Source organism: Scyliorhinus canicula, chromosome 18, assembly GCF_902713615.1.
Source record: "Scyliorhinus canicula chromosome 18, sScyCan1.1, whole genome shotgun sequence".
NCBI lineage: Eukaryota > Metazoa > Chordata > Chondrichthyes > Carcharhiniformes > Scyliorhinidae > Scyliorhinus > Scyliorhinus canicula.
This window is the reverse complement of record NC_052163.1, coordinates 74768979-74828256: the sequence shown is the minus strand read 5'-3', so window position 1 is coordinate 74828256 and position 59278 is coordinate 74768979. Positions and strand designations below refer to the sequence as shown.

Sequence of the window (59278 nt, the reverse complement as noted above, 5' to 3'; positions counted from 1 at the left end):
CCTCTACCTGTCGCCTAGCAAACGCCTTTACCTACAGGTATCAGAACATGTTCCCTTGGGGGAGCCCAAATTTATCTTCCAGTTCCCTCAGGCCCACAAACCTCCCGCCAATAAACAGGTCCCTCAGTTTACTGATGCCCACCCTATGCCACCCCCTAAATCCCCCATCAGTGTTCCCTGGGATGAACCGATGATTCCCACCTAATGGAGCCTCCATCGAGCCCCCTGTTTCCCCCCTATGCCGTCTCCACTGTCCCCAGATTCTTAGGGTCGCCGCCACCATCGGGCTCGTGGTAAACCTCTTAGGAGAAAGCGGCAATGGTGCCGTTACCAAGGCACCCAGGTTCGTACCTCTGCAAGACGCCATCTCCATTCTTTTCCACGCCCCCCCCCATCACCCATTTACGCACCATTGACATATTGGCCGCCCAATAGTACCCCAAAAGGTTGGGCAGCGCCAGCCCGCCTCCATCCCTCCCTCGCTCCAGGAAAACCCTCTTCACTCTCAGAGTCCCATGTGCCCACACAAAGCTCAAAATACTGCTAGTCACCCTCCTAAAGAAGGCCCTGGGGATGAAGATGGGCAGGCACTGAAAGAGGAACAAGAACTTCGGAAGCACCGTCATTTTGACGGACTGCACCCTCCCCGCCAACGACAATGGTAGCATGTCCCGCCTCTTGAACTCCTCCTCCATCTGATCCACAAGCCTGGTGAAATTATGCTTGTGAAGAGTCCCCCAGTCCCTGGCCACCTGCACCCCCAGGTACCTAAAACTCTCCCCTGCCCTCCTAAGCGGGAGCCTACCAATTCCTTCCTCCTGGTCTCCACGGTGCACCACAAACACCTCACTCTTGCCTAGATTTAGTTTATAGCCTGAAAAGGTCCCAAACTCAGCTAGCAGCTCTATCACCCCCGGCATCCCTCCCACCGGGTCCGCCACATACAGTACCAGGTCATCGGCATACAACGACACCCTATGTTCCTCCCCACCTCGCACCAAACCCCTCCACCTCCCTGAATCCCTCAACACCATCGCCAACGGATCGATTGCCAATGCAAACAACAAGGGGGACAGGGGGCAACCCTGCCTGGTCCCTCGGTAAAGCCGGAAGTACTCCGACCTCCTCCCATTCGTGGCCACACACGCCATCGGGGCCTCATATAGCAGCCTCACCCATCTAATAAACCCTTCACCAAATCCAAATCTCCCCAACACCTCCCATAAGTACCCCCACTCCACTCTGTCGAAGGCCTTCTCCGCATCCAGCGCCACCACTATATCAGCCTCCCCCTCAATCGCCGGCATCATGATGACATTCAAAAACCTCCGCACATTCGTGTTCAGCTGCCTTCCCTTCACAAAACCTGTCTGGTCCTCGTGTACCACCCCTGGCACACACATTGTCTTAAAGTTAACGTACTGTTTAAAAGTACTTAGATTGATTGCTATTACCATTTGAGGTACCACCTGGAAACCATGTGAATTATCATTCTAAATCAAGAACTGTATTTCTGGGGAATTAAGAGTTGGCGGTTGCAATCAATGGCCTTGCATGAAGGTTTTCCTAAAAACAAATCTATGATGGTGAGAGTCAACAGAAGGCTGAGAAATAGCATTAATTGACATAAGATGTTTCAGAATAATTGGACTTAGTTTCAGCATGTTTCTTGCACTTGAGCTCCACCATGTTCTGGGGATTGGGATGTTCAAAGTTCCTTTGCTGAGTAAGAATATACTAAATAGGAGCAAGAATAGGCAGGCCATTTAGTCCTTTAATTCTGTTCTAATATTCAATCGAATCACTACTCCTGTACCTCTATTCCACCTTCCCACACTATCCCTGAATCCCTTAATTTCCAAATGTTTATCAAGCTCTGTCTTGAATATAGTCATCTACCACAGCTGTCTGGCGTACAGAATTCCAAAGATCCACAATGCTTCGAGAAATTTCTCCTTTTTGCAGTCCTAAATGGAGCACCCTTTATTCTGATTACCTTGTTAAATCTGATGTGATGCTGACATAAAGGTTATGTACAGATCTTTTGGCAACAGTCGGGTTATATTTTAATGCTAGAGATTTAACGCTGTTGTCATCAGCATTCAATTGGAAATTTATCCTTGAAGTCAATAAACCTTAGGGTCTAGTTTTAGGTATGGGTTCAGTTACATGCCAGAAATGACTTATACCAATCGATATCTCCTCATAGTTTATCTGCATATAGCAATAATATAGTATCTATAAAGCAATATCTACAGTAGCATAACTAGCCTTCTGCTATATGAATTTTTCAGTCACCCTCTGAGCTGCCGGGCTGGACTGTCCGGCCTACCAGCCGTGGGTTTCTCGGTAGCGCACCATTCCCTGGCAGTGGGATTGTCTCTTCCCGCTGCTTGTCAATGGGATTTCCCACTGAAACCACCCCACATGGCCAGGAAACCCGCAGGTGGGGCTGTGCTGCCAGCGGGAACAAAAATCCCAACGGCCAGAGAAACGTTATTGATCCTGGGCAACCCAGTAGCATTCACAATGACAGAGTAATGTGACAAAGCTCACCCTAAATATACCAACAAAAATATTACAACTTTGAAAAAATACCAGGAAAGTCAAAAATTGAATAAAGTTTTGTGGCCAAGGCTCTAGATATAGATAGATAGAGAAATACAGCACAGAACAGGCCCTTCGGCCCACGATGTTGCGCCGAACTTTTGTCCTAGGTTAATCATAGAATTTTGGACAATTTGTCATGGCCAATCCACCCAACCTGCACATCTTTGGACTGTGGGAGGAAACCGGAGTACCCGGAGGAAACCCACGCAGTCACGGGGAGGATGTGCAGACTCCACACAGACAGTGACCCAAGTCGAAATCGAACTTGGGACCCTGGAGCTGTGAAGCAATTGTGCTATCCACAATGCTACCGTGCTGCCCTTAAGAAGTTAACCTACACTCCCTTATTCTACCCTAATCCAAGTACCTATCCAATAGCCGCTTGAAGGTCCATAAATTTTCCGACTCAACTACTACCACAGGCAGTGCATTCCATGCCCCCACTACTCTCTGGGTAAAGAACCTACCTCTGACATCCCCTCTATATCTTCCACCATTTATCTTAAATTTATGTCCCCTTGTAATGGTGTGTTCCACCCGGGGAAAAAGTCTCTGACTGTCTACTCTATCTATTCCCCTGATCATCTTATAAACCTCTATCAAGTCGCCCCTCATCCTTCTCCGTTCTAATGAGAAAAGGCCTAACACCCTCAATCTTTCCTCGTATGACCTACTCTCCATTCCAGGCAACATCCTGGTAAATCTCCTTTGCACCTTTTCCAAAGCTTCCACATCCTTCCTAAAATGAGGTGACCAGAACTGCACACAGTACTCCAAATGTGGCCTGACCAAGGTTTTGTACAGCTGCATCATCACCTCACTGCTCTTAAATTCAATCCCTCTGCTAATGAACGCTAGCACACCATAGGCCTTCTTCACAGCTCTATCCACTTGAGTGGCAACTTTCAAAGAACAATGAACATAGACCCCAAGATCTCTCTGCTCCTCCACATTGCCAAGAACCCTACCATTAACCCTGTATTCCGCATTCAGATTTGTCCTTCCAAAATGGACAACCTCACACTTGTCAGGGTTAAACTCCATCTGCCACTTCTCAGCCCAGCTCTGCATTCTATCTATATCTTCACATTAAATTAATACACTGCCTCACATTATTGAAAAATCCTAATAAGAGCATAACCTACAGACTTCAGAAGCAAAATCTTAACATAGGATTGCTTATTATTGTTACAACTTAGTGACATGCTGTAGTAATCCACGGGAGGCAGGAGTTCCGTCACCACACCAATATTTATTTACAATAACGATATTACAGGAGCAGCTACAAACAGTGCTGCCTGCAGTCCAGTCAACTTAAGACTGCTCACAAAGCCTACACAGATGATTATATGGGCCCCCTCAATGAGCTATCATTGTGGTAGCTCATACTCCAATTGGCCAACCAATAAAGCCAATTGGAGTTCATTACACCCCTCCCCCCAAGGTCTGAGGAATTCCTGCCAGCTGGCATTCCTCTGAGCTTCTTCCTGCTCCTCATGTCTGGGTCTGTCACCTCTGTGTCGTCCGCCGGGTCGTTCTCCGAAGTGGGCGGGGTGTACCTTATAGGTGCCCGTCTTTTCCTTGACGACCTTGGAAGTTGTTCTTCCTCCTCGGTGAGAGGTGTCGCGGCGGCCTCGTCGAGTGTGTCCATCTCCGACTCTGATGACTGGATGACGGGGTCTGGAGAAATTGCTCGGGGCTGGGGTGTGGGTATCCTTTCCGTCTGGGCTATCCCAGCTTGAGGCGGTCCTGCTTCGCCTGCCTCCAGGTGTGGTTCCGCTGCCCTTATTTGGTCTAGGTGTTTCTTCAGCACCTTACCTCCTATTGAAACCTGATAGGATATAGGCCCTGTTTGGGATTCTACCGTGCCTTTGACCCACGTTGGTTCATTCCCATAATTCTTGACACAAACCGGTGCCCCCACCTGGAAATGCCTCTGCTGCCGACTATCATCATGCCCCCTGCGTTGGGCCTCCTGTTGTTTCTCCACTTTCCCCGTTAAATTTGGGAAAAGGAGACTCAGCCTCGTTCGCAGCCACCTTCCCATTAAGAGTTCAGCTGGCAGTATGCCTGTTGTGGAATGCGGTGTGGTCCTGTAATCAAACAGCCAGCGGGAGAGCTTTGTGTCTATTGACGCTGCCGGCTGCTTCTTGAGTCCCGCTTTAAGTGTCTGGACCGCTCTCTCTGCCAGGCCGTTGGTCGCTGGATGATAAGGGGCCGTTTTGATGTGACGGACTCCGTTTTCCTTCAGGAATTTACCAAATTCCCCACTCGTGAATGCCGTTCCGTTGTCCGACACCAATACCTCCGGAAGTCCATGTGTTGCAAACGAGGCCCTGAGCTTTTCAATTGTCGATGCTGTGCTTGCCGTGTTTACCCGGTGGACGTCCAACCATTTGGAGTGGGCGTCCACTATCACCAAAAACATTGAGCCCATGAAAGGGCCAGCGTGGTCAATAAGCAGGCGGGTCCACGGTCTGCCAGGCCATTCCCACGGGTGCAATGGCGCCGCTGGTGGCACTCTTTGCCCCTGTTGGCACTCCTGGCACCGACGTACCAAGGCTGCTATGTCTGTGTCCAAACCTGGCCACCAAACGTAGCTTTGAGCTAGCATCTTCATTTTAGACACCCTGGGTGTCCGTGATGTAACTCAGTTAAGATTGCCTGACGGCCCTGAGCTGGGACGATTACCCGGGCTCCCCATAATAGGATACCGTCTTCTACGGTTATTTGGTCCCTTCTGCTCCAGTATGGGTGCATCTGGGGCTCCGCTGGTCTTTCCAGTTCCCCTGTTAGCAGTAAATGCTTCATCTTGGTTAAAACTGGGTCTTTTTGCATCCACAACCGAATATGTTGTGCGTCTACTGGTAGGGTATCCAAAAAATTTAGAGTCATTACTGTCTCCTCTACTTTTGGTATTTGCGGCGGAGTGTCCGGGAAGGGAAGTCTGCTCAAAGCATCTGCATGTCCTACTCGCGTTCCCGGTCTGTGCTCCAGAACGTATCTATACGCCGCCAGTAGCAACGCCCAGCGTTGGATTCTAGCTGATGCAATCGGGGGTATTGACTTGTCTTCTTTTAATAACCGCTTATGGTCCGTCACTATGGTGAATTTCCGCCCGTACAGATACTGGTGAAATTTTTTTACTGCGAATATCACCGCCAGTCCTTCCTTCTCGATTTGGGCGTACTTCCTCTCAGCCATCGCCAAGGTCCTCGAAGCATAGGCTATTGGCCATTCTTCCCCTTTTAGCCGTACGCCTACCTTTGCGAAACGCCTGAGCACTTCCTCCAGGTTCCTTAAGTGTTCCCTGTTTGTCCTACCCGTGATTAAGACATCGTCCAAATAAATCGCCACTTGCGGTAGTCCCTGCAGAATATTTTCCATCGTACGCTGGAATATAGCGCAGGCTGATGACACTCCAAAAGGTAGCCTCGTATAACGAAAAAGGCCCTTCAGGGTGTTGATCGTAGCGAACTTCTGGGAGCCCTTGTCCAGTTTTAACTGCAGGTAGGCGTGGCTCATGTCTAGTTTTGTGAACAAAAGCCCACCTGCCAATTTGGCATATAGGTCGTCTATTTTCGGGATTGGGTATTTGTCCAGCAGTGCGTATTTGTTTACTGTCTGTTTGAAATCTCCACAGAGACGTATTGAGCCGTCTGGCTTCAAAATTGGTACCACCGGCACTGCCCATTCTGAGAATTGTACTGGTCTGATAATGCCGTCGCGCCGTAACCTTTCTATTTCGCCATCTACTTTCTTCCTTAATGCAAAAGGTACCGGCCTGGCCTTACAACATTTCGGAAGGGCTTCTGGGTCCACGTGCAAAGTTGCTTTGGCGTCTATGATTTCCCCCAAATCCTTCCTGGAAGACCTCCGGGTATTTTTGGAATACTCCACTCAACTGCCCGCTTCCACTCTGGAAAATTTTCATCCAATCTAATTTTAGGTCTTTCAGCCAGTTCCGTCCAATTAAGCTTGGTCCGGAGCACTCTACTATAGTCAACGGTAATCTGAGCAATTGTTTCTCATATTCCACAGGTACACGAGTCGTGCCTAGAACTTCCAGGGGTTCCCCCGTGTAGGTTTTAAGTTTCATTGATGTTTTTGTTAGGGTTAGTGGCTGGAGTGCATCTTTGATTTTTCTAAATGCTGCCAATCCCATTACTGATACGGCCGCACCCGTGTCTATTTCCATTATTGTCGGCCGCCCATTCACCCGTGGGGTAATCCTAATAGGTTCTGCTTCCTTCGTTGTAATATTATATAATTGTTCCCCTTCGGAGGAGGATGGGGCATCTAGGTTGTGTACTTCCCTGCTATTCCTCTTTTGCCACCTCCTTCTAGGGTTTCTGTCATTGTTACCCCACTCTGTCTGGTGCCAGAAATGGTCCTTCTCTGTTGGGGGAGCCTCAGCCGGTATTTCCCTCTGTCTCCAGTTAGTCCTGGCAGACTTGGGGGCAGTTCTGGGGTTTTCCTTTTTCCCTCTATTCCTCAGGTTTTTCCTTAGAGCGGCTATCTGGTAGCAGGACCCGTTGTGGTAGTCCCTCTCACAGGTATCTACCTCCATTGGCGTGCCCTGTAGTTCCTGCGCCCCACTTGCTGCCTTTTCTAGGGACAGTGTGAGCTGCAACGCCTGCCTGCAGTCTAGCTCCGTTTCCGCCAACAGGCGTTTCTGTATTGTGAGGTCGTTTATACCACACACTAACCGGTCCCGAAGCATTTCATTTAGCGTCGGGCCGAACTCACATTTTTCCGCCAGCCTTCTCAGGCGGGTCAAGAAATTCGTGACTGACTCCCTGTCTTCTCACTTCGCTGTGTAGAATCTGTACCTACGCAAAATGAGGGGTGGTTTTGGGTCGTAGTGCTCTTTCACCAATTCCGTTACTTCTTGGAAAGTTTTCGTGTCAGGCGCATCGGGTTAAGTCAGACTACGTATAATGGCGAAAGCAGAGGGTCCACACGCCGACAGCAGGATAAGCCGTCTCCTTTCGTCCGTCAGTATATCATTTGCCCGGAAGAAGTAACACATTCTCTCCACATACTGGGACCAGTCCTCAATAGCCGGGTCGAATGCCTCTAACCTCCCAAAAAACGGCATTTAAAAAATGGCAAGGCTCCCTCCGAGTGCAGCAGCTGGTCTCCGCACAATTCGTAGTTTACCTCGTCGCCACTGTAGTAATCCATGGGAGGCAGGAGTTCCGTCACCACACCAATATTTATTTACAATAACGATATTACAGGAGCAGCTACAAACAGTGCTCCTAGCAGTCCAGTCAACTTGAGACTGCTCACAAAGCCTACACAGGTGCTTATATGGCCCCCCTCAATGAGCTATCATTGAGGGAGCTCATACTCCAATTGGCCAACCAATAAAGCCAATTGGAGTTCATTACACATGGCATTAGCATTTTGAGTTTTCTTCTTTGTCACAAAAATGTCCTGTTTACATAGAATTATAGAATTTACAGTGAAGAAGGAGGCCATTCGGCCCATTGGGTCTGCACTGGCCCTTGGAAAGAGCATCCTATTAAGCCCTTACTTCCACACTACCTGCCTAACCCAGTAATCCCACCCAACCTTTTTGGACGTTTGGACACTAAGGGCAATTCAGCATGGCCAATGCACCTAACCGGCACATTTTTGGACTGTGGGAGGAAACCCACGCAGACACAGGGAGAAGGTGCAGACTCCACACAGACAGTGACCCAAACCGGAATCCAACCCAGATCCCTGGTGCTGTGAAGAACAGTGCTAATCACTGAGCTACCGTACTGCCCCAAAAGCCAAGAACAATGTTGTTCACCACCCCAAACCCTTTTAATTTTTTTAAATTAAGAAATGAGATACCTGTTTTGAGAAATAGTCCATTTGTCTCCGGGAGCAAAGACTGGAGATCTGAACAACTAAGAACAATTAAATGTTCTCCATCCTTAACCCTTCTGAAATTTTTTTTGCATTATGGAAATTATCCTGCACCTGTCCGGTGGGTCCACTGTACGGGTATGGTCCACTTAAAACCTGCAAAACAGCACGGTAGCACAGTTGCTTCACAGCTCCAGGGCCCCAGTTTCCGGCAGGGTCACTGTCTTTGCGGAGTCTGCACATCCTCCCCGTGTGTGCGTGGGTTTCCTCCAGGTGCTCCGGTTTCCTCTCACAGTCCAAAGATAGAACATAGAACAGTACAGCACAGAACAGACCCTTCGGCCCTCGATGTTGTGCCGAGCAATGATCACCCTACTCAAACCCACATATCCACCCTATACCCGTAACCCAACAACCCCCCCCATTAACCTTACTTTTTAGGACACTACGGGCAATTTAGCATGGCCAATCCACCTAACCCGCACATCTTTGGACTGTGGGAGGAAACCGGAGCACCCGGAGGAAACCCACGCACACACGGGGAGGACGTGCAGACTCCGCACAGACAGTGTCCCAGCCGGGAATCGAACCTGGGACCCTGGAGCTGTGAAGCATTTATGCTAACCACCATGCTACCGTGCTGCCCCGTGTGCAGGTTAGGTGGACTGGCCATGCTAAATTGCCCTTAGTGTCCAAAATTGCCCTTCGTGTTGGGTGGGGTTACTGGGTTATGGGGATAGGGTGGAGGTGTGCGGTTGGGAAGGGTGCTTTTTCCAAGAGCCGGTGCAGACTCGATGGGCCGAATGGCCTCCTTCTGCACTGTAAATTCTATGAAATTCTATGAGTCTGATCTGCCATTCAATCAAGACTAATATGTTTCTCATCCCCAGTCTCCTGCCTTCTCCCTATAATCCCTGATCTCCTGATTAATCAAGAGAATCCCCTTACAATGTAGAAAAGTGTGAGTTTATGCATTTGGGAGGAAGAACAGAGGCATATGCTATTTTCCAAATGTCCCAGTTCCTGGTTCTCTTACGGTTAACATGCAGGTTGAGTTGGCAGTTAGGAAGGCAAATGCAATGTTAGCATTCATGTCGAGAGGGCTAGAATACAAGGGCCGGGATGTACTGTTGAGGCTCTATAGGGCTTTGGTCAGACTCCATTTGGAATATTATGGTCTTGTATCCCCCCACTGTAAAAATATATCATTGGCTTACAAAGCCACTCTATGCTCCACGCCCTACCTCACTATCCCCTTCCATTTATCCGAACGGGCTGGTTTAGCTCACCAGGCTAAATCGCTGGCTTTTAAAGCAGACCAAGCAGGCCAGCAGCACGGTTCAATTCCCGTACCAGCCTCCCTGGACAGGTGCCGGAATGTGGTGACTAGGGGCTTTTCACAGTAACTTCATTGAAGCTTACTTGTGACAATAAGCGATTTTCATTTCATTTCATTTCAACACCTCAGCGCAATGACCAAGGACTCTATCACCAGCACAAACAGGAGGGGGGACATGGGACGTCCCCCTATGTAACCCCCTGCCTCGTCCCCCTATGTAACCAAAATTACCCCAAATTCATCTCATTTGTGCACACACTTGCCTTCAGTTCCCTATATAATAATTTGACCCACGACACAAACTTAGACCCAATCCCAAACCTCTCCAACACTGCAAACAAAGAACTCCACTCTACACGGTCAAATGCCTTCTCCGCATCCAGCGCCACCACCACCTCCGGTTCCCTCCCTTCTGCTGGAGAGAGCACCACATTTAACGAACGCTGCATGCCCTTCACAAATCCTGTCTGATCTTCCCCAATCACCTGCAGGATGCACTCTTCCAACCTAAGTTGCATCTCCTTGGCAAGAATCATGGCATCCACATTTAGCAGAGGTGTTGGCCTATACGGCCCACACTCCACCGGGTCCCTATCTTTTTATTTAATAACAGCTAAATGATGCCTTTCCCATCGTCTCCGAGAGCATCCCCTTCGCCATAGCATCTTCAAACATCTCCGCCAACAGTGGCACCATTCTATCTAAAACGTTTTTATCAAATTCCACTGGGAACCCATCTGGTCCTGATGCCTTACATGTTTGCATCTTTCCTGTCGCCGCTCTTTCTGCCCCCTTCTCTCCTCCTTCTGACTATAGGACACTCCAACCATCCCAAACAATCCCTCATTTCCGACTCTTCACCCACGGGCTCCGACCTATACAACTTTTTATAAAACTCCTCAAACGCCTTGTTCACCTAGTCCGGCACCACCACCAGCATTCTTGCCCCATCCCGGACTTTAACAATCTCTCATGCAGCCACCTGCCGGTGGAGCTGGCCCTCCAGCAAGTGACTGGCCTTCTCCCCATTTTCATATACCACCCCTTCACCGGTCTTAACTGCTGAACCGCCTACCCTGTGGACAGAAGGTCAAACTGTACCCACAATTCCTTTCTCCTCCGCAGATGTCCTGGGTGGGATCCTCTGCAGCTTCCCATCCACTTCCAAGATTTCCTCCACGTGCCGCTGCCACTCCTCTCTTGCCTCTCTGTCCACCTGAGCCTTAAATGAGATGATCTTCAGTGCCTACCAGACCACCAACAGCAAGATCGCCCCTTCCCAGAAACCCCCCAGCCACATCCTCTTAAAACCACTTCTCTCTGCATACTCGCCATCCCCCCCACCATTCACACCTCCTGTTCACTAACCAACTTGTATTTGCTAATGAGGTGACCCTGACAGAGCCCCCTCCCCCCCCACATGACCCATGGGTGGCACGGTGGCACAGTGCTTAACACTACTGCCTTACAGCTTCAGAGACCCGAGTTCAATTCCGGCCTGGAGTGACTGTCTGTGTGAAGTTTGCACGTTCTCCCTGTGTCTGCGTGGGTTTCCTCCGGGTGCTCCGGTTTCCTCCCACAGTCCAAAGATATGCAGGTTAGGTGGAATGGCCATACTAAATTGCCCCTTAATGCCCAAAAGGTTAGATGGGGTTACTGGGTTACGGGGATATGGTGGAGGCATGGGCTTAAGTAGGGTGCTTTTTCCAAGGGGCCGGTGCAGACTCGATGGGCCAAACGGCCTCTTTCTACACTGTAAATTCTATGATTCTATGATTCAATACTGAAAAACCAATGTGAAGACTCCCCCTGCATCCAGTCGTTCCAAACAACCCAATGTAATAGGCTCCCAAACAAAGGGAAACAAATCCCAACATATTACCCTAATGTCCCAAAACCATCCCCTCCCAACCATAACATGAAGAAAAACAAAGTCCATACTCCGTCCAGAACTCAGTCCTTCAGCCTTCACGAATGCCTCCGCCTTCTCCGCCATCTCTAAGTAATAGTCCCTGGAGTTGCGTGTAACTCTTAACTTCGCCAGGTAGACCACCTCAAACCGCATGTTTCTCTTTTGCAACAATGCCTTCACCCTATCAAAGGCCGCTCACTGTCTTGCCAGCTGTGCCATGAGATCTTGGTATGTTTGAATACCTCCGCCTTCCCACCTCACCTCTCGATTCTGCTTCGCCGACCTCAGCACCTTCTCCTTCACATGGTAGCTATGAAAGCAGCCTATCACAGCTCTTGGTGCTTCATTCGCCTTTGTCTTCAGCCGGAGTAACCGGTGACCCCTATCCCAGTTCATAGAGGGATTTGGGGTTATTGTCACGTGTACAGAGGTATAGTGAAAAGTATTGTTCTGGTACAGTCCAGACAGATCGTTCCATCCATGAAAAACATCGGACATACATAAATACACAATATGAATTCCTTTGGATATATTCCAGTCCCTAAGAAAAGCATATGTTCACAAAAGTGGGTAAGTCCGGGTATTTCTTTGAGATCTGCCAACGAGCCAATGTGAACATCCAGGGCTGCAGAGGCTTGTCAGTAGTGGGATCATGAACAAGTAACACACGGATGTCATTATTTGCATTACGTATCCATCGTACGTCAGTTCAAATTTCTAACATCCGCAGCATAGGCTTTTGTGATGTGAAATCTGCCAGTCTTTTAAAAAGACAAAGATGTATCAACACCAACCCCCAGAGCTGGGTAGAGGGGCTCTGTGAATAATTGATGCTGGAACTTGTGCATCGAGGTTAGTTTGCCATCTAACACACTATAAAAGGCAATTGTTCCAGCCTCAAAATCCAAATATACTCCTACTTTGGTGGGGTTTGCAGTGTTTAAATAATTTACTTTTGCCTTATGAAGTACAGAAAGCTGACCTTTGAGTGAGTAAAGACACCAAGACTTACTATTCATTCCAAACTCAGATTCTTTTCCATGGCCTTTACGGACTATGCTCCTGCAGCTCACTCCCTTTCCCCACCATGTGTCATATTCTGTGATCTTCACCTCCCAATATGAACTTCCGATAGCCAGACCCTCAGTACAGAGGACCTGCTCGTAATATTCAAACCTATCTAGATTGTCCAGACACAAAGTCTGCTGGCCAGATCCCGACACGGGTGTGGGACTGCACACAATATCTGGGTATGCTGCGTTTTCATTCAGAGTTGGAATTCAGCCATCTGTGAATGAAAGAATAGAAGGAATGGTAGATTGTAAATTCATATTGCTCCTTTCAACACACTCCACACTTCACAGCCAATCATTGTTGATTTTTAGGCACACATAGCCAGATCATATAGGGAGCTGGATTCTCTGATTCTGCGGCTATGTCCGCAGGATCCATCTGGTCTTACAACCAAAACGTCGGCGCCACTCCCGCACCGATGCTCCGCCCAGTGGGGGGCTAGCAGCCACACCACGTAAAACCCCCGGCTTTACCTACGCACACTCCCAGCCTGCCAAAAACTGCATCCCTGTCACCCCTCTTGCCACCTCCCAGACCACCGTCCACCAGTCCCCCCAGCCCCCGCAGAAGCCAGCGGAATGGCTCCCACAGCCACAGCTACCAAGTCAGGTTTATGAAAAGTGAGAGGACACGTGTCCCACGCCGTCAGGAAGTCGGCCCATCGGGGGCGGAGAATCGGGGGAGGGCCTCGGGTCACGTCCTGAGGCCGTCCCAACGGCGTGCGGCCAACTACGCCGTGTTTGAGGGGGTGGAGCATCGTAAAATTGCCGCCGCCCCCGATTTCAGTGCAAAAATGGATTCTCCAACTGATCGGCGAACGCAATTTCGGCGTCGGCAATCGGAGAAACCCGCCCAGGACCTTTCCTGTCCAGCTGAGAACAAGGACATGTGGAATCAATTTAATCTCTCCTATTATAAATCACTTTTGACAATGTGGCACTTTCCCAGCTTTATGCTACGACAGCAGGAGAACTTACTCACTCTTCAAATGGTGCAGTGGGATCCTCCACATCTAGTCAAGAGGGTGTAGAGATAACCTAGCCCAACATCTCATCTGTTGCCACCTATGACAGTTCAGTACTCTGCAGCCTCCAACACCCCCTTCCCCCACCCCACCCCACCCCCACCCAACCCACCCCACCCCCGCCACCTCAATCTCCACAGTACGGGCAGCACGGTAGCATGGTGGTTAGCATAAATGCTTCACAGCTCCAGGGTCCCAGGTTCGATTCCCGGCTGGGTCACTGTCTGTGCGGAGTCTGCACGTCCTCCCCGTGTGTGCGTGGGTTTCCTCCGGGTGCTCCGGTTTCCTTCCACAGTCCAAAGATGTGCGGGTTAGGTGGATTGGCCATGCTAAATTGCCCGTAGTGTCCTAAAAAGTAAGGTTAAGGGGGGGGGGGGGGGGGGGGTTGTTGGGTTACGGGTATAGGGTGGATACGTGGGTTTGAGTAGGGTGATCATTGATCGGCACAACATCGAGGGCCGAAGGGCCTGTTCTGTGCTGTACTGTTCTATGTTCTATGTTCTATGTACACTGGGGAGTCCAGCAAGACCACTCAATGTTGTCTGGTGTGGGGCCCATGCACACAACCTTCTAATAAGAATCCCTGTGGCTTTTAATAAGCTGACCAGTAGTGAATCGTAATTGGATCATTTCAGCACAAATGCCAAAGATTTGCAAATGCTGGCAATCTGCAATAAAAACAGAAAAATGCTGGAAGTACTCAACAGGTCAGGCAGTGGAGAAAGAAACGTGGAGTTAATGTTTCAGGTCAATGACGGGAATAGAGTTAGAAATATAATTAAATCATTTGCATTGCAAATGTAAAAGGCAGAGTGGGAATTATAACAAAAGGGACCATTTGTGATCTGAAAGGTTAGGTGGGATTACTGCATCACAGGAATAGGGTGGAGATGTGGGCTTAAGTAGGGTGCTCTTTCCAAGGGCTGGTGCAGACCCGATGGGCCGAAAGGCCTCCTTCCACACTATAAATGCAATGATTCTATATGGATGACAGAAGAGATTGAATGACAAAAGAGTTTGAAGTGCAGGGCCAATGGGAGAAGTAAAGAAACAAAAGATGTGACGAGAGCAGTGTGTTTCAAACTTTTATTCCTGGGACCCACTTTTTAAAAAAAAGATATTTCATTCCAAACATATTCAACACAACTTTAACATCCAATGGAGTATACGGTTTGTACATTTCCCCATTTACTTCCCACAAACAACTCCTCAAATATAGTCATGAACAGCCTCCATTGAACCTCGAAACCCTCCTCTGACCTCCTTAGGGCAAACTTGATTTTCTCCAACCTGAGAAATTCGTACAGATCCCCCAGCCATGCCGCGACCCCCGTGGTGTAGCCGATCCCCAATTCAAAAGTATTGGTAGCATGGGAGCATAGTGGCTAGAACTGTGGCTTCACAGCGGCAGGGTCCCAGGTTCGATTCCCCGCTGGGTCACTGTCTGTGCAGAGTTTGCACATTCTCCCCTTGTTTGCATGGGTTCCCTCCGGGTGCTCCGGTTTCCTCCCACAGTCCAAAGACGTGCAGGTTAGGTGGACTGGCCATGCTAAATTGCCCTTCGTGTCCAAAAAGGTTAGGAGGGGTTATTGGGTTACGGGGATAGGGTGGAAGTGAGGCCTTCAGTGGGTCGGAGCTGACTCTATGGGCCGAATGGCCTCCTTCTGCGCTGTATGTTCTATGTTTGTCACAAGGCAATCAAAGAGGCGAAGGCCACGACATTGGCCCCCTTCCCCTCCAGCAAATCTGGCACCTCCGACACCCCAAAGATCACTACCATAAGGTCCGGCTTCATCTTAATACATACAATCCTCGATGGGTTCCTAAACACCGTCTCCTAAAAGTTGTCCAACTCCACACACTCCCAGAACGGCCGGTCCCCTCCCACACCTCTCTCCTCCGTCCACTATCTCCGAGAAAAACACACTCATCCGAGCCCAAGTCATGTGGACACTATGCACCACCTTAAACTGTATAATACTCATTCTTGCACAGGAGGAAGTTTCACTCAGCGCATTACTTTGCACCAAAGTCCTCATCCTATCTCCCTCCCAAACTCCTCCTCCTACTTCTGCTTGATCCTTTCCACTAAGGTCGTGCCCTGCTCTCCCAACCACCCATATGTGTCCCCAATCCTCCCCTCCCCCCTCCTTCACCGGGAGCAACATTTGCTCCAAAGTCCCTCACCTGCCAGTATCTGAACTCACTCCCTCGTAATAGCGCAAACTTTTCCCGCAGTTCCTCTAGCCCAGCTAACTTGCCCTCCACAAACTTGTCCCTGACCCACACTAGCCCTTCCTCCCACCATCTCCTGTACATCCCATCCATCATCCCCGCCACAAACCTATGACCCCACACAGTGGCATCATCACCGACATGTGCCCCAGTTTAAAGTGCCCCCTCAGCTGGTTCCAAATTTTTATTGGCGACTGCAGCCCAGGGCTACTCATGTACTTCCTGAGGGTGAACGGTAGCGGGGCCTTCAGCAGAGCCCCCAGGCTCATCCCCTTGCACTTCGCCTCTTCCTGGCCCAATCTGCCCCCCCCCCCCCACCCCTCCGCACCCCCCGCCCCCCAACCCCTCACCATCATCTCATCTTCTCATTGCCCAATAGTAATGCAGCAAATTCGGGAGCGCCAGTCCCCCTTTCGGCCTCTGCCTTTGCAACAGAGTCCTATTAACCCTCGGTCCCCTCCCTGACTACACAAATTCTGAGATTAATGCATCTACCATACGAAAAAAAGTCTTGGGAGGAAAATCGGAAGGGGCTGAAAAGCAAACAGAAGACTTGGCAGTATGTTCATCTTTACCACCTGCACCTCCCCGTCAATGTCAAATGCAGAGTATCTCACTGTTTAAGGTCCCCCTTAACCTCCTCCACTAATCCCGTCAAGTTCCACCTATGCACCATGACCCACTTATGCGTTACCTGGATCCCTAAATACCAGAATCTATCCGTTGCCACCTGAAAAGGAAGAGCCCCAATTCGCTCCGCCCACAAAGCATTTACCGGAAAGACTTCGCTTTTCCCAACATTCCATTTATAGCCCGAGAAGGCCCCAAATTTCTCCAGTTAGCCCATGATTCTGCCCATGCTGTCTAACGGTGTGTCACAAACAGCAACAGATCATCGGCATATAGCGACACTCGGTACTCCCTGCGCCCCCCCCAATCCCTCGCCACTCAGCCGAGACCCAAAGTGCCATCGCCAAGTGCTCAATCGCCATCACGAACAGCAAAGAGGACAGCAGAGACCCCTGCCTTGTGTCCGCCCCCTCCCCGATGGGGGTCATAATTACGTTTAGCAACCTCCTAATGTTACTAGAAATCTGCCTTCCCTTCACAAACCCCGTTTGATCCTTCGAGTCCACCTCCTGCACACCCCCTTCCAACCTTCTCGCCAATACCTTTGATAGGACTTTCACATCCGTCTTCAGCAGTCAGATGGGCCGATAGGAACTGCACTCCAGTGGATCCTTCCTCTTTTTTGGGTTCAGCGAAATTGACAGCTGCACCAGCATAGCCAGCGGTTCCCCCTTTCTCCATCACTTCATTGAACATACCCAAAAGGTGGGAGACCAACTCCGTTACAAACTGCTTACCCGACTGCATCATGCCAATGCACTCCATCACCTCCTTTAACCCTATTAGTTCCCCCAGCACCTTCCTCTTCCCCTCCTCCAACTCCAAGAAGTCCAGCTCATCTAAGAACTGACCCATACCAGACAATCGCCGCTTCTCCTCCCTCCCGTCCTATTCTTAGGCCTTAAAAGAGATCATTTCCTCTCGGACCACTGCTTTCTAAGCCTCCCAGAATGTTGCTGCCGATACCACCCCAGGCTGAAGAAGCTCAACATAATTCTTAATAATAATAATCTTTATTGTTATAAGTAGGCTTACATTAACACTGCAACGAAGTTACTGTGAAAAGCCTCTAGTCGTCACATTCCAGCACCTGTTCGGGTACACAGAGGGAGAATTTAAAATGTCCAAATTACCTAACAGCACGTCATTTGGGACTAGTGGGAGGAAACAGGAGCACCCGACAGATACATGAATGGGCAGGGAGCAGAGGGATACAGATCCTTAGAAAATAGGCGACAGTTTTAGATAAAGGATCTGGATTGGCGCAGGCTTGGAGGGCCATAGGGCCTGTTCCTGTGCTGTAATTTTTCTTTGTTCACCCAGAGAACACCCCCAGCAGACACAGGGAGAATGTGCAGACTCTGCACAGACAGTGACCCAAGCTGGAAGTCGAATCTGGGACCCTGATGCTGTGAAGCAGCAGTGCCATCCACTGTGCTACCGCGCCCCCCTACCGTAATCGCCACTACCACCTTCCCACAGAACTCTTTGTCGGTCAAAAGCCCTGAATCGAACCTCCACCCCAGCCTCTGCACTTGACCCAAAGTCTCATATTTAGGTAAAGTGGAGCTACTCCCGCATATTCCGCTCCTTCCAACCCCATCAGCACCGCCTGGCTCATCACAAAAAAGTCATTCCGGGAATATACCCGATACAAATGCGAGAGGAAAGAGTACCGCCTCTCTCCCGGTGCCCAAACCTCCATGGATCCATCATCCCCATCCTTTTCATAAACCCTCCCAGCTCTCGCGCCATCTCCGAGCTCCCCATTGACTTAGGGCACGACCTATCCATCCTCTTTTCCTGTACATGACTAAAATCCCCCCACCCCCATAATCAGCAAGTGAGAGTCCAAATCCGGAAATATTCCTAACAGCCCCTTCATGAATCCGGCATTGTCCCAATTAGGCGCATATACATTCACAATACCACCGGAGTCCTCACTAGCACCCCACTCACTATCACAAACGCTGCCTCCCCAGAACATTCTTGAACCACCCTGCTGCCCCACCCTGAAGCCCAACCACCCCTCATGCACTGTACAGAGCACAAACAGTGTGCGATCATTATACCTGCAGCACTGAAGGGCCTCCCTGTGAAAAAAGCAGCAATTTAACAATACAAAAATGCAAAAAAGAGGAATTGCAACCTTTCCCAATTTGCAAACATTAACATGAGGAAAAATTTAAGAATCAGAACTTCCACCCGTATTTCTCTGTCAGCCCTCCCCCAGCTTATGTTCCTTAAAAATGTCATTTGCAGGGGCAGCACGGTGGCTCAGTGGTTAGCACTGCTGCCTCACGATGCTGGGGTCCCAGGTTTGATCCTGGCTCTGGGTTATTGTCTGTCTGGAGTTTGTGCATTCTCTCCGTGTTTGCGTGGGTTTTGTCCGCACAGCCCAGAGGATGTTCAGGGTAGGTGGATTGGCCACAATGGATTGCCCCTTAGTTGGGAAGGTGAATCGGGTACTCTAAATTTATTAAAAAAGAAAAAATAATAATAATGTCATTTGCCTGTGCCGGCAACCCAAAGTAATATTCCTGGTCCTCGAAAGAGACCCAAGGTTGGCTGGATATAACATCTCAAACTGAATCTGTCACCAATACAACACTGCCCTGGCCTTGTTCAAGTCCACCTGTCTCTTGGCCAGCTCTGTTCCAATGTCCTTGTAAATCTGGATTCAGTTTCCTTTCCAATCGTAATTTCGCTGTGCCCTGGTCCATCTGAGGATCTTTTCTTTGTCCTGGAACTTGTGCATTGAACTATTTTTAAATGGCATCCCAATCTCCGAGGCCCCTGAAGCAATCCCTGACCTCCCCCCAGCCCGAACACACTATGGGAGCGCATCAGTGTTCACCAAAGAAAATAACTTTGTGGATGATTCTTGAGTAGGGTGTTGGACAGTCTGGATTATGTTGTCATCAAAAAAGACATTAAGGTAGATAAGTCTGCTGGACCGGATGGGATTTACCCCAGAATACCGAGGGAAGCAAGGGAGGAAATTGCTGGGGCCTGAAAAGAACATAAGAACTAGGAGCAGGAGTAGAGCATCTGGCCCCTCGAGCCTGCTCCACCATTCAATGAGATCATGGCTGATCTTTTGTGGACTCAGCTCCACTTTCCGGCCCGAACACCATAACCCTTATCTTAACCTGTAACATTTTTTTAAATTGTCACATGCATGAAGTTACTGGGAAAAGACCCTAATCGCCACATTCCGGCGCCTGTTCAGGTAAGCTGGTACAGGAATTGAACCCACGCTGCTGGCCTTATTCTGCACCACAAACCAGCTGTCTAGCCCACTGAGCTAAACCAGCCCCACATTTGCCTCTGGCAGCTAACATAAAGGGGAATCCCAAAGCCTTCCAAAGGCATGTACATAGTAAAATGGTGGTAAAGGAGGAGTAGGTATGATGAGGAACCAGAAAGGGAATTTACACATGGAGACAGTGAGCATAACTGAGGTAATAAATTGATACTTGGCATGGATTTGTTAAGGGTAAGTCATGTTTAATGAACTTGCTGAAGTTTCTTTTGAGGAGGCAACAGAGAGGATTGATGAGGGCAATGGAGTTGATGTGGTTTACATTACATCCAAAAGGCATTTGATACAATGCTGCTGAACAGACTTGTGAGCCAAATGATAGCTCCATGATGGACAGTACCAACATGGTTACAGAATTGGCTGAGTGATAGGAAACAGACAATGCTACTAATGGATGTTTTCCATGCTGGAGTAAAGTTTGTAGTGGTGTTCCCCAGGGCCAGTGTTCGGATTCTTGCTTTACCTGAGATATATAATTCACCTAGACATTGATGTACAGGGGACAATTTCAAAATTTGCAGATGATATGAAACATGGAAGAATTGTGAACCTTGAGGAGAGTAACATAGAACTTCAAAAGGACATAGCTCCTGCCCTGGCAGGTTCTGAGGTGGAGGGAGTGTAAAATTCAATGGATGGGATTCCCTCTGCCATCCCGCCAGCTCCAACCAGACAAAATATTATAGTGGGGCGCCAGGGACCTGGACAGGAAGCCCACCCATGCCCCTATTAAGGCCTTCCAGTGGTCACTTAATGGTCTTATCCCACCCACCCTCAATGTTTAGGCTGGCAGGTGCTGGTTGGATCAGGGTGCTGAATAGAAAAAGTCTTCACCTTCGACCTTGGGCAAGAAGGTGGTATGGGTGCTTCAATCTAGAGACCCCTTCAGATTTGGGGTGCCTTCCCCACAGGGACCTTGGATTTTCAGCCCTCTTGCACCCCCGGCCCCCCCTTCAAGCCTACCCCCTGACACCGAGATCATCCCCCTTTGGGCATCTACTACCCTCACGCACCCAGGGCCCCTGGTATTTACCTGAAGTGCAGTCTGAGGACTTTGGCTCAGACACTGCAGCGCTGGGCTTGGAGGGGTTGAAGAGCTGTTGGCCAATCTGATTGGTCAATAGCTCTCCAAGGCGAGTCTTCCGTCCAAGGGCAGACGGAAGTCCTATCTGCTGCTAAATAATGAAAAATGAAAATCGCATATTGTCACGAGTAGGCTTCAATGAAGTTACTGTTCCGGCGGCTGTCCAGGGAGGCTGGTACGGGAATGCTCCATTGAATGTAAAATGGCACTGGGCCTGTCAGAGTTGGTGGAGATGCATTCCGCACTTTTATGATTCTGGACCAGACCCCAGTATTTGCTAGGATACCGGACAGGTATTGCTTTTTTAAAAATTTGTAAAACTGCAAGGAAAGGATACTTTGCTCCTGGAATGATTCTGCACACAAATAGGGTTATGTTGTATTAAAACAAACTTTATTATTAACACAATATTAAACTACCTTAACATCATAGAAATATAGCTCACAATTACCAGTTAAAACAATGGTTAACAATAAAATGAAGGGGTGGCACGTGGCACAGTGGTTAGCACTGCAGTCTCACGGCACTGAGGATCCGAGTTCAAATCCCGGCTCTGGGTCACTGTCCGTGAGGAGTTTGCACATTCTCCCCAATTCTGCGTGGGTTTGACCCCCACAACCCAAAGATATGCAGGTTAGGTGGGTTGGCCATGCTAAATTGGCCCTTAATTGCAAAGAAAATAATTGGGTACTCTAAATTTATTTTTTAAAAGCAATAAAATAAAAGGGGAGGCACATGGCACAGTGGTTAGCACTCAGACTGCAGCACTGAGGACTCAGGTTCGAATCCCGGCCCTGGGTCACTGTCCGTGTGGAGTTTGCACAATTCTCCCCGTGTTTGGGTGGGTTTCACCCCCAGAACCCAAAGATGTGCAGGTTTGGTGGATTGGCCACATTAAATTGCCCCTTGATTGGGAAAAAAAATAACTGGATACTCTAAATTTATTTTACAAAAACAATAAAATGAAACACTTTGGCCGGGATTCTCCGGTATCCGGCGGGAAGGCCGTACCGGCGCCAAGGAGTGGCGTGAACCACTCCGGCGCGGGCCGCATGGAAGGTGTGGAATCCTCCGCACCTTCGGGGGCTCGGCTGCCGCTGGAGTGGTTGACGCCGTGCCAACCGACACCAACGGGCCTCCGCCGGCCGGCGCGAGTCGGTGCATGCGCACGAGTGCCAGTGTGTTCCCAGAACCGCTGCCGTGATTCCTGCGCATGCGCAGGGGGTTTCTTCTCTTGGGGACACTCTTTCGCTCCGTGCCGGCCTGTGTAAAGCTCCACCATGGCCGGCGGGGAGCGAAAGAGTATCCCCATGGCATAGGCCCGCCTGCCGATCGGTGGGCCCCGATCACAGGCCAAACACAATGGGTGCAGTTTTCCCACAATGTTGCACCCAGGCCCACTCTGCTTGATGTGATGTGCATCACACCTCACCGTGCGTCATTCAGATCAGCATACTTAAATGCGTCATTAAACTCATTTAAATATGCAGCCGTAAAAGCCGGAGTCTCCTGAGTCCTGGGATTCACCGGACCTGAGGCCAGCACCAATTAGTACAGGTTTCCAAAAGCAGAAACCAAACATGATGGCCACACCGCAGGGTTCGGAAGTCATTGGAGCCCCCAGGTGGTCGGGGACAAGGCCCCCAGATTGTCGATGCAATGCTCAGCTGCCATGGGGCACTGCCAAGATGCCAAGGGGCACTGCCATGGACCGGGCCTGAGGGGGGCCATGAAAGGGGGACTGAGAAGTGAAGAGGGTCCATAAAGGGGTCCTGAAAGAGGGAGGCCTATTGGGGTGTATAAAGGACAGTGGTTTATGAAGGGTGGGGGGTATGAAAGGGGAGTATGAAATGGATTTGAAGGATGTGGAGAAGGGAGGCCTGAAGCGGGCACATAGAGGGGGCCTGAAATATGGGAATGAAAGAGGGGGGTGACCTTAGAGGTGAGGGCCTCAGCGACCCCATAGCGGTGTATGCTCACTTGGTGGGGGTGATGCCTTGAAGCTGACGAGGATTATGGGGGTGGCCCGGGTAACCTTCTTGCCTGGCGTGGGGGAGGGGGGGGAGGGGGGGGGAGGGGGGGGGAGGGTTCACGCGGACATTTAGTGATGGTGGGGAGGTTTCCTTTCTGGGGTCAAAGGTTAGGGGCGTCGCCCATGTCTGCGAAGTTTTGCTGAATTTATATAAGACACCAGTTAGGCCTCAGCTGGAATATTTTGTACATTTCTGGGTGCCACACTATAGGAAAGGTGTGAACGCAATAGAGAGAGTGTGGAAGAGGTTTCGAAGACCGGTTCCAGGGATGAGTGTGATCATGAGGATAGATTGGTGAGGTTGGGATTGTTTTCCTCGGAGAGAAGGCTGAGAGGAGATTTGATAGAGATGTTCAAAATCATGAGGGGTCTGGTCAGAGTCGATGGGGAGAAACTCTACCCGCTTGTGAAAGCATTAACATTTTACTTATTTGCATCATGAGATCAAAAACAGCTCAAAAATTTAAAATTCAAGAGTCAAGAAAGTGCGACACTCAATTCGCACATAGTGATACAATCATCACATTCATTAACTGTCAGGGCTGGGTGCAGGGGTTCACTGAATCTTTGCGACTGGAAGGAATGGAACAGGGTTAGTTTCCTGTCAGACACACCGTAAAATGAAATTATTCCAGCCTCAAAATCCACGTAGACTCCCACTCTGGATGGATTTCCGGCCGTTATTTTTGTTTTATTCCCATCGTGCAGTGCAGTATATGAGCCTAACACTGAGCACAGACTCCATGATTTTTCGTTCATTCCCAGGGAACATTGAGCACCCGGGCCTTTCCGACTCAGGCTCTTGTAACAGACCCCCACCCTCCAACACCCCCCCGGGACATTAACTTCCCAGTAAGAGCGGCCGCAGTTCACTCCCACAGCACACAGGACCTGTGGGAAACAGTCGAATCGTGCTGGATTATCAGGATGCCTTGTTTTCTGCCTAGTTAGTGTCACGTTCCTCTTACTGAGGGACACAACCAGTTGAGGGTAGGCAGTGGCTGGATCCAGAATCGGTGTCTGACCATCTGTGAAAAGAACCAGAAATCTGAGTACATTCTTGCCTTTCATTCTAGGATATTGTTCTAAGGGCCCAAGCAGGCATGGGTTAGTAGGAAGAGGGGGTTAGTAGTGGGGAAGGATACACTTTATGGAGCCTTTGGCTGATTTCCCTCCTATCTCACTACCGGGTTAAGCGTCAGGGCCCTCTTGAGCTTGGCACCATTGACAGACCTCAGGGAAAATCTTGGCAGTTAATTCTAATAGAGTAAAGAAACCAATTCTGGGCGCAGTCGTTGGAACTGCTGCCTCACGGCGCCGAGGTCCCAGGTTCAATCCTGGCCCTGGGTCACTGTCCGTGTGGAGTTTGCACATTCTCCCCGTGTTTGCGTGGGTTTCGCCCCCACAACCCAAAGATGTGCAGGTTAGGGTGAATTGGCCACGCAATTTAGCCCCTTAATTGGAAAGAACGAATTAGGTAATCTAAATGTATTTTAAAAAAGAACCCAATTCTGGCTGGGAAGGGATGGGGGGCTGGTCTTTATCTAGAGAAGCTTCTGGTGGCGTAACGCAGGGGCAAGACTACACGAGGTGACTCCCGACAGACTACTGTACTTTTCACCTTTCTCTTTCTCCCCGTGTCTGCATGGGTCTCACCCCCACAACCCAAAGATGTGCAGTGTGGGTGAATTGGCCACGCTAAATTGGCCCTTAATTGGAAACTCTAAATCTATTTTTAAAATTAATTTAAAAAATAGCCTAGATAGTGAGGAGTCAGTTGCTTCAATACTTACAGATTAAGATTGTGATATCTCTGTTCCTCTCCACCCGTTCCTGCAGCCAATGCGCCAACTCCTGAAGTTTAGTTGCATCCAAGCCCGGAGCAGGGAGCGCGGTGAATGGTTTTGATAAGCTTCCCAATCTGATAAACACACAAACACATTTCAAAAAGCTTATGAGCTTTTGGGGATTGCAACAGGGATCCGTCCTCTATTGACAGAAGATAAAACTATTTCATAGAAACATGGTTGTCACGCTCCTTTATTTTGCAATGGACATGCGTCTTTTTGATATTCTGGAACACTTCCCACATTTCTTTTTAAATAAAGGAGAAAGACTTGTATTTATATAGCCCCTTTCACTACCTCAGGATGTTCCAAAGGTTTTTTTACCATGCAACTAATTAAATATTACTGAAATATAGTTGCTGCTGTAATATAGGAGACAAAGCAGCTGATGTTCATTGAAAGATGCTGCAGGGAGCAATGTGACAATGACCAGACCGTTTGTTTTAGTGATGTTGGCACAGGGATAAATATTGTCCAAGATTCTCGGAAAAATCGTCTGCTTCAAAATAATGCCCTGGGACCTTTTATATTCACACGATCGGGATGGCCAGGGCCCTGGTTTGACTTTTCACCTGAAAGACAGGACTTGCAGCAAGGCAGGACTCACTCCATACTGCAGCAATATACTGAGATGTCCTGACGACATGGAAGGTGTTATTTAAATACTTCATTTCTTATTGTCCAAATCAGCAAAGTTCAGTCATAGAACCTCTGATATGTCGAAATTATCTATGTATAAAAGCTCAGGAGACCCAGAAGGTAAATCAAAATGCAACGTGACATACAACATATAACTCCTGACTGGGACTACCGATCATGCCGGTCCCAATTCAGGCCGGCTTTTATGAGGAGATTTCCACGAGCCCCATAATGGGCCTCCACCTATTAGTGAGGGAGCTTGTGCCCCACGGGAAGATTGATCAGGTCGTCCCTGTGGGTCTTGTGAGGGTTATTATAGTCTGACAATTCAATTCTCTGCCCCCTTCCCATATTTCTTTACATTCTTCCTCTTCAAATGCATATCCAATTCACATTTAAATAATGTTAGGAGCAACTTTCTCTCGAAAATACATCTGCCAGCTTGCCCCTTCAGTCTCCTTGGGATAATTCGTAGAATCCCTACAGTGCAGAAGGAGGCCATTGAGTCTGCACTGACCCTTTGAAAGAGCATTCTACCTATGTCTGGGCACTCTGGGTTGACGTTCCCTATTCCCACTCACAATTTTTCATTTTCTTTCTCTGATGAGAATGTTCCCAGTTTTTAAGCCTCGTGTCATATCCCTTGCCTTTCATTCCAGATACCATTCAAAATTCCCACCTGCTTCATGGCTCTAATATCCTTCTGTTGATGGGAACTGTCTGTGTCGAGTTCGCACATTCTCCCCGTATCTACGTGGGATTCCTCCGGGTGCTCCAGTTTCCTCCCACAGTCCAAAGATGTACCAGTGCCACGAGCTAGTCAGAGTAGGAATGTCAGGATAGATAGGATGAATGCGTGGCTTGAGAGATGGTGCAAGAGGGAGGGATTCAAATTCCTGGGGCATTGGGACCGGTTCTGGGGGAGGTGGGACCAGTACAAACCGGACGGTCTGCACCTGGGCAGGACTGGAACCGATGTCCAAGGCGGGGTGTTTGCTAGAGCTGTTGGGGAGGGTTTAAACTAAGGTGGCAGGGGGATGGGAACTGATGCAGGAAGTGGGAAGGTAGTTGTAGTAATCCACGGGAGGCAGGAGTTCCGTCACCACACCAATATTTATTTACAATAACGATATTACAGGAGCAGCTACAAACAGTGCTGCTAGCAGTCCAGTCAACTTAAGACTGTCTCACAAAGCCTACACAGGTGATTATATGGGCCCCCTCAATGAGCTATCATTGAGGGAGCTCATACTCCAATTGGCCAACCAATAAAGCCAATTGGAGTTCATTACACCCCTCCCCCCCCAAGGTTCGAGGAATTCCTGCCAGCTGGCATTCCTCTGAGCTTCTTCCTGCTCCTCATGTCTGGGTCTGTCACCTCTGTGTCGTCCGCCGGGTCGTTCTCCGAAGTGGGCGGGGTGTACCTTATAGGTGCCCGTCTTTTCCTTGACGACCTCCTTGGAAGTTGTTCTTCCTCCTCCTTGAGGAGAGGTGTCGTGGCGGCCTCGTCGAGTGTGTCCATCTCCGACTCTGATGACTGAATGACGGGGTCTGGAGAAATTGCTCGGGGCTGGGGTGTGGGTATCCTTTCCGTCTGGGCTATCCCAGCTTGAGGCGGTCCTGCTTCGCCTGCCTCCAGGTGTGGTTCCACTGCCCTTATTTGGTCTAGGTGTTTCTTCAGCACCTTACCTCCTATTGAAACCTCATAGGATATGGGCCCTGTTTGGGACTCTACCGTGCCTTTGACCCACGTTGGTCCATTCCCATAATTCTTGACCCAAACCGGTGCCCCCACCTGGAAATGTCTCTGCTGCTGACTATTATCATGCCCCCTGCGTTGGGCCTCCTGTTGTTTCTCCACTTTCCCCATTAAATTGGGAAAAGGAGACTCAGCCTCGTTCGCAGCCGCCTTCCCATTAAGAGTTCAGCTGGCGGTATGCCTGTTGTAGAATGCGGTGTGGTCCTGTAATCAAACAACCAGCGGGAGAGCTTTGTGTCTATTGACGCTGCCGGCTGCTTCTTGAGTCCCGCTTTAAGTGTCTGGACCGCTCTCTTTGCCAGGCCGTTGGTCACTGGATGGTAAGGGGCCGTTTTGATGTGACGGACTCCGTTTTCCTTCAGGAATTTTCCAAATTCCCCACTTATGAATGCCGTTCCGTTGTCCGACACCAATACCTCCAGAAGTCCATGTGTTGCAAACGAGGCCCTGAGCTTTTCAATTGTCGATGCTGTGCTTGCCGTGTTTACCCGGTGGACGTCCAACCATTTGGAGTGGGCGTCCACTATCACCAAAAACATTGAGCCCATGAAAGGGCTGGCGTGGTCAATATGCAGGCGGGTCCACGGTCTGCCTGGCCATTCCCACGGGTGCAATGGCGCCGCTGGTGGCACTCTTTGCCCCTGTTGGCACTCCTGGCACCGACGTACCAAGGCTGCTATATCTGTGTCCAAACCTGGCCACCAAACGTAGCTTTGAGCTAGCATCTTCATTTTAGACACCCCTGGGTGTCCGTGATGTAACTCAGTTAAGATTGCCTGACGGCCCTGAGCTGGGACGATTACCCGGGCTCCCATAGGGAGGTTATGCTGCAATTGTATAAGGTGTTAGTGAGGCCACACATGGAGTATTGTGTTCAGTTTTGGTCTCCTTACTTGAGAAAGGACATACTGGCGCTGGAGGGTGTGCAGAGGAGATTCACTAGGTTAATCCCAGAGCTGAAGGGGTTGGATTATGAGGAGAGGTTGAGTAGACTGGGACTGTACTCGTTGGAATTTTGAAGGATGAGGGGGGATCTTTTAGAAACATATAAAATTATGAAGGGAATAGATAGGATAGATGCGGGCAGGTTGTTTCCACTAGCGGGTGAAAGCAGAACTAGGGGGCATAGCCTCAAAATAAGGGGAAGTAGATTTAGGACTGAGTTTAGGAGGAACTTCTTCACCCAAAGGGTTGTGAATCTATGGAATTCCTTGCCCAGTGAAGCAGTTGAGGCTCCTTCATTAAATGTTTTTAAGGTAAAGATAGATGGTTTTTTGAAGAATAAAGGGATTAAGGGTTATGGTGTTCGGGCCGGAAAGTGGAGCTGAGTCCACAAAAGATCAGCCATGATCTAATTGAATGGTGGAGCAGGCTCGAGGGGCCAGATGGCCTACTCCTGCTCCTAGTTCTTATGTTCTTAAGTGCAAGTTAGATGGGATTATGGGTATAGGGCAGGGAGGTGAGCCTGGGTAGAGTGCTCTTTCTAAGGGTCAGTGCAGACTCGAGGGGCTAAATGGACTCCTTCTGCACTGTAGGGATTCTATGGATACTATTACGGAACTGTGACCGATACTTCAACTGTGAGTGTAACCAATGCCTTTCACAAAGTCAGCATCGTTGTACAATTCATTACACATAAATCTCAGCAGGAAAAGGAAAAGGACACCACTTCATGCAGCCTATCCTTTAGGCTCCTTTCTCTGATCTCAATCAGTCCCAGCAATGGTCAAAATCTCCCTTGGACAATGCTGGCTCATGTCCCAATAAGTAGGGTTTTAAGACAACAGTCATGTCTGGGACAGAACGGAAAGGGAACTGAACAGAGGCACTGTCAGGTCAGAGCAGATGCCACTAACTGCGGACATGATTCTCCAACACATTCAATTCAAAATAAGAACAATCTCTACTTACTTGCCAGCTTCAGAATTAAACATCTGGAATGAGATACAAATGGGAAGCAGTATTAAACATATACAGTATTAAGCACGTACATTAGCAACTCAACAAAGCTTTAAATGTTCAAGAGACATAATAGCCTCTGTAGAACTCTGAGACTAAATTGGAATGCAAGACACAAGGTCCAGGTTGAAAACTGTAAGGGAGCAGATGGAATCATTCAGGGCATAATGTTTAAGGGTCTCTAAGTATGGGTTTTAAACGTTTATAATACAAAACTAAACAATTCCAGCATAGTTGAAATCCTGGGAAAGAAACAAGAATATACAACAAAGCGGTGCGGTGGTATAGTGGTTAGCACTGCTGCCTCACAGCACCAGAGACCTGGGGCGGGATTCTCCAATAATGGGGCTATGTCAAAACACAGGAGAAAGTCCAGAGTGATTCTCCCACCTGCAGAGGGCTAGCAGGTCCTCGGAGTGCTTCTTGCAGCTCTGGCTGTGGATACGGGGTCCTGCACTTCCAGTCGGGAGTCCGCGCATGGGCACGGCAGCGGCCTGCAGCGGTCAGCCTGTGGGACATGGCAGATTCGGACGCGGAGCGGCACCAAAAATGTAGGCCCCCCCCAAGATCGCGCGCACCCACGGATCGGTGCCGCCCGATCACCCGACTGGCTGTCCACGAGGACCCCCCCCCCCCCCGGTGAAGGATCCCACCGGCTTCCACTAGGGAAGCCGCAGACTGAGTCTGCAGCTGCCACTGGCCGTTCCTGGTTAGAATCATGCTGTTGGGAACTCGGGCAGTTACCCTTGGTGAATCACGGGGGGGGTGCCTCTGTCAATGGCCCCCTACCCGCACCGCGTAGACCACGAGCGCACGATTCACAGCAATTCTCCAGGGACCGGAGAATCGCGGGAACGGCGTCGGACCAGATTTCGCCGTTGACGCCCATACCCCGCGCCAATCGCGATTTCGGTGTGGAGGCTCGGAGAATCCAGCCCATGGGTTCAATTCCAACCTTGGGTCTCTGAAATCTCTGAAGGCCAAAGGGCAGATTAATAAGCTGGTAAAAAAGTCAAATGGGACACTTGCCTTTATCAATCGAGGCATAGATTACAAAAGCAGGGAGGTCATGATGGAGTTATATAAAACTTTGGTGAGGCCACCGTGTGCAATTCTGGTCGCCACATAATACGAAGGATGTAATTGCACAGGAGCAGGTGCAGATTACCCAGAATGTTGCCTGGGATGGAACATTTAAGTTATAAAGAGAGGTTGGATAGGCTTGGGTTGTCTTCTCTGGACTGGAGAAGACTGAGAGGTGAGCTGATTGAGGTGTACAAGATTATGAGGGGCACGGACAGTGTGGTTAGGGAGCAGCTGGTCTCCTTAGTTGAAGTGTCAGTTATGAGGGGAGACAAGTTCAAAGTGAAGGGTGGGAGGTTTAGGGTGGATTTGAGGAAAAGCTTTTTTACCCAGAGAGGAGAGGCGGGATGCCTCACGTTAAAAAGTACCTAGATGAGTACTTGGCATGCATTAACATTCAAGGCTATGACCAAGTGCTGGCAAGTGGGATTAGGTGAGCAAGTCAGGGCCTTTCATCCATGGTTGCAGACTCGATGGGCCAAAGGGCCTCTTCTGCACTGTAGTATTCTGTGACTGTGTGGAGTTTGCATGTTCTCCCAGCGTCTGCATGGATTTCCTCTGGGTGCCCCAGTTTCCTTCCACAATTCAAAGGTGTGCAGATTAGGTGATCAGGCATGATAAATTCACACTTGTTGTCCAAAAGGTTAAATGGGGTTTATGGGATTGGGTGAGGGTGTGGGCCTAAATAGGGTGCTCTTTCAGAGGGTTGGTGCAGACTCAATGGGCCGAATGGCCTCCTTCTGAACTGTAGGGATCCTGTGAACTCAATGAAGTGACCATTATGTTCAGATCACTATTTTGTGCCCAAATTAGTTAAATGAACAATTTTGAATTGGCTGATCCATCACTTTTTGGAAAAACAATTCTATTTCATTTACCATTAAAGCAAATTACTGCGGATGCTGGAATCTGAAACAAAAACAGAAAAAGCTGGACAATGGCAGCAGGTCTGCCAGCCTCTGTGGAGAGAGAAGGGAGCTAACATTTTGAGTCTGGATGACTCTTTGGCAAAGCTATTCCATTTATCTCGGTTACAGAAGCAGAAATCGTTACCTGTATGAAGGAGATTTTTTTTTCCTTGGAGACGTTATTCAGGTTGGTCAGGTATTCCCTGAATTCACTCACTTTGCCATGGAGGTTGTTGATCTGGCCATCCATCTCCGCAATTACACGCTTCTCTTCTCTGTCCAGATAGTCAAACAGTTCTCTTTCTTCACTTTCAATTCTTCTCCTCAGTGCATCGCTCTTCAACTTTATCTTAATTTTCTTTTGTTTTATTTCATCCTAGTGGAAGGAGAAATTAAGCAAATTGTAAGTAACACTGACATGGCAGATTCCGATACAGCCTCGTTCTGTTCGTCAAGTACCTGTCATGGCTTCCTGAAAGATGTCATTATTCTCTAGGATACCAATGATTTGCCTGAAGGTTTTGAAAGGAATCCATAAGGTAGATGAAGAGGAACATTTTCCTCTGTTGAGGAGTTTAGATAAAGAGAACATTGGGGGGAGGTCCCAAAAACAAAACCGTTGGGCAGCACGGTAGCACAGTGGTTAGCACAGTTGCTTCACAGCTCCAGGGTCCCAGGTTCGATTCCCGACTTGGGTCACTGTCTGTGCAGAGTCTGCACGTTCTCCCCATGTGTGCGTGGGTTTCCTCCATGTGCTCTGGTTTCCTCCCACAGACCAAAGATGTGCAGGTTAGGTGGATTGGCCATGCTAAATTGCCCTTAGTGTTCAAAACGATTGGGTGGGGTTACTGGGTTACAGGGAGGGTGGGGGTGTAGGCTTGGGTAGGGTCCAAGGGCCAGTGCAGACTCGATCGGCTGAATGGCCTCCTTCTGCACTGTAAATTCTATGAAAAGCACGTTCTGCCATTCAGTTAAAATCATGGATAATCTGTATCTTCACTCCATTTATCTGTCTTGTCTCTAGATTCCTTAATACCCTTCCTTAGAAAAACTCTATTGGTCTCAGATTTAAAATGATTTGTTAAGCCAGCATCTTCTGCTTTTTGTGTGGAAGATTACCACACTTTTATCATGTTCAGGGTTACTAGCCATGGCCAACAGCAGAAGCAGCGACTTTTTGGTAGTGATTGTGGAACCTCGAGGGGCGACAGCTGGAGGATCCTTCAGGGCTTGTGTTTCTCTTAAGTACAGACAAGGAAGGCAACAGAAAACCTCCTCATGTATTCTTTTCTCTAGTCAAGTTGCTCATTGAAATTGAAAATGGGAGGCTCTTATGGACAAGTGGAGAGGAAAGCAGGACTGTAAAACATGGAGAAATAAGCAAAGGACCTGCTCTTGGACAGATCACTACCAAACAATAATAATAATCACTTATTATTACAAGTAGGCTTCAATGAAGTTACTGTGAAAAGCCCCTAGTTGCCACATTCCGGCGCCTGTTCGGGAAGGCTGGTACCCACAGCAGCACGGGAATTGAACCCGCGCTGCTGCCTTGTTCTGCATTACAAATCATCCATTTAGCCCAGTGTGCTAAACCAACCACTACAACTTGGCTTCGTTGAAATCTGTTAGCCAGTTTCACACATTCATCTAATCTATCAATGTCTCTTTGTAATTTCCTTGTGTTTCTGGCAAATTTGAAAATATGGCACTCTTTGGTGTCACCCTAAGTTATTAATAAAATTGGTGAATATTTGAAGCCCCAACACAAATTCTTACAGGACATGACTAGTCACTTCCTTCTAAATCGCTATGGTTTCAGTCCCTGATTGCCCAATGACTGGAGTGCCTTAACAGAGACCTTTCCCCATTGAGCTTCTGTGACAGTTGCAGATGGCTTAAGTGCATCCATTAGCTCTTCTTCCCCTCCACACCCACCTTGAGGGAAATGGGGGCATCACGGTGGCATAGTGGTTAGCACTGCTGCCTCACAGCACCAAGGACCCGGGTTCAATTTCGGCCTCGGGTGACTGTGTGGAGTTTGCACATTCTCCCCGCGTCTGTGTGGGTTTCCTCCAAGTGCTCCGGTTTCCAAAGGATGTGCAGGTTAGCCGGATTAACAATGCTAAATTGGCCCTTAGTTTCCAAGGATGTGAAGCTAGGTGGGGTTACGGGGATAGGGCGGGGCATTGGCCTGGGTAGAGTGCTCTTTCAGAGGGTTGGTGCAGACCTCATGGGGCGATTGGCCTCCTTCTGTGCTTTAAGAATTCTATGGAATGCTATGGAAACTCTGGCATGTAGGAGGATCTGAAAGGGAGACTCATCTCACCACCAGCCAAACTATGCTTTTGTTCTTGTTTGAAAGTTCTGGCGATGAGGTATTCTGCCAAAGGGGTCTGGTTTAGCACAGTGGGCTAGACAGCTGGCTTGTAATGCAGAACAAAGCCAGCAGTGCGGGTTCAATTCCAGGCACCAGAATGTGGCGGCTGAATGTGACGACTAGGGGCTTTTCACAGTAACTTCATTGCAGCCATCTTGTGACAAGAAGCGATTATTGTATTATTGTTATATTAAAAATCATTTTGCCAGTTTATTCCATCTGACAGGATCCACTGTCTCCTTTTCCAACAGGGTCCTCAGAACATTGCACAAGCTTGGGGAATAACTGTTCCATGGTGCATTCTCCATGACAAAAGCTCTAATCAATAAAAGTCCACTTGCCAACCAATCAGCACCCTTTTCTCATGCAGTATGAATTGTTGTTCCCTTTGAAATTTGACATTCTGGCATCTGTCCTTATGTGCAAGATGGAAAATCTTCAACTGTATGTGTCTATTTTTCAACAACACTCAAATCCAAGTAAATTACATTTACTGATTCTCCTTTATCTACCCTCCTAGTTCATAGAAGTCATGGTGCTGAAGGAGGCCATTTGGCCCATTGTTTCCACACTGACCCTCCAAAGGAACTCCTTACTAAGGCATCCGCTCTATCCCCACCAAACCTTTTTGGACACTGAGAGGCAATTTATCATGGCCAATCTACCTAAGCTGAACATCTTTAGACTGTGGGAGGATGCCGGAGAACCTGGAGGAATCCAACGCAGACATGGGGAGAAAGTGCAATCTACTCACAGACAGTCACCCAAGGTCACTCAATGTCCTTAATGCAGCAATGCTAACCACTGTGCCACCATGCCGCCTCTAGTTACATCCTCAAAAAACTCTGAACAAAAATGTCAAATAGGGTTTCCCTTTTGTAAAACGATATTGATTTGTTCTAACCATACTATTGTTATGGGCCAGGGTTCAGAGAATCCCAAAATGTATCATGGAGTTCACCTGACCCACAACTTTTAATAGATTGTGGTATGGGGAGCACACGGCCCACTCTACAGGTGTGGGACAGCAGAAAATGGACCAGTGTTTTTTTAAAACAAAACAATGTTTATTCTATGAACTCAAGTTAACCTTTTTAAAACAAACAGTGAATATCTTAGCAACCAGTAAATCAAACACACACCCCAAAGAATACAACACTAAGTACTCTGTATGCCGTCCTTTTAACATCCAAAAGACTTAACAAACCTTCAAACAGGAGCACATTTGGGTTTACATTCAATACTGAGACCTTTTTACAATTCTGAATTCACAAAATGATCCATAGATAGTCTTTTGATGGCAGAGATCACAGCAGTGCAGCTCACTTTTAACTTCAGATTCAGCTCACTGAAAAACCCAGACACACCCAAGCTCTTTCTCAAACTAAAAGTAAAAAAGCAGAAGTGGAGCTGAGCTCCACCTACACTCTGACATCACTCCAGCAACATGAGCAGCCTCATTTCTTAAAGGTACATTTCTTAAACACCAATTTCTTAAAGGGTACTCTCACATGACACTATGCTTTTCTAAATATATTGTTAAGTATTTCTTAATAACAGATTCCAGAAGGAAGGCATGGTGGCGTAGTGGTTTGCAGTGCCGCCTCATGGCGCCAAGGACCCGGGTTCAATCCCAGCCCCGGGTCACTGTCTGTGTGGAGTTTGCACATTCTCCTCGTGTTTGCATGGGTCTCAACCCCACCACCCAAAGATGTGCCGGGTAGGTGGATTAGCCACGCTAAATTGCCCCTTAATTGGAAAAAAAAATTGGGTACTCTACATTTACTTTAAATTTTTTTTACAAAGAATAGATTCCAGAACTTTCTCAATGACTAATGTCAGGTTAGGTGACCTGTGGTTTCATGTTTTCTCACTCTCCTTTATTCAACAGCAGTGTTATATTTACTAACTTCCAATCTGCTGGAACCATTCCAGAATCTAGGGAATTTTAGAGTCATAGAGTCATTCAGCACAGAAACCGGCCCTTCGGCCCACTTTGTCTATGCTGTCCATCAAATGCCAATCTATATTAATCCCATTTACCAGCACTTGGTCCATAGTCTTCTCTGCCGTGACAACTTAAGTGCTCGTCCAGATGCTTCTTAAATGTTGGGAGAGTATCTGCCTCCACCACCCCCTCAGGCAGCACGTTCCTTATTTCCTGGGTGAAAAAATATTATCCCAGGTCCCCTCCAAACCACTTACCTTAAACCTATGCTCTCTGGTCTGAGACACAGGGGGAAAATAGTCTTACGATCTATCCTATCTATGTCTCTGATAATTTTGTATACCTCAATCAGCTCCCCTACCAGCCTCCTCTGCTCCAGGGAAAACAAATCCAGCCAATCAAGTCTCTCCTCATAGCTGAAACTTTCCATCCCAGACAACATCTTGGTGAATCCCTGCACCCCCTCCAGTACAATCACGTCCTTCCGATGGTGTGGCGACCAGAACTGCACACAATATTCCATCTGTGGCCTAACCAATATTTTATAAAGTTGGACCAAGATCTCCCTGCTCCTATATTCCCATCTAATGAAGACACGCATTCTGTGTGCCTTCTTCACCTCCTTATCTACCTGTGCTGCCACTTAAGGGATCCATGGACTTATACACCAAAATCCCTTTGTTCCTCACTTTTTGGAAAACCTTAGTCAGCCCACTAGAACATAGAACATAGAACAGTACAGCACAGAACAGGCCCTTCGGCCCTCAATGTTGTGCCGAGCCATGATCACCCTACTCAAACCCTCGTATCCACCCTATACCTGTAACCCAACAACCCCCCCCTTAACCTTACTTTTATTAGGACACTACGGGCAATTTAGCATGGCCAATCCACCTAACCCGCACATCTTTGGACTGTGGGAGGAAACCGGAGCACCCGGAGGAAACCCACGCACACTGGAGGAGGACGTGCAGACTCCACACAGACAGTGACCCAGCCGGGAATCGAACCTGGGACCCTGGAGCTGTGAAGCATTTATGCTAACCACCATGCTACCCTGCTGCCCTTTTTTAAATAATACTACCTCTGCACCTATCTCTTTTTGAACCAGAGGACGTAGTCCATCAGGTCCTGAGGGCTTGTCCACTGAATTTCTCCAGGACTTTTTCTCTGCTGATATCAATTACCTTAATTTCTTCACTCTTACTGGCCTCTAGGTTATCATTTACTTCTGGTATGTAACTTGTGCCTTGTACTGTGAAGTCAGACGAAAAGGGCGAGATTCTCTGACCCTCTCTGAACCCCCTGCGCATGCGCAGGAAATACGCTGGCCAGTCTGTGCATGTGCGGAACCACACCGGCAGTTCTGCGCATGCATCAACTCGCGCTGGCCCTTCGGCGCCATTTGGCGTGGCGCCAACCCCTCTGGCGCCAGCCTAGCCCCCGGAAGTGCGGATGATTCCACACCTCCGGTTGGCCCGATGCCGGAGTGGTTTGCGCCGCTCTTGGCGCCAGCGTTGGGCCATCCAGCCAGCTGCGGGAGAATCCTGCCCAAAATGTTTGTTTAATGTCTGCCATTTCTTCAATCTACATCATAATTTATCCTCTTCTGAGGAATCAATATTTACTTTAGCTACTCTCCTTTTTATTTCCTCGTGAAAGTTCTTACAATCTGTTTTTACATTTCTACTGGTTTACTCTCATATTCTATTTCTCCCTTTTGTCATCTTTGTGGGGATCCTTTGCTGGTTTCTAAAATGTCCCCAATCCTCAGACTTACTATTACTCTTTGCAACTTTATCAGCATCTTCTTGATGGTCATGGTAAAGTGACTGAACAGGTTGATAATCAATCTCCAAATTGTTCTCATACATATTGGTGGCCTGCAGCAAGAGTGGGAGAGATTTCTGGTCCCCCCTCTTCCATCACTATCCATAGCTCCAGGCTACACTGTGTAAAGGTTCACGTTACCATAGCAACTCGGGCTTCCTTAGTGAACTGCAACACACGCACTGAGGGAGTCCTGCACTGTTGTAGGTGCTCTCTTTTGGTGGCATGTTAAAGGAAAACCTTGTTTACCCTCTCAAATAGATGCAAAAGATCCCAAGACACTATTCCAAAGAACAGCAAGTGACCCAATGACCTAACCAATATTCATCTCTCTATCACCACTAATTATCTATTGCTGTTTTTGGGATCTTGCTATGTGCAAATTGCCTGCGGTGCTTTCTACATTACAGCAGTCACTAATAGGAGCCGCCTACCTTCGTTTTCTGCTTTTCTCTCTGAAGGTCTCCAAGAGAAGCCTGTGCAACATCTATGTTGTTCCTGATCATTTCTGTTTGATTGTTGAAGATATGCTGAAATAGAATCACTTTGTTACTTCAATCATCCATCAATTTAAAAATGTGCAGATATCACACTGACATCGCCAGAGTTATGGATCCAAAAGCTCATGGGAAATGTTTAGATTTAGAAGAAAAACCTAGAGAGGAGTTAGCAGAGTCACCAATAAGGGTGATGGGGCATGTCCTGGGAGCAATAGTCCAATTAACATCAGTGGCAGGAAAAAAATGGAATCCCGACTAAAGGAGGAATTGGGGGACAAAAGTCTAGAAATCAATATACGTGAATGAATAATCAGCAAAGATTTCAAAAATTGAAGTCCTGTTTGTGCTTGGAGCAAAGGTGATACAGCAGAGATCTGATAGAGATGTACAAAGTTATGACAGGTTTATAGATGGTTGACAAAAAACTTGTCATTAGCTGCAAATACAAGGACTAAGGGACACAGATTTAAAGACAAAATATGCAGGGGAAAATAATATTTTTACACAGTTAGTGGTAATTACCTGGAACCCATTGCCCACAAGGATGATAAACGTGGAGGCAATAAATTATTTCAAAAATAAGTTGTATTGGGTACTTGATGGAAATAAACTTGCAGAGTCACATGGTTAGAGTTCGGGGAAATGGAACTGACTGGTGTCCTCTACAGAGAGTCGGCATGGATTCGATGGAGAGCAGAGCCGAGGAGATACAATAGTGCAAGAAAGAGTGAGACTGAGAGTGAAGAATGAGAAAGAGTAAGAATCTAAGCGGAGCTGAGGAAATAAAAAGGCACCAGAAAGAGTGAGAGTAAAAGCGAAGCCGGGGAGCTTGTAAGGAACACTAACCATAGGGAAGTAAAGTTAAATCAAGTCAAAGTGAAATAAAATAATAAAGTAAACAAAATAAGATAAAGTTAGCATAAGTGTAGTAAAGTTAAGTTACTCATAATTTATTCTATTCATTCTACTTACGCTAAGTATAATAGTTGTTAGAGTTACGGAATGGTAAGTCAGCTTTGCCAAGGGGAGTGTGCATCCTGCGGTATGTGTGAAGTTGTGGACACATCACGTGTGAACAGCTGCACAAGTTGAGCTCCGGGTTTCGGAACATGAGAAATGGGCAGATTCACTGATGTGCATCCGCAAGGCAGAGGATTGTGAGGATAGCATGTTTAGGGAGGCAATCACATTGCAGGTTAGACGTGTTCAGCCATGGAGGAAATGGGTGACCACACAGCACTCTAAGACAACTAGGCAGTTAGCACAGGCAGCCCAGCCTATTCCTCTTGTTAATTGGTTTCGCATTTCGGAAGCTGATGTGGGCGATGGCTCCTCAGGGGAATGCAGCCAGAGCCTAGCCTGTGCCACCACAGTCAGGGGAGGAAGAAGAATGCAAGAGAAATAGTGATAGGGGATTCCAAAGTCAGGAGATCAGGCATTCCTGTTTTGGTGGGTTTAAACTAGCTTATCAGGTGGGTGGAACCTGAGGCGTGGCCCAAATTAGAAGGCAGTAAGCATGACTCCAGGATGGTGTGTTGCCCCTCTGATGCCACGCCGAGGATGTCACCGTCATCCTTCAAGGGGAGGGGGAGGAGCCAGACATTGTGGTCCACATTGGTACCATTGCCATAGGTAGGAAGAGGGATGAAGTCCTGAACGTGGATTTCAGGGAATTAGGAAAGAAATTCAAAAGCAGGACCTCAAAAGCAGTAATCTTGGGATTACTCCCAGTTCCACTTGCTTCTGAGCTTAGGAATAGGAGGACTGATCGATTATATATGTGGCTGGAGAAATGGTGTAGAAGGGAGGGCACAGATTTCTGAGGCACGAAGACTGGTTCTGGAGCAGGTGGAATGTGTACAAGGTGGATGAGTTACATCTTGACAAGACTGGCACTGATATACTGCAGGGAGGTTTGCTAGTGCTGTTCATTTCATAGAATTTACAGTGCAGAAGGAGGCCATTCGGTCCATCGAGTCTGCACCGGCTCTTGGAAAGAGCACCCTACCCAAGGTTAACACCTCCACTCTATCCCCATAACCCAGTAACCCCACCCAACACTAAGGGCAATTTTGGACACTAAGGGCAATTTATCATGTCCAATCCACCTATGGGTGGGTTTAAACTAGGGCGCTCTACCTGAATGCAGCATTCATAACAAGGTGGGTGATCTAAAGGCACAAATTGATGTTAACAGTATAATATAATTGACATTATGGAAACATGATGTACTGGAGAATTTGTGTGGTGAGCACCAGATAGTGTCCCAAGGGCCTCTTCACTAAAGTGCCCACTGAGGTGAGTGTCACTGAGATGGTGGAGGGTGTTGGAGACAGCTGGACAGGAAATCGGTGTCATCCTCGGACTTGAGCTCTGGGGGTGTCCTGTGTCTCGGACATATGGGTCTCCACTGTGTCGGTATTCCTACATTCCTGAATTCTTGAATCACCTATCTGTTTGTTTGTGTTTAAAGTGATTTCTTTATGCTTTTATGTTTTATGCTTTTTTTCTCATAAGTTCGATTCTTTTATGTATCGTTTGATATTTCATTTCTAAAATTTTGATTCAGTTCTTAATCAAGTGGATTTAAGTGAATAATTTGCAATCAATCGTATTTCGATACTTCCAACCAACCGGACGATCGACTCTTATTAGAAGCAAGGCCGGCCCAAGGTACCGGCAACTCGGGCAGTCGCCCGGGGCGCCATGTGCTAGGGGGCGCCAGAGACTCGGGTCCCGCGCATGCGCAGTTGGGCCGGTGCCAACCAGCGCATGTGCGGTGGCCGCCCTCCCCCAGGGCGACCCCCTCCGCCCCCGCCCCCCCCCCGCTCCCGCCCCTGCCCCCTCTGCCCCCCTCGCCCCCGCCCCCTCTGCCCCCCCCGCTCCCGCCCCCTCCGCCCCCCCGGCCTCGGCCCCCCCACCCCCACCCCCCGGCCTCGCCCCCCCCCCCGGCCTCGGCCCCCCCACCCCCCGGCCTCGGCCCCCCCCCCGGCCTCAGCCACCCCCCCGGCCTCGGCCCCCCCCCCGCCTCGGCCCCCCCCTGGCCTCGGCCCCCCCCCGCCTCGGCCCCCCCCGCCTCAGGCCCCCCCCGCCTCAGGCCCCCCCCCCGCCTCAGGCCCCCCCCCCGCCTCGGGCCCCCCCGCCTCGCCCCCCCCGCCTCGGCCCCCCCGTCTCGGCCCACCCCCCCGCCTCGGCCCGCCCCCCCCCGCCTCGGCCCCCCCCCCGCCTCGGCCCCCCCCCCCCCGCCCCCACCTCCGGCCCCCGGCCCCCCCGGCTCCCGGCCCCCCCCGGCCCCCCCCCCCGGCCCTCCCGGCCCCCCCGGCCCCCGGCATCCCCGGCCCCCCGCCCCCAGGTATAATTAAGGAAATTCCATGTTTTCAACAAGAGTGTGTGAATTTAAAGATAAAGTTACAATTCGTGATTTGAGATGGTCGGCAACTTCAAAGGATATCAAGCAGTAATCTTGATTCAGCCGGTACATCGGTCCAGGGCCCGGAGAGCCAAGAAGGGGCCCGTGAATCTCTGAAGGGCCCTTAAAAATTATAATTAATTAGATAAATATATCTCCAACTTCTTTCCTGAGATTTGTATTCTAACTTAATAAAATATAATTGTTTTTAAAAAGAGCAATACCAAATAAAAATGCAATAAAGAAACAAACAAATAATCACTCAGTGTATGAAGGAACGAAGCAGTGTTAAACGGATGTGAAAAGGAGTGGGGGGGGGCTGGTTCACCCGGGTCGGACATAGTTGGAAATCCACGTTTTCAGCAAGAGTGTGTGAATTTAAAGATAAAGTTACAGTTCGTGATTTGAGATGGTCGGCAACTTGTAAGGATATCAAGCAGTACATAGGGTCGTGAGGTCACCGAAAAGGAGAAGCAGTACCTTTGACCGTGAATCATGAGGTCAAAGATATTGAAGTGATAAGCCATGATCGGTAAACTCAAAGGGTTGCGACTTGTAACACTACACTGGTATCAAACTGGACATGTTAACTTTGGTCGTGGGACCATTCTTAATGTCTTACTGTAGTCGGCCCAAACTTCTAAGTTTCAACAGTTGTCTCAGTTGCTTGCTGGTGTGAACACTGGACAGTGGATTGTCTCCTCTTCTGAAGCTGCATGGGCCACAGTAATATTGACTAATGAACATAGCCTATTGAAGTGTAAGTAAGTTATTTTATATTTTTTATCAAGTAGGGGTTTATCTGGAATTCCTTCAAGTTATTCTTGCAATCATCAATATTCATTTTTCCCAATGTGGGCTATTTTTAATTAAGTTTTTATTTCAGGAATATTACCCCTACCAGCATGGAAAAGAAAAAGCATAAATCTGGCTCACTAAAACGCAAAGAACAAAAAGAAGCAGAAAGGAAGGAATCAGCCAAGCGATGCAGGCCTATTACAGAGTTTATAATACCACAAGCACAATCCATATCAATATCCAGTTCTGCAACAAATAATCAAGAAGCAAGAAACAATGCTCATGGTGATGATGCAATGACATGCGAGTTACAAGAACAGAGAAGAGCTATGTCGGGACAAATACAAGTGCATCCATTACTAATCAACCCAGGCCCAATATTTCTTCTGGCTTCCTTGTTCCGGCATCTGTACTGCCTGTAGTTGCAACATCTGAACACATAGCTTCAACTAGTGACAGGGAATCAGATATTCCTTCAAGCATAAATGACTTGGTTTCTGAAGCACATCCTGTAAATGAACCTACGCAAGAAAATGAAAGATCAATTACTGGAATCTTCCAATATCCATCACAAGCAAAGCTAAAACAGTTTTTTGCTGAACATCCACTTCAGCCACTTGATGATCTGCCATTTGATGCTCGTTTGTATGAGAGGAAAATTATGAATGACTCAGTCCCAAGAAAATGGCCAACATATAACAAAGAAAATAGATGCTTATATTGTTCATACTGCTTAGCCTTTGAGTTTCCCAACACTTGTAATCCATCACCCTTTGTACGTGGCTTTAGTGACTACAGGCGTATTAGCCAGAGCTTGACTTTACATGAATCGACAACAACACATGTCAGAAATGCTCAGCAATATATCAGTGTGGTTAATGATGGCACCTTAGATAAATTTTTTGCAGCATCACTAATTAAAAGGAAAGAAGAAGTATTGAAGCAGAGAAGTATTGTCATGAGGATTATAGACATCATAAAGATGTTAGGCAAGCAAGCACTTCCTTTTCGAAGTCACAGAAATGAATCGGCCTACACTCTAGATAATGAGGTTCTGAATCATGGCAATTTTTTAGCTACAGTGCAGTTGATGGCAAAATATGACCCCATTATGGCAGCTCACGTTTCTGCAGTGCAAAACAAGTCTAAACAAAGAATCAAATGATTAGAGCAACAAGGAAAGGCTCAAAGTAAAGGCCGTGGTGGACTTGTTACATACCTAAGTAAAACAAATATAAACATGTTAATCAAAATTATGAAGAATATGATACAAGAAAGAATTAGTCATGAAGTTTCTCAAGCAAAATATTATTCTATTCAGGTTGATTCAACACAAGATAATTCATCCATTGATCAGTTTAGCATTATTATTCGGTATGTGCTTAAAGGTATTATCTGTGAGCGACTACTTTCAGTTGTGCCAAGTAATGATGGTGCAGGACAGGGACTTTTTGATCTATTGATTGAAACATTACAGCATCTTAAAATTGACCCCAAAAAATGTTTATCTGATAGCACAGATGGCGCTGCAAGCTACCATGGCCAGTATAATGGTTTACAAAGTAAAATTGCTGATGTGGCTGATCAACATGTTCATATATGGTGCTATGCCCATGTCTTGAATTTGGTGATAACTGAAACAACAAAATGTTGTGTGCCTGCAGTTTCTTTTTTCAATTTGCTCCAGAATATAGCAACTTTTGTGAAAGCATCATACAAGAGAATGGCTGTATGGATAGAAGTTGTTGGAAAACATCTAGGACAAGAAAAAATGAAACAATTAAGCTAATTGGTGAGACCAGATGGTCAGGAAAATCCAATGCAGCAAAAACTATATTTGGACGTTTTGATGATGCCGCTGCCAGTACTTTCGTAAATCTATTCACATGCTTATCAATGATACAAGATTCAGAAAAGTTTGATGCAAAAACAAAACATGAAGCAAATGTTTTACTTCAAAGTCTTCTAAAGTTTGAAACCATATTGACAGCATTTACTTACTTGTATATATTTGAAACTACAACCCCGTTATCAAGTTATCTACAGACAAGTGGTTTAGATATGTTTACTGCATGGAGTTTGGTAGATTCAGCTACAACAAAGTTGAAAGAACAGACAAGAACATTTGATAACTTTCACAGCAAGGCTTTGAACTGGCCATGGTAGCTTGCAGCGCCGTCTGTGCTATCAGATAACATTTTTGGGGTCAATTTTAAGATGCTGTAATGTTTCAATCAATAGATCAAAAAGTCCCTGTCCTGCACCATCATTACTTGGCACAAATAAATGTAATGACAGGATTTCACAGATGAATATGGATGAAAATCAAACATTGGAAATTGATGGGTTGGAAACAGCATTGCCAGTTAAGAGGCAGAGGAAGAAGAAAAGAATAGCAGATGAGCTTATTGATGATGAAAGAAATTCCTCAGATTCTCTCGCTGATTTTGGAGTAAATGTGTTTAACCTGATAATGGATCGCATTGTCCAGTCACTGGAATCACGCTTTGTACAACACAAACAGTTGTATAAAGATTTGTCCTGCTTGGACCCAGCAAAGTTTAAAACTATTGCAGAGAAGGGCCTTGAAGATGAAGCATTGGAAGGTATTATTAAGCTGTTTCCACAAATCAACAAAGATCAGGTAATATTGGAATTGTTTTCTTTTGCTTCAAACTTTGATGTATTAAAGCTATTGCTTAATGATGGTGAGAATATGGATTCCAGTTGCAACAATTGTAAAATTTGCAGCACTTGCCCATCGTGTGTACTAAAAATTCTGGCATCCAACAGACTTCATGACAAGGCATATGATAACCTTTATGAAGTTTATAAAGTCATCTGCACACTATCAGTTACTCAAGTCCAATGTGAGAGGACATTTTCAAAGCTAAAGATCATAAAGACAAGGTTAAGAAATTCGCTGTCTGAGGAGAATTTGGAATCATACATGTTGCTATCCATTGAAAAGGAATTGTTAGATGAATTGGATGCAGAAGCAATTATTGACAGATTCGCACAATCATCTAGCGAACACAAATGATTGCTCTTAATATAGTGGACTGCATGCAATGCTCTATTGTGCTTTTGAACTACCTGTTAATGTGCAAATTGTGCAGTAAACTATTTAAAAATATCAACCAATTACTTAAAATTAAAATAAATAAATTAAAAATTAAATTATAACATTCTGTATTTACATTTGGTATCTACTGCCAGTAATATGTACTGTACATGTACACTGTAATTACTAAGAAATGCACATTTTTTCCACAAAAATTTTAATTGTACCCTTTTTCCATATGTATTTTTTGAAAATTTTATTTATTCGTTATGAAAATTAAATGATAGCATTGTAGTTGTGGGTGGACCCCCTTTGTCTCCTGGCAACCAATATTTTTAGACCCAGTCCGCCACTGGTGGGGTTACTGGGTTATGGGGTTATGGGGATGGGGTGGAGGTGTTGACCTTGGGTAGGGTGCTCTTTCCAAGAGCCAGTGCAGACTCGATGGGCCAAATGGCCTCCTTCTGCACTGTAAAATCTATGAAACCTATGTTGTACCATGCCTCTGTAAGCTCGGCACACGAGCAGTTGCGTGGCTCTGCCCCTAGGGGGAGGTGTACTGGGAATGTACGGAAGTTTGTACTGGGCTCCACCCTTGGCTCCGCCCATGACTCCTCCCCCACAATGGTTGTATAAAGCTTGGTAGTCGGAGCCTGCCTGCCAGTTCATCTAGAGTTCATCTCGTCACAGGCAGGCTCTGTTGTAAGACGATTAAAACCACTGTTCACTTCTAACCACGTGTCGCGTGAATTGATGGTCTCATCAATTTAATCATCTTAAAAAAAAGTAAGGAACGACTATGGAATCAGCCCTCAAGCCTGATCGACTGGAACTCGACCCACAGGATGCAGAGGCGAAATAAATCTTTTCACATTGGCTCCGATGTTTTAAGGCCTACTTCGCTGAAGCAAGTACCACAGAAATGACGGAGGAGCAGAAACTCAGCCTACTGCACGCAAGGGTGAGCCATCGTATATCTACTCAGCTAAACTGTACCGGCTCATATACAGAGGCCCTGGCCCTACTCGATAGAATGTACGTGAGGCCTGTCAATGAGGTTTACACGTTTTTACTACTCGCCGCCAGCGCCCCACAGAATTGCTAGAAGAATTTCTAAGAGACTTAAAAGCCTTATCCCGGGACTGTAATTACCAGGCAGTAAATGCTGCTGAACATAGAGAACTTGCTGTCTGCAATGTCTTTGTTGCAGGCCTTAGATTGAATTACGTGCTCCAGCAACTGCTGGAGAAAGGGGATCAAAATTTAGAAGAAACTGTTGAACTCGCTACAACTATGGAGGTCTCATTTTGTAGCCTCACCTCGTTTCCTGCGGACTTCGTGACCCCGTCATGGGCCCCCGACCAGCGACTCCCCCAGGCCTGCGCCACGCGGCCACCCAGCCACCATGCTGCCCCAGCCTGCCACTTTTGTGGCCAGTCCCAGCACCCGCGGTAGCACTGCCCGGCCCGCAATGCGACCTGTAGCAGCTGCGGGCGAAAAGGCCACTACGCCAGAGTGTGTCTGGCAAGGAAGGCCCCAGCCCCTAAACCTCCAGCGGCACAAAGCAACCGCTCTCCCCACTCGCAGGCCCGCAGGCCCCAGAACGCTGCGGCCTATACCCTGACTCCGCCCCCGCCCGCCACATGCGATCCATGGCGGCCTCCACCACGAGGCCGACCACGTGCGACTCCTGGGGGCCGCCATCTTGGATGCCATCTTCCTTGCCGCCCGCCATGTGCGATCATGGGGGCGGCCATCTTGGGCTCCATCCTCTTCAAACTTTGATTGAAGACTGCGACCTCTGTGGGCACTCATCGCGGGGCCATCCCAGCGCAGCCGACCGAGCCGCCGATGACCCGCAACTCAACGCAGTCACACTGGACCAATCGCGCCCAAAACATCTCCACAACTCTATGACGACGGTCCAAATCAACGGGTACAGTACACCGTGCCTTTTCGACTCCGGGAGCACCGAGAGCTTCGTACACCCAGATCTGGTAAGACGCCGTTCGCTCCCTGTTTTCCCTGCACAGCAAACTATCTCCCTCGCTTCAGGTTCCCACTCTGTCCATATCCAAGGATGCTTTGTCGCGACTTTAACGATCCAAGGCGCGAGTTACTCTAATTTTCAACTATACGTCCTGCTCGAACTCTACGCCCCACTCTTACTGGGACTCGATTTTCAGTGCAATCTCAAGAGTCGTGCCCACAGCTTCGGCGGACCTCTACCCCCACTCACTATCTGCAGCCCAGCCACGCTGCAAATCTCCCCCCCCCCCCCCTCCTCTCTTTGCCAATCTCACTCCGGACTGTAAATCCGTAGCCACTCACAGCAGGCGGTACAGCCTGCAGGACAGGGTGTTCATTCGAACTGAGGTCCAGAGGCTCCTACGTGAGGGGATCATAGAGGCCAGTAACAGTCCCTGGAGAGCTCAGGTGGTGGTCGTCAAGACCGGGGAAAAATTCCGCATGGTCGTAGACTATAGTCAGACTATTAATCGGTTTATGCTCCTCAACGCTAACCCCTTCCCCAGGATTGCAGACATGGTGAATCAGATCGCCCAGTATCGGATTTTCTCCACGGTGGATCTGAAGTCTGCATACCACCAACTCCCAATCCGCCCGGAGGACCGCCACTTCACGGCGTTCGAGGCCGATGGCCGTCTCTTCCATTTCCTCCGGGTTCCCTTTGGCATCACAAATGGGGTCTCGGTGTTCCAACGAGCAATGGACCGAATGGTGGACCAGTACGGGCTGCGGGCCACGTTTCCGTACTTGGATAACGTCACCATCTGCGGCTATAACCAGCAGGACCACGATGCCAACCTCAATCGATTTCTCCAGACGGCCCAGAAGCTTAATCTCACGTACAACAAGGAGAAATGCGTTTTCCGCACAACCAGACTGGCCATCCTTGGCTATGTCGTGGAAAACGGAGTCCATGCCCCGACCCGGACCGTATGCGCCCCCTCTTAGAACTCCCTCTCCCTCATTGTCCCAGGGCCCTCAAACGGTGCTTGGGGTTCTTTTCATATTATGCCCAGTGGGTCCCTCAATATGCGGACAAAGCCCGCCCACTCTTTAAGGCCACACTTTTTCCCCTGTCAGCCGAGGCCCGTCAGGCCTTCAACTGCATCAAGGAGGACATCGCCAAAGCTGCCATGCGGGCGGTGGATGAATCCACTCCATTCCAGGTTGAGAGCGACGCCTCAGAGGTAGCTCTAGCAGCCACACTAAATCAGGCAGGGAGACCAGTCGCATTTTTCTCCCGAACCCTCTCTGCTTCGTAACTTCGACACTCCTCAGTCGAGAAAGAAGCACAAGCCATTGTGGAGGCTATTCGTTACTGGAGGCACTACCTCGCAGGTAGGAGGTTCACCCTCATCACCGACCAAAGATCGGTTGTTTTCATGTTTGACAACTCGCAAAGGGGCAAAATTAAAAATGATAAAATTTTGAGGTGGAGGATCGAACTCTCCACCTACCAATACGATATTATGTATCGACCGGGGAAGCTCAACGAGCCCCCAGATGCCCTGTCCCACGGCATGTGCGCCAGCACATAGAGCGACCGCTTAAAAACCATCCACAATGACCTCTGCCACCTGGGGGTCACCCGGCTCGCCCACTACATTAAAGCCCGAAATCTGCCTTTCTCCACCGAGGAGGGAAAAGCGGTCACCAGGGATTGCCCGATCTGTGCGGAGTGCAAACCACACTTCTATAGACCAGACAGGGCCCACCTGATCAAGGCTTCTCGGCCCTTTGAACGCCTCGCTATCGATTTCAACGGGCCACTCCCCTCGATTAAGCGGAATGTGTACTTCCTAAATGTCATCGACGAGTTCTCCCGATTCCCTTTTGCTATCCCGTGCCCCGACATGACGTCCCACACAGTCATCAGGGCCCTGCATAGTATCTTCACCCTGTTTGGTTTCCCCAGCTATGTACACAGCAACCGGGGTTCGTCCTTCATGAGCGACGAGCTGCGTCAGTACCTGCTCGACAAGGGCATGGCCTCGAAACGGGCCGAATGGGTGATGGCCAGGGGCGAGCAGTCGATGGGTTATGGTTAGTTGACGGGGGAGTGGGGCAGGGTGCCCCCTGATCCGGCTGATTACGTGGAACGTGAGGGGGTTGAATGGGCCGGTTAAGCGGGCCCGGGTGTTTTCACATCTGAAGGGGCTGAAGGCGGATGTCGCCATGCTCCAGGAGACCCACCTGAAGGTGGCGGACCAGGTCCGTCTGAGGAAGGGGTGGGTGGGGCAGGTTTTCCACTCAGGGCTCGACTCGAAGAACCAGGGGGTGGCGATCCTGGTGGGGAAGAGGGTGGCGTTCGAGGCGGCTGAGGTGGTGTCAGACAAGGAGGGCAGATATATTATGGTGAAGGGTAGGCTGCAGGGAGAGAAGGTGGTGCTGGTTAATGTGTACGCCCCAAATTGGGATGATGCTGGTTTCATGAGGCGTATGTTGGGCCGCATTCCTGGCCTGGAGGTGGGGGCTTGATCATGGGGGGGGACTTCAATATGGTGCTGGATCCCCTACTGGATCGTTCTAGTTCAAGGACAGGCAGGAGGCCAGCGGCAGCCAAGGTATGGAGGGGGTTTATGGACCAGATGGGAGGAGTGGATCCCGTTCGGGAGGCCGAGGGCTCAGGAGTACTCCTTTTTCTCCCACGTGCACAGGGTTTATTCCCGTATTGATTTCTTTGTTCTGAGCAGGGGACTGGTCCCGAGGGTGGAGGAGGCCGAATATTTGGCTATCGCGATTTCGGACCATGCTCCTCATTGGGTGGATCTCGAGATGGGGAGGCGCGGGACCAGCGCCTGCTTTGGCGTCTGGATGTGGGGTTGTTAGCTGATGAGGAGGTGTGTAGGAGGGTTCGGGGATGTATCGAGAGGTACCTCGAGGTCAATGATACTGGGGAGGTCCAGGTGGGGATGGTGTGGGAGGCTCTGAAGGCAGTGATTAGGGGGGAGCTGATCTCCATCCGAGCCCAAAGGGAGAGGGGGGAGAGGAGGGAGAGGGAGAGACTGGTGGAGGAGCTGTTGAGTGTGGATAGGAGGTACGCGGAGGCCCCGGAGGAGGGATTGCTGGGGGAGCGGCGTAGCTTGCAGGCCAAGTTTGATTTACTGACCACCAGAAAGGCAGAGACACAGTGGAGGAAGGCGCAGGGAGCGGTCTACGAGTATGGAGAGAAGGCAAGCAGGATGCTGGCGCATCAGCTTCGCCAGCGGGACGCGGCTAGGGAGATTGGTGTAGTGAAGGATAGAGATGGGAATGTGGTGCAGAGGGGGGCAGAGGTCAATGAGGTTTTTAGGGACTTCTACAGGGAACTGTACCGGTCGGAGCCGCCAGTGGTGGGGGGGGGAATGGAGAATTTTTTGGACAGGCTCCAATTTCCAAGGGTGCAGGAGGAGCAGGTGGAGGGACTGGGGGCACCGATCGAGTTGGAGGAGCTGGTCAGTGGGATTGGTCGCATGCAGTCGGGGAAGGTGCCGGGACCGGATGGGTTCCCGGTTGAATTTTATAAGAAATATGCAGACCTGCTGGGCCCCCTGTTGGTCAGGACCTTTAACGAGGCATGGGAGGGGGGTGTTCTGCCCACGACGATGTCTCGGGCACTAATCTCCCTGATCCTGAAGGCCGACTTCACTGCTGAATGTAGACGCCAAGTTGCTGCCGAAGGTCTTGGCCACTCGAATAGAGGACTGTGTGCCGGGGGTGATACATGAAGATCAGACGGGTTTTGTGAAGGGGAGGCAGCTGAACACTAACGTGCGAAGGCTGCTAAATGTGATAATGATGCCGGCAGCAGAAGGAGAGGCGGAGATTGTGGTGGCATTGGATGCGGAGAAGGCCTTTGAGGGTTGAGTGGGGGTACTTGTGGGAGGTGTTAGAGAGGTTCGGGTTTGGGGTGGGGTTTATTAAATGGGTGAGGTTGCTGTACGAGGCCCCGATGGCGAGTGTAGCGGCAAATGGGAGGAGGTCCGAGTACTTCAGGCTCCACCGTGGGATGAGGCAGGGGTGCCCCCTGTCCCTCTTGCTTTTTGCGCTGGCAATAGAGCCTCTTGCCATGGCTCTCAGGGAGTCGGGGAGGTGGAGGGGTCTGGTGCGGGGTGGGGAGGAGCACCGAGTGTCGCTGTATGCGGATGACTTGCTGCTGTATGTAGCAGACCCGGTGGGGGGAATGCCGGAGGTGATGGAGATTCTTGCTGAGTTCGGGAGTTTCTCGGGCTGTAAATTGAACCAGGGCAAGAGTGAGCTGTTTGTTGTACACCCGGGAGATCAGGAGGAGGGGATTGGTAGGCTCCCGCTAAAGAGGGCAGTGAGGAGTTTTAGGTACCTGGGGGTTCAGGTGGCTAGGAGTTGGGGGACTCTGCACAAGCTTAATTTTACTAGGTTGGTGGACCAGATGGAGGAGGAATTTAAAAGGTGGGACATGCTGCCGTTGTCGTTGGAGGGTAGAGTACAGTCCGTTAAAATGACGGTGCTCCCGAGGTTTTTGTTTTTGTTTCATTGCCTCCCCATCTTCGTTCCGAGGGCCGTTTTTAGGAGGGTGAACAGCAGCATTCTGGGATTTGTCTGGGCGCACGGGACTCCGAGGGTAAGGAGGGTCTTTTTGGAGCGGGGCAGGGATAGAGGGGGGCTGGCGCTGCCCAACCTCTCTGGGTACTATTGGGTGGCTAATGTCTCGATGGTACGCAAGTGGGTAATGGAGGGGGAGGGGGCAGCATGGAAACGGATAGAGATGGCGTCCTGCGGAGGCACGAGCCTGAAGGCACTGGTAACGGCTCCGTTGCCGCTCCCTCCAACGAGGTACACCACGAGCCCGGTGGTGGCGGCTACCCTCAAGATTTGGAGGCAGTGGAGGCGACACAGGGGGGAAGTGGGGGGCTCGGTGGAGGCCCTGCTGCGGGGGAACCACCGGTTTGTCCCAGGGAACATGGATGGTGGGTTCCTGGGGTGGCACAGGGCGGGCATTAGGAAGTTGGGAGACCTGTTTATTGACGGGAGGTTCGCGAGCCTTGGTGAACTGGAGGAGAAGTTTGAGCTCCCCCCGGGGAATATGTTCAAGTACCTTCAGGTCAAGGCGTTTGCTAGGCGACAGGTGGAGGGGTTCCCTTTGCTGCCCCCGCGGGGGGTAAGGGATAGGGTGCTTTCAGGGGTGTGGGTCGGGGATGGGAAGGTGTCTGACATCTACCAGGTATTGCAGGAGGTGGGGGAGGTGTCGGTAGAGGAGCTGAAGGCTAAGTGGGAGGTGGAGCTGGGGGAGCAGATTGAGGAGGGGACATGGATGGACGCCCTGGAGAGGGTGAACTCCTCCTCTTCATGTGCGAGGCTTAGCCTCATCCAGTTCAAGGTGCTGCACCGGGCCCACATGTCCGGATCTGGGATGAGTAGGTTCTTTGGGGGCGAAGACAAGTGTGTCAGGTGCTCGGGGAGTCCAGCGACCCATGCCCATATGTTCTGGGCATGCCCGGCACTGGAGGAGTTCTGGAAGGGGGTGGCGGGGACGATGTCGAGGGTGGTGGGATCCAGGGTCAAGCCAGGTTGGGGACTCGCGATATTTGGGGTTGGGGTGGAGCCGGGAGTGCAGGTGGCGAAAGAGGCCGATGTCTTGGCCTTTGCGTCCCTAGTAGCCCGGCGGAGGATCTTGCTGCAGTGGAAAGATGCGAGACCTGCGAGTGTGGAGACCTGGATTAACGACATGGCAGGATTCATTCAGCTGGAGAGGGACAAATTCGCCCTGAGGGGGTCGGTACAAGGGTTCTTTAGGAGGTGGCAACCTTTCCTCGACTTTCTGGCTCAACGATAAGGTACTGGGTCAGCAGCAGCAGCAACCCAGGGGGAGGGGGGGAAAGGTGGGGGGGGGGTTTAGGGGGATAGTGTTTAAGTTAATTTGCTTATTGTTAATTTATTCTGTTGTTTATTGGGGTTGGGGGTGGTGGGGGGTTTGTTATATGCGGTGTTACGGGTGCCGGGGGGTGTTTATTATTATTATTGTTATTGTTATTATTATATTGTTTTGTTGATATATATTTTTCAAAAAATTTCAATAAAAATAATTTTTTTTTTAAAAAGGGCATGGCCTCGAGCAGGACTACCAGCTATAACCCCAGAGGGAACGGGCAGATGGAGAGGGAGAATGCGGCGGTCTGGAAGACCGTCCTACTGACCCTCCGGTCCAGGAATCTCCCGATCTCCCATTGGCAAGAAGTCCTCCCAGACGCGCTCCACGCTATTAGGTCCCTCTTGTGTACCGCCACCAATCAGACCCCTCACGAGCGGCTCTTTATCTTTTCCAGGGGCACTACCACGGGGGTTTCGCTCCCGGCATGGTTGAAGACACCGGGCCCAGTGCTCCTCAGGAAGCACGTCAGGGCGCACAAAACTGACCCGCTTGTGGAAAAAGTGCTCCTACTACACTCGAACCCCCAATACGCCTTCATAGAGTTCCCTGACGGCCGTCAGGACACCGTATCCCTCCGGGACCTAGCGCCGGCAGGATCAAACCCCACCACTACCACCGCCGAGGTACCCCTCACACTACATCCCACCCAACTCGCAGCGCCCCATGCCCCCGCGCCTACCAGTTCGCTACACATATTCCGCGCGCCCGCACCCGCAAGCTCCCAGCGCCCCCACTCCCCAGTCGAACCAGACGGGTACAAAGCTCGGACAGAATCACTCCCAGAGTCCGCCATCGTACCCCAACCGACCGTAATCATCCAGCCACCAGAAGAGACTGCAACCCTGTGCTCCGCCGATCACAACGGACACCTCGCCCACTGGACAGGCTCAATCTGTAAACCATCACCCCCGCCGGACTTGATTTTTTTACAGGGGGTGAATGTGGTGAATCATAATAGCATAATTCACACTATTATTACACATGTTGTACCATGCCTCTGTAAGCTCGGCACACGAGCAGTTGCACGGCTCTGCCCCTAGGGGGAGGTGTACTGGGAATGTACGGAAGTTTGTACTGGGCTCCACCCTTGGCTCCGCCCATGACTCCTCCCCCACTGGTTGTATAAAGCTTGGTAGTCGGTGCCTGCCTGCCAGTTCATCTAGAGTTCATCTCGTCACAGGCAGGCTCTGTTGTAAGACGATTAAAACCACTGTTCACTTCTAACCACGTGTCGCGTGAATTGATGGTCTCATCACGCTTAATATACTTGTAAAACAACTTATGATTTACAAATGCCACACAGTACGTTTCAAGGGTGCTGGTGGGGCTGGTGATGGAGAGGGTGCTGGACAAGGCCCCAGAGGTGGATAGGGTGCCTAAGGCAGAAATCGAGGGTGAGGGAGCTGCCATGGGCGATAATTGTGAGGCTCCATAAGTTTGTGGAGAAGGAGAAGATCCTGTGGTGTCCAGAGAGAATCAGAACTACAAATGGGAGGGGAACGGGGTCCGAATCTATCAGGAGATTGGAGCGGAGCTGGTGAAAAGGTGCGCCGGATTCAACAAGGCCAAAGAGGTTCTATACCTAAGGCAGATCCGGTTTGGGGTACAGTATCCGCCGAAACTGTGGGTGACTTATGAAAGCGATGAGTACTATTTTGAAACCCCAGAGGAGACCATAAACTGAGGGGGCGGGGCGGGGCGGGGGGGGGGGGGGGTGGTTACTGAATGTTGATGGGAGACGGAGGAGCCGGAGCAACAGAGATCGGAAGATGTGGGTATTGTGGGGGCCGGAGGGTGTGCGTTTTTATTCTTGGGTGGAGTGATTGTGTTGTTGTGATTGTTTGTTAAGGGGCAATACGGTTGTACAGGGGCAACTGCCCCCACCCCTGCCATTTGTAGTGTTTTTTTTGGAGGGGTGACCTGTGGTTTTGGATCTATCTTTGTTTGTTCGGGGGTGGGTGGGGTCCACAGGGAATCATTTGCACAGACCAAGGAGGGAAAGGTGAGGGGAGGGGTGGAGGGGTAGATAGGAAGAGCCTTTGGGCAGAAGCTACCACGCTGGCAGGAATGCTGGTGAACAGAAGTGAGGTGGGGGAGGTGGCCGCGGGGGTTAGCCAAGTGGGGGTGGGGGACTGATGGAGGAGTTCAGGGGGAAGGGTAGGGGGAGAGAGGGGAATGCGACCTGGCAGTGCTGGAGTAGGAGCGGGGTCATTGACACAGAAGGGAGCCATCTTGGATGGGCCCGGTATAGGTTGAAATTAAAGGAGGAAGTGTTGGAAGGGGAGGGTAGCGGACAGTAGAGGGGAATGGCGGCGCAAGTCTCCGGTAAGGTTCAAAACATGGAACATGCAGAGACTGAAAGGGCTGGTGAAAAGGGCTCGGGTCTCCGCACACTTGAGGTGTTTGAGGGTGGGAGTGGTCTATCTGCAGGAGACGCACCTCCAGGTGAAGGATCAGGTCAGGTTGAGGAAGGGAAGGTTGGGTCAGGTATTCCACTCGAGGTTTGATTCAAAGTCGCAGGGGGGTGGCCATCCTACTGAGTAAAAGGACGGGGTTTGTACGTGCATGGATTAATGTGCGTTACCTTGATAAGAAAAATGAGATTACACATTACCATTAAAAGAATCTAAATGGTGTTCAGAGCAGCGGGATCTCAGGCAATAGATACACAAACCACTAAAGTAGCAACGTTGGCCAACAGAGACATTAAAAAAAAAACAGGAACTTGGTTAATTTCTAAATGGATATAATTGGAAAAAAGGGAAGATTGTATCAAATCTTGGTTAGGCCACAATTAGAGTACAGCATTGGCAGTATGGTTCTGGTCACCATATTATTAACAAAAGATATGGAGACACTGGAGAGGCTGCAGAGAAGATTTCTAGGGTGATACCAGAAATGCATGGTCATACTGTCAGGAAAGCTTGAATAGGCCGAGTCCCTTTTCTCTGAGAAAGCGGAGGCTGAAGGATGGCATAATAGCAGTGGTTAGAATTCTATAAGATTTTAATAGTGGACTGAAAGAAATTGATTCCTCTCGTGGGACGTGCATTTAACTAGAAATTATCAATGTGAGATAGTCACTAAGAAATCCAGCAGAGAATTCAGAAGAAACTTCTTTAACTAAACTCACTGAAGCAGGGAATGGTCGAAGCTGATAGGTTAGATGTATTTAAAGGGAAGCTCAATGAGAATATGAAAGCGAAGGAAATAAATGGCTTTGCTGACAAAATTCAATGAAGGAAGACGGAATGAGGTTTTAGTGGGGTATAAATGCCAGTATGGAATGCTTGGCATAATGGTCCGTTTCAATGCTGTTTACATGTAGTAGCGGGTCTCTTAAAGGGGTGAGATTTTGAAGGATCTTGTGACCCAATTGGCCGGTTGGACCGGGAGCGGGCGGGGGTGGGGGAGGGGGGTGGGGTGGGGTTGGGGGGGGGGGGGGGGTGGGTGCGGCTGAGCGCAGACTTTCCTGGACAGAATTGATTCTGGAGCTGTACAAGCACTAGCTAGAGTAATTCTAATGGGTAGCACAGTGGGTAGCATAGTGGTTAGCACTGTTGCTTCACAACGGCAGAGACTGGGTTCGATTCCCGGCTTGGGTCACTGTCTGTGCGGAGTCTGCACGTTCTCCCCATGTCTGCGTGGGCTTCCTCCGGGTGCTCCGATTTCCTCCCACAAGTCCCAAAAGATGTGTTTGTTAGGTGAATTGGACATTCTGAATTCTCCCTCAGTGTACCCAATCAGGTGCCGGAATGTGGCGACTAGGGGATTTTCACAGTAACTTCATTGCAGTGTTAAAGTAAGCCTACTTGTGACACTAATAAAGATGATTATTTATCTATCTAGTAAGATTATTCTCAATAAATTGTTTGTTGTTGTTCAAACCTGGTGGTCACCAATTACAAAGATATTACAATATACTTTGCAATTCTAGGTGAAGCATCGGCTGAAAATCCTCACAGGAGGGAGCTAACACCCAGATCTAACATTTTTAGATTTGGTAATTCCTGTGATATGTGCTACCTTTCCAAAGGTGAGGATTTGGACTTTGATCAGTGGCATGGGATTTAGATTAAGATACAACCATTTGAATAAACGTAGTGAGTTCACCGGCAGCAAGATATTAACAAATACTTATTTTGATAGAACATACAAGCGGGAAAAAAAAGCAGCTGATTCATCAACCTTTCCCTGATCTCAATTTTTCTTTCCCCCATGACAACCTGAAAGAGGCAAAAAACATTTTTTTTCAAAAACCCCAAGCCAATAAGAAAACAATTACTCTGGAAAATTTCTCTTTGAACCTCTCAGGTTATCAAAACCAGTCCAGGAGATCACACGGGGGCGGTACAGCGGCATAGTGGTTAGCACCGCTGCCTCAAAGTGCCAGGGACCTGGGTTCAATTCCAGCCTTGGGTGACTGTGTGGAGTTTGCGCATTCTTCCCCCATGGTCCAAAGATGTGGAGTTACAGGACGAGGGGCCTGGATAGGGTGTTCTTTTGGAGGGCTGGTGCAGACTCAATGGGCCAAATGGCCTCCTACTGCATTGTAGGGATTCTATGAAGACCAAATGTTATTTATAAAACTGCTTAGTTTCTGTACAATGTTATCTCTGCTTCCGGAACTATTCTAACTTCCTCTTGCAGGTGGGAGGAGTGATAACGTGTGCTACATCAACTGGCAATGCATATAGATTGAAAAAAATGACAGTCTGATTATTAATATCCCATTCTTACCCTCAGTTCCTTCTCTCCCTCGCTGATCATCCCACAGTTGTGACCCTTGTGTTTCCCGATCAGAGTACAGAAGGTGCACACACACACTTTATCATCTTTACAGTAAATATTCAGTAGCTCCTGATGCTCTGTGCATCTCCACAGGGATTCACCTGCAGTGGGATCTGCAAGAAGATGGTTTTTAAACATAATTCCCTCAGTGGGATCTCTGAGATGTACAGGGTACATCGAACTTTCACATTCCAGACAGGTTTCCACGGCTCGGTGTGAGTTGCAGGTGTGTGAAAGCGAGCAGATTGAAGGATCTTCAGCTTTGTATTTCTGGATTATACTTGCAAGTTTGAAGTTCTTCTGCAGGTGTGGCCTCCTCCTGTACTCTGCCCTGCATTCAGGGCAGGGATAAGCTTCAAAAATGGCCTCGTCCCAGGTTTTCGTGATACAGACTTGACAGAAGCTGTGTTTGCAATTGAGTATAACCGGATCAGTGTAAATCTGTAGACAGATGGAACACATCAGCTCCTCATCTAACCACGCTTGAGGTGGAGCAGTCGCCATTTGTTTAACCAAGAATAGAAACTGAAAGTGACTTGCAAACATACGTTAGGAAACTGGTAACAACACAGATTCACTCAGTGATGGTGACCTGTGGTATTTTTCAAGATAAGTGCAGCTGGATCAAAACTGCATTGAAAAATAGATTTATTTTTTTTAAAAAATATTTTATTGAGGCATTTATATATTTACACATCAAACACAACAATGAAACAAAACAAGCCAACGGGGCTGCAAATAACCAAGCCAACTAGATACCTAAGACCAAGCTTGCTCCCCAGCTCCCCAACCTCCCCATTTTATCCTCCCTCTCCCCCCCCCCCCCCCCCCAACTCACTGTGACATCTTCACTCGATGAACATGTGCCATCTCTGGGCAAACCCCTCCACAGACCCTCTCAAGGCGAACTTTATCTTTTTCAGCCTAAGAAACTCTGCCAGGTCACTCACCCACGCCCCCGGTTTCGGGGGCGAGAAATAGATTTAATTTAAACTAATAAATGTAGGGTTTAATGCTCTAAACTCAAGTCGTCTGATGTGGTGAATCTTTTTTTAAAGATATTTTTATTCCCCTCCTTTTTCACAATTTTTCTCCCGAATTTACAGCCAACAACAATCAATAACCAACAACAAATATCTCAAACTCCATAACAGTAACAACGATCCCATCCTCCCACCATGCCCAGACATCAGCCCGCATATTAACATAAACAAATGACAAAGAAAAAAAGGAATCAGGGATTACCCATAGCCACCCTCAACATACACATCCCCCTCCCCCCCCAACCCACCCACCCATCCCCCCCCCCCAACTAATG

The 59278-nt window shown here is 48.9% G+C and overlaps 1 protein-coding gene across 1 annotated transcript; it reads right to left on the bottom strand.

The window, feature by feature from the left end:
* Nucleotides 1–23482: 23482 nt before the first annotated feature.
* Nucleotides 23483–58464, bottom strand: LOC119953424 (E3 ubiquitin-protein ligase TRIM7-like). Its single transcript, XM_038777687.1, has 6 exons — nucleotides 57910–58464; nucleotides 37918–38013; nucleotides 31471–31701; nucleotides 29287–29309; nucleotides 24924–25051; nucleotides 23483–24158 (listed from the first exon to the last, which is right to left on the bottom strand). The coding sequence occupies exons 1-6, from the start codon at nucleotides 58462–58464 to the stop codon at nucleotides 23608–23610; spliced, it is 1584 nt and encodes a 527-aa protein (XP_038633615.1). The 3' UTR covers nucleotides 23483–23607.
* Nucleotides 58465–59278: the final 814 nt, after the last annotated feature.

Excerpts from the sequence above, each read along its gene's own strand:
- LOC119953424 (XM_038777687.1), bottom strand. The coding sequence starts at position 58,464 with ATGGCGACTGCTCCACCTCAAGCGTGGTTAGATGAGGAGCTGATGTGT. Across the intron at positions 25,052-29,286 it reads TTTAATTCTGAAGCTGGCAA|ATTGGGAAGCTTATCAAAAC; the intron begins GTAAGTAGAGAT and ends TGTGTTTATCAG. Across the intron at positions 24,159-24,923 it reads AGATATCACAATCTTAATCT|ATGGTCAGACACCGATTCTG; the intron begins GTAAGTATTGAA and ends TTCTTTTCACAG.